Here is a 72,089-nt window from a genome sequence, read left to right as displayed (position 1 = left end):
TGCATATGGCTGGATGCCAGAATTTGTCTACTCTATAGTCTTTCTTATAAAAAACTTTACGTCGACTGTCACACTGCTTTCTCTCTCAACTAGTTCATTTCATATCTTTAATATTGATCCATTTAAAAGTGGTAGGAACACTCTTTTTCTTACTCCATCACTTTTATTGTGATAGGTGTACAAAAGACAAAAATATAAAAATAAATAATTTTTTCTTCTCATATTTTCTTTATCTTTTCACACACATCATAAAGTGAAAGAGGGTGTAAAAGAGACATGGTATACACACATCACATTCTTTCATATCTTTAATTTTGATCTATCATAATTGCAAAGTGTCAATAATGCACAACAGATGTTTTTCCTTGTCCTATGAGGTGATAAGCTTTGTCCTAATCCCTCCTTAAAATCTGAGATGACCCCAAGGAATATTATACTTTATTTCAGATTAATTTATCAATTAAAATCACCTTGGCCCCCCGCTGTTTCAGAAAATATGCAGTTTTGAATTAACTTACCCCCATTGAATCTGAAATGTATCAAGTTCCTCCCCAACCATGAGACGCCGTCAATGAGCCGTTGCATGATAAAGGACAATGTAGAATTAAAGAGAAATTTACCCCTGTTTTGTCATTTTTTCAAAAGTGAAGAAGTTGACCATGTGGTTGTGTTCATTAAACGACCTAAATACCATTGTATTAAGCTTTAAATTACGAAAAGACGGTTTAAAACTTGAAGTGTGAAAAGACCAATTTTTCGATTTGCCCCTTACAAAATGAAATAAATGAACATCAATATTTTCCTTGTAATATGTATGGCTGTAATGCTAATGTAAACGGAAAGACAGATGGAACAACACCAGCACTACAGACACTGAGAGTTGAAGACAATTGTATCACTAGTTATTTTTTATCCAAGCCCTGCATGTGTTCTTGTAATGTTGTTTGATCAATTACTTGAGATATATACATGTTCTCTGTTAATTTGCTTGGCTTGTTTTACCGATGTAAATTATTTATATTCAAAGATTTATTAAAGTGGCGCGAACCCTATATTGTATGTAATTCAAGAATTAATTGTCTTTTGCTTTCCTCTTTATATCCCACAATTTATGGGCAGCAAATTAATGGTCTGCTTTGATAAAAGAAAATGCAGCCTGTTCCCTGTAAAATGTTTACTTAATAATAACATCTATATTAACCAATACATTGACTTAATAATAAACTAAAGATAAACTTATAAATTTTAATTAACAATGGACTTATAAAACGGTATTATCACCATCAGTCATGGCATATTATCATCCATTTTAGAGTGTTAGGAACACTTTTTCTCACTCTTCTACTTACAACCCAACGGAATATCTAATTTATTCAATAAAACAGAATTAATTTATCATATGCATATACACTGATGCACATAGTGAAATCCTTTGTTTGTCATACAAGCAAAACTCTTAACTAAAATTTCTCACTCCGCTTTTCTCTTTTAACCCCTGCAAAAAATAAAATAAAATAAAATAAAATAAAACCTGTTATTTATATTCCTAGTTTGTAACGCATCTGAGATTATATCTTGGTAAAATTTTTCCTTCGAAATAGTTTAAATAACACTTGAGACAAAAAACATATATATAAAACATGTTATTCCATGTGAGGGGCACTTCAATTTTGTACTTTCTTCTAAGAACAAATCTTCTCCTTCCATAAGTATTTTGGTTTCCCTTAAAAGAACAACCAAGCTGAATTCATCTGAATCGACACCACCAAACTCCCTATATTTTCCTCTCATATGCAATGTCATAGAGTAAAATTCCCATGCTTAGTATCACAGAAATAGATCATATCCATAATTAACTTCTTATATGAGTGACAACCAATATGTGTATTGTAGACGGTAAAATATACGGTCAAGTTGAGAGGGACGGATCTTGTGTAAAGTGAGCCACTGACAATCTAATGGACCTACACAAAGAGCAAAAGGGAACATGAAGGCTTAGGTGACATTGGTGTGGTGTCTGTTGTAGGCACTCCGATGCTCAAGTCAGCAAGACTAAGGATATTTAGTGAGGGCTAAGGATGGGAGGGATTACTGGAATAAATGCAGCGGTTCTTGGGATCAAGAATTTCAAGAGCTTAGTGTTGGAGTAGGTGACCTAGAGCTAATCAATTATTGTGGAATTGACTCTTTGTAATAATGATTATTAATCGATAAAATGCATTATCTACTATATCATGTAAATCATAGTTGTATGTATTGATATATGTCCTTAGAATAGTAGAACCGTGACAAGGGTATCAAGTGTTTCAAATCTTGATAGTGAGAACCCTATGATCACATATGGTGGCCATTCTAGAAATGTCTGTAACTCCAGTATTATTCTGACCAAGGACACAGATAATATGGTAAGACTATCATAGTGTTGATCGACCTTGTCGAAAGGTAATGACTGATCTCACTTGTCAAAGTTGTTTGCAGACAACCTAGTGCAACACATGGGTGCTTACTGTAGGCAATCCATTGGACTGACCCACCAGAGGATTTCATATAAATGGTAACCGTAGTGTATATGAAACAAATCCTTTAACAAATGGTGGTGCATGTGATCCTTAGACTTGAGATCACCAGAGTGCCTTGTGCACCAATTGGTGTAGTTTGACATTAGCCCAATGTAGTTCTATTTAGAGCTATCAATACGGTAGTGATCGGCTACATCCAGGAGTGTATCAAGACTATGGTGGATCGATAGAAGATTCATCACTCTCGGGTACAGGATAAGTTATCTCACTGCGCAATTCAGTAAATGACAATGACAATAAATCTATGATCACGTGGGATTGAGTTTTTGCTCAGTCCAATTTATTATTTCAGTCATTAGTCCAGTAACTGAATACAAATATATCGAGGATAACTAAGGTTGACATTATTTATATACCTCAATCTCGATTAGATAACAGATGATGAAAGGATTTGATTGTAAGATAACCATATCGTTGATAGGTAGCTATTTCATTGAATCCGAATCTATTAGGTGGCCATGATGCCTTGCTAAGGGCCAATCTTAGTTTGTGTGTAGTAGGATGATTAATTGGTGTTAATCACGATACTACTCATTGCCAGTATGATAAGGAGCCTACGGGTCACACACATAGAAGATAATTTGAGAATCAGTTTGTGCAAGGGGCATTTTTGTCTTTTGGATGAAAGGATATTTTGGTAATCTCACAATGCAATTAAATTTGCTGAGGTTGTTGCCTATATTTAATTTAATATTAAAATTAAATAAGTGAGATTATATTTAAATATGTGTACCCATATATTTAAATGAATTATTATTGTTAATTAAATGTTAATATATTTCAAAAATATATTAATTGACTTTGATTATAATAATAATTAAATTAAAATAAAAATACCACAAGAGGGGTGTTTGGACACAAGGTTGAATAAGAGATGGAACCCATAGGTATTCCTTAGAGGAATAGGGTTTCAACAACTTGCACGATATAAGTGCAACTTGTGTTGAGAAATGATAAGGCAATCATTCATTCAACCAAACGATAGAAATAGAGGCAGCCCCTTTCTTCTCTTCTCCTCTCACGTTTGCCCCTTGAGACTGGATCAAAGTTTTTCTTTGATTTTGATTTGATTCTTGAAGCTAAAGGGGATCTAGCAAATCCCTCTTTAACTCTTTGAGTAATCTTCATGTGGATCACTGCTGGTTCGATTCTATTTTGAATCAGTAGCGAATCTGAGTCAAAGACAAAGTGAAGGAGCCTCCAAACATGCATATGATCTTTGATCTTTATCTGGATTGTTTATGTTTTCTACATAATTTTTTATTTAATATATTAACTATATAATTTGTACTTTGATCTTGGGTTTTATCGGAATCAATTTATCCTTAAAATTTTTGTTTTCCGCTGCATTGGGTAGATCAATTCCTAACACTTAGATGTTGTGGGTGACTTCTGAATGAATAATGAGAGGATTTGCCCCCATTTATATAGTAAACCCAAGGGGTTTGGAGGAGTTTCAATTTAGGAAGAAGATATGATATGTTGCCTTTATTGGATTAAGCGTAGCACTTCAAGTAAGATCCAGGATCTTGACAGAAGTGGAAATAGAATAGTATTCTGTTTCCTATTTATGGACTATTGCAAGCTAGCGGGCTTGACCTAGCTTAGCTTAACTTGTAGGATAGTCCAACTCATAGAGAGGGCAATTCACAAGATGGATTTAAGCATAGACCCAATAGGGATTGGGTTAGGGCCTTGGGCCATGACACCCTATTTTGTTTATTGGACTAATTCTTGTAAACCATTTCATCTTTTCATATATATATATATATATAATTAATTAATTAATTAATTAACAATAATCAACATCTTTAACCCCAAGGGGTTAGTTTGACGGTCAAGAAGGTTTGCTCCATTCATTGACTTCTTGGGTTCAAACCTTAAGGCGACATACCACAAATTTATTTGTGGCTTACCTTAAAACATTGGATAAGAATTAGTCAAAGTGTGAGTAAGCTGGCCCGAATCTTCAGCAACAACTATACCCAAACACATTTTTAGGCATTCTATTTGAAGAACTAAGTAACAAATTCGAACTTTAGTACCACAAAAAAAAAAAAAAAAAAAAAAAAAAAAAAAAAACCATATATTTAATTTTTGGTTGTATTAATCATATTAAAATACTTTGAATACAAGCAATCTTAAAAACCCACAACCAAATCAAATTTTTTTTTGTTCCATTGTAAACCAGGGTTTTTTTTTTTTTTTTTTTTTTGGCATTAGACAACATGCATTTAAATACAACACTTTAGGGTGGATTTCATAGCGTAATCAATTCCATATAAGCTGAAAATGTAAATTTTATTTAAAATAGTTATCTCAATCAATGTTTTAAAACCCAACTTGGGGTGAAACCTGACAAAGTGGTTGGGTCCCGGGTTAACCAGTTTAAAGATGTGCAAATGTTTGAAATCTAACAAAAATACCCCTAAATGGGCTTTTGGATCATATAATGTTTTATTATAGGGAGATATTATATTAATGGAATAAAAGATCACCTTGAAGATTATTGGGAATATTTAGAAAATGTGTTTGGTTGGTTCGAATAAATCAGTAAATAATATGTTTGGTTGGGAGGATAAATGGATGGGTATGCTATATAAATTATTAAATTGCCCTCATTTTTAAATATTATTATACAGTAATATTATTTTTTATTATTATTTTTTGAATTATTTTTTAATCCCCTACTTTTCAAATTTAGCAAAAACACCCTAGCAACCAAAAATGTTTTAAACTTAACAAAAACACCCCTACTGTCGAGCCAGTCGTCATGGTCGTAAATTAATCCTAAATATCGTAGTTAGCGGTAAGCAGGGTCGAATCCATAGGGAGCAATTACTAGCAACCTAGTGTAAATTTGAGTAACGATAATGAAATTGGCAAATTGATTAATTAAACTAAACAAACTAAATGCAAATAATAAAAGCTTGAAATTAAAACTAATGAAAAGTTTATAATAAAAACATTGCCGCTACGGTTTTGGTTCGACATGAGACCAACTCACACAATTCTCATTCACACTCTACGATCCCGTAAACCTACAAGGCAAGTTAGACCAATGTGGCTTTCCGGCACTCTAGGTATAATCTATCATGTCTCACCCGATCACTCAAGTTCGATTGGTTAAAGACTATCATTGAATGCCAACAAACACTACAAGACAATACCACTAGTTGTTACGCAATTAACAAATACAATTTGTCAACACGTATCATCCAATCAACAAACTTCACAATAAACGCAATAACAGTAGTAGAAATGACATTAAATCCAAATACAACTCAATTACAATCGATGCGAAGTAATGAAAAGCAATATTCATCATTTAATTATCTTAAATCAACGTCTATCATTCAGTAAGTTCTATGAAAACATGAAATCACAATGGACAACTATATTCATCACAAATTATGCTCAAACTTCATTAAAGTATCGAAATCAAACATGAAACAAAAAAAAATATAGTTTGAAACACAATACTACTAAATGTCCTACAATCGGGCTCATCCAACTAGTCAAGAGCTGATGAGAAGGGCAGTGGAGTCAATCTCGATCTCGCCTACACTGTAACAGACAACCGGGAGCTCAACCGCTCATGGTGTTGTCAACAGAGGCTGGAGTAGTGGAAACGAAGGCTAGTCATGTTGAAGAGGAAGTAACCGACAGTGAGATGATGTGAAGAAAGAGTGAAAACGACCAACGGACAGCCCGGAATACAAACAGTCGCAACTCACCAGAATACGTTAGTTTTCCGACAGGTCTTCGGGCAAATGGTAGCAGAAATGGCATCCGAAGGTACCAATAGAAAGCTCAGGTGATGGAGAGTTTGAATCAGGTCTTGGGGAGATGAAAGGTCCACGAAAAGTGCACGAAAACTGGTGTGGAAGTTGAAAAGGTGCGGTGGCAATGATGGTGGATTCTGACGATTTTGAGGTTGACAGAGCTTAGAAGAAGGTGTATGTGAGTGTGGGGAAGGTAGATCGGCCACCAGGGAAGTGAACGAGTCATCAGAGATCACTAGAAAGTGGCCCAACAATAGCTGGAAGATGAAACGTCGCCAGCAAACGCGTAAATCACGACGGTGAGTGCGGGATGATGATGATCGATGTAAGGGGAAGCTTGAACTTTGTCGGAAATGGGAGACAAAGAGTCACTAGTGGTGGAACTGTAGTTTGGGGTGAGCGGTGCTGCTAGAATGTGACCCTCACTTTCTTTTTATACAAAAAGTGGAAACTCTTCATTTGGTCACTACAAGATTGAAAAGTAACAAAATCAACCCCTTAAAAATATGACAGTTCACCCCCTAAATAGCATAAATGAGACAAAATCACCGATAATCCATAAACCACAACCTAATATCAACTCATACCATTTCCAAAATCATTTCAAACATGTTAAATTCATAAGAAAACATTAGGATGTGATTTTTCGTGAATAAATTCTTAAATTTCTTAATTACCTCAAAATGATTTCATTTTAATCACACATAAGGTCTTTTTATCACCAAAATAAAGTCACATTCATGACTCTAACACCTACCCACCCCAAGCTACTATCGACAGCCAGCCACTACTGTCAGCGACTACCAAAAGTGCCGCAAATCTGGTTGTGACATCGATAGTGCCATAGATTGCCAAAGATGTGGCCATGAAACGACCACAGATCTAGGCATGAAACACTAGCTATTTCATGGCCAAAAACCTGGCCATTTCCTACAGATCCATGGTCGAAAAAGGCCTGACCGGCACACAGCCTGTGAAACCCCGTTTTTAATCCTAATACATATTACATATTCTGTGTGATTTTATTTTTATGCAAGGGGATTTCTGTTAGTTTTTAAAAGTTTTATTGGGAATGAAATTGCAAGATAAGGAAGCTGTTGGGTTTGCATGTAACAAAGGGCAAAATCTGGGGGTTTATTTGAAAGAAATGCTGATGTGGTAGGGGTTTAGCGGGATTACCTGTAATCTAGGGGTAGAAGCATAAATTTAGAAAGATTAAAAATATAAAAAAAGAAAAAGAAAAGGGTTGTTCGCCCAAAAGGAAGAAGAAGAAGAAGATGAGAGTTGAGGGAGAAAGCGAAAACATAGCAGAAAAAGAAAAAAAAAAAAGGGAGAGAAGAGAAAACGAAAGGGGAAAGAGAGAAAGATAAGAGAGAGGATAGAAAGAAAGAAGAAGAAAAGAAAAAAAAGGAGAAGTGAGGAGAATGGGTTCGGCTGAAAATGGTAGAGTGAGAGAGAAATGGAGGAGATGAAATGAAAAATAGTGGAAGGAGAAAAGAAGAGCAGACTGGCTGTAACCCAAGTTCTGGTTATTCGTGCATGCAGCTTGGGAAGTAGATCTCTCATTTCTTATTCAAAGTGCAGGGAGCTTCGGCTGAGTTAGAATAGTGAGTGGATCAAATGAAAGTTTTCTTAAAAAATTCAGATTTATGTTTGCATGTTAAATATAGTTGGCCATTTTTGCTTTTTGATGAGTTTTGAGCTGAATTTGAAGCTTGCTGAACTTGCTTTCCTTTCCATGCTTTTGGATGAATGTTTGGTTGGTTAATTTGGTGCTTAAAATGGAGTGTATTTTGCTTGCTAGCTGCACCTGTTTGCATTCGGTTGTTTGACTAAATTGTGATGTAGGCTGGACATTTTACCTTAGCATGTCCCGGTTGAGCAAAATTTTGAGTGAAAGTGTCTCAGATCTGAATTTAACAAAGCTGATTTGTGTTGCATGTCACCAGATTTTTCCTAAAAACACAAGACTTATGTTTGTATATTAATGTCTTGTTGAGAGCCTTGTTATTTTGTAAAGACTGCTTAAATTGTTTTCTTTTACATGTTTTTGGACGAATCTTTGAAGTGCTTGATTGAATTTTTAAGTGTTTTTGATGAAATTATTGCTGGGTATTAAACTGCATGCTTGACTGGACAGCATATGAAAGAAAGGACTGAGATTTGTGATGTTGGTAAATAATTCTCGGTAAAAAGGGCAAATGGGGTGCTTTTTGTCAGTTTTGAAAGTATGCTTCAAAAACTTGCATTTTACCTCCTTTTTTCCATGAAATCTCATATGTTGGCATGAGTTATCCTTATATGAAATATTCTTATATTATTATTATTATTATTATTATTATTATTATTATTTTTGCTCTTGGGTTTAATTATAATTATAACTTGTTATATGAGTTTTGACTTTTAAAAGTGATATTTGCTTATGATTTGTATCGGTTATATGCTAAGATCATGTGATATTGAAGGAATTTTTAATCTGGGTTATACCGTCAGTTTTTGAAACATGTTTAGAAAATTGTAGTTTCACCCCTATATGCGATTTTTGAATATTATGTCATATATGTATGATTTATAAGCACATACGTAATATACTCTTGACTTACATGTTACATGAGATTATGCATGAGTATGTTGTGGTGCTAAAACCACCCTACGAAGTACCCATCCCCCAGTTTTCAGGCTCTGCCCACGCGATGCAGGATTCCGCAGGGTATTGAGATTTTGGTCTTCAGGCTCTACGCATGCGTATTGAGATATTTAGTGCTCTGCCTGGGTGTTGAGTTTGTCCGCCAGGTATTGAGATGGTTTTCTTCAGACTTTGCCCGCGCGATGATATATCTTGCCGGGTATTGAGATGTTTTTCCCAGCTCTGCCTGTGTGTGGGATGCCCACCAGGTATCGAGATTTTTCCCCCAGGGTACTAGTTGCGGTGAGGGTTTTCTGTTATTAATATCATAATCAGTTTTAGAATGTTCAAAATCACATTTAGTTTTGAGTATCAGTTATGAGCGATAGTCTCAATATGAGTTTTCATAATATTAAGAGAGCCTTCAGTATTAGCCCCAGTTTCGAAATAAGATATTAGCTTATAGTTTTCAGTAACAGTAAAAGCTACAGTATCCAATTTAAAGTTCAGTCATCATCATAAAGTTTACAGTATTCCAAAATCAGTTATCAGTGCATAGTTTCAGAAAAATCAGTTTTCAATTTTATATCATCACAATAGTTATAAATTTAGTTACCAGATTTTGTCTTGTGAATCATGAGTGTTCATTGAATGATGGTTTGGATGTTTACAGCATGACTAGTAGAGTTGTTATTTTCAGAATCACATGCATGAGAACCTTTAGTATCAGTTTACTGTTTCCAAACAGGATATCGGTTTAAAGTTTTCAGATATCAGCCTGCAGTTTTCAGTATCAGTTAATAGTTCAGTTTTCAGTATATGATGGATAGTTTGCATTAGCTATATGAAACAGTTGGTGTTTGTAGCATGATTCATAGAAAACATTGTCTTTAGAAGCATGAGCATTTACAGCTATTCTTTAAGTTCTCATAAAAGAGTTTTCAATATTTAGTGATGAGTTAGGATTCAGAAATTGTTGTCAGTTTAATTGATCATATTATAATACTTAGAATGATTGGAAATGAGTTATGCATGCATACAGGATGTTTAGCTACCACCATATCATGTTCATAGAATCATGTTGTTTTCAGTATTTCATAAGGACCATTGCACGCCATAACTTTTATTTGACGAATGTTTTGCAAACCTCCCCTTTTCCCCCACTCACTGAGTATTTCAGCTCACCCCTTTTCAAAAAAATGTTTTCCTCCCCCCTCAGGTTTACAGGGAGATCATGCCGAGCAGTGAGTCACCGCTCAAGGTTGTGCCACGCATCAACATCGTTTCATGTGGGTTTTACATTTATGTGGTAGTGCATTTTTGGACTTTCGTTTCAAAAGAAAACTCATGTTTCCCATCATGTATTTCCTTTTGTTTATGTTTTGGAACGTGTTGTATAAGTGGAAAATCTGATACCACAAATTTTCCTTAACTCTTTTCTTTTGTAAAACGAAGGAGGATACATGTCTTTTTTTTGAGATATTGGAAATGAAAATACTATGATGTTATTCAGGAAAAGTAGGTCTTCTAATAGGTTTCACAGTTTTTCTACATGACACGTCTTGGGTATCCGAGTCTTGTGGGAGCGCCCGGATCCTACGGGATGAGGAAATTCGGGACGGGTCGTGTCACAGCCGGCCATATAAGGCTGGTCGTACGCCATTATGGAGACTTTTGGAAGCCTCCAGTGATGGTCAAAGGTGGCTGGCAGTGGTGGCTAGTTTTGGGTACAATGGCATTTCTATAAATAATGACAATAACAAGAGCAATGTCATCCAAAAATTTTAAAAAGTGAGGACAAAAGGGTCTGTATGACTGAATTAGGTATTTTATAAATCTTAATAAATATAAGCTAATTTGGACCAAATGCTCAACTTCTTTGGGGCAATATGGGACACAAAAATTATTACTTTGGGTAAGTTTTAATAACAGTCCCCCCAAGGTAATAATATTCCCGACAACTTAGCCCCTAAATGCCACTGTTTGTCATAAAAGATTTCGAAAATAGTTTTAACAAATCAACCAAACATCGTCATCTGCTCAATTTGAAAAATATTACCCTAGTTATCTAATATTACCCCCATCCAAACGGGCCCTAAAAACTGTATAAGTCCTTATAGGCTTGAAATCTAACAAAAACACCCCAAACACATCTTCGGCGTCGGCACATGGGGCCTGTTTCTAGCGACAACAACACTCTCCCATCACCACAAAAATACTCCCCTCAGTCTCTTGACTAAAACCCATCTCACTCTTCCCCCGTTTACCTCCCCAATCACCGGCGATAGTGGGATTTTTTCGGTGACATTGTTTTTGCAAAATTTGGTCGATTCACTTACCAAAAATCGACGTCGTTGCCACCATTGCATTCACAGGCTATTCCTCTTCAAAAGCCCTAATATTACAACCTTCAATTGTTCACGGATTGATATCCTAATTTCTAGGGTTTTCAATGAACAGGAAATTTTGTAACCTGATCTGATGAAGGCTACAGGTCCCAGTTGAACCGGTTTAATTGGCCAGGCCGGGCCGAGTTTTAAAACAATGACCTCAATTTAGAAAGTGGACAAAACGCACAAAAGACTTAACTTTAATGCTCCACCGTTTTGAAAATGTAAACTTTAATAGTAACAGATATTGTCCTTTACCATGTAACGGCTCATTGACGGCATCTCATGGTCGGAAAGGAACTTGATACTCTTCAGATTTAATGTGGGGAACTTGATACGATCAGAAATTTTCGATTAGGAGCCGTGTCTAATCATATCACATGGATGATGTCATCATACTAACCCATTACCGACGTCATCAACTTTAATAATACCATGACTATTTTTTAAGCAGCCCCTTGACTACTTGTGATAATTTTGCAAGCCTATGCTTTTACAATCCTTCAAAAGTAGCCTTCAGGAGTATAATCCCAGGCTTCAAAAGGAGTTGAAACTTGGGATTACCATACACGATTTATTCATGCTTCTTCATAGCCTGGTTGGATAGACGACCCCACAGACCTGCAAATTCGGAGGAATAATTACAAATACGAAGTTATCATATTTTTTTTTTTATTCTGTCCTTCTCTCCAAGAGTTCACTTGCAGATCAAGCTGCTCTTTGTACACAAAATCTCAACTCCAGGTCAGTTCATTTCTTAGAAGTAAATCCTACTTTTTTCTTCCTTTTTTAACATCCCTATATCCATTTCCATGAATTAAATCCATCAAACTTTTCTCTGTTCACCAGATACGTACGATCCAGATGTGTCTGTTCTCCAGACTGAAAGTTGGCACACACTCGATCAAGGTTCTACTTGCAAAATTTTGGTACGTTCTTTTGAAAGTTAAAATCGCTAAGTAAGTTCTTTTCTATGGGTGTGGAATGATCTCTGGAAACAGCTCAAAAGTTGTTAAAGTTATCTATCTATCAACATAAAGATTATTTTATGTATAGAAGCAAGTAATATCCCAAGCAATGTTTATCTTATGTGGTGTTAAATTGTAAATATACAAATGTACTTAAAAAAACAACTATATCAATTCTTTATGTCAATCAAACCCATCGCCAATCTACAGGAAGAAAAAAAAAAAAAAAAAAAAAAAGAACACTCATGCCTCATCACCTCTATCTTTCGTTGGTTCCAGCAATTCCAAGTTTAAAAACTCGTTCCAGAGACTTCAAGTCTAACAAGTTTTGATCTCAGCTACTTCTCAACCTATTATCATATCATCTAAGCGCTGTTAATAAATCATGTGGGACAAACAAGAAATACTGTCCATTACACAAACTCAATAATTTTCTATTCGAAACGCAAAAGAAAAAGAACGAAAATTTCTAAAAATGGAGTTATTATATGAATTTAAGAAGATCAAGGCGAGTCCATAGAAACATCGCCAGAATGTGGACTGTAATAGAGTATATATATGGTAGGTCTTCTTTCTCTTGAGCTGGCTTTGGAAGTGACTTCTACCCAATTTCATTTATTTAGTATCAAATCACATTAAGTTGAGCCATGTTTGAGTTTATCTCACATCATCAATTGACTGATTGTTATAATGTATCTTTTGATTGGGCTCCCTTCCCTTTATCCTAATGTTTGTCAGGCTCTTTGCTTTCCTTTCAAAGCCTGTCCCTTCTCTCTTTTATTTTTTATTTTTTTAATTTTAATTGCTTCTTCACACCATGCAAGAAGAAAAGTAGTATTCTCAAGTTTTTATATGGTTTCTTTATTCAACCGAGAGAATATGATTCAAAGCTGTCTTGCATAGAGGTACATTGTTAATTAATTTGTTTGGCAATCTATTCGTTCTTGGCAACATTCTATTTCTCTTTGCAAGAAATAAGCCAGTCCGCAAAAAGTTTTCGATTTCGGAAGCTCTGTGCATACTTCCCATCAAGTTCTAGGAAACTTCAGGTATTGTGAAGTGCCATTTTAAATATAGCTAAGCTCCTTTTTTGTGTGTGTGAAAATAGTACCTAAAAAACTTTTCAAACTTGAATAATTTAATTCTTTATCCATCTACACGCAGCATAAATCACATTTGTGTTTGATGGATGCTAAGAATAATATAAATAAACAAATCCTACTAGTATATCATCAATCAATCTCTTATGCACACATCCTGAGTTTTTAACTGAATCAGATTTTTGATGCCGGTGAACTGTTATGACAACTTTGTAGTATCTGGGAACTAGGATAAGAAATTTAATTGAGATTCTGTGATTGAGTAGTTTTTCTAAATGAAAAATTAGTCTAGATTTTAAAATTTTCATTTATGCAGTCAAATAAAAAAATGATTCAGTTCTGTTCTATCTGGAGAGTTTCTCTGATTTCCTATGGTAATGAATATTATTTCTAGTCAACAATGTTCAAAGTGAGCACATCCATTCATAACTTGAAAAAAAAAAAAAAAAAAAGAGAGAGAATTTCCCTCAGTAAGGTCATCATAATTAATTTACTGTCACGATTTTGATCATGACTATACAGATAGAGTTAGGGGAAGTGATGGCGACAGATGCTATGATTCAAACACTGACAGATGAAGTGTCAGGGCTTTGATTAATCAAGCTCAGTTTGCACTTGATTTAAAGATCAGTTTAAAATAATGAAGACAAAGCTTGAGCTTATGACGCCTTCCTCCTCCACTGACAATCCAAGACTCATCATCAGGAAATTGCCCAGAGGATTTTGCCTAATGTTAGAAAAATTATTTATGAAGCCGATGACATACTCACAGATTGCCTACTTAGAGATGAGTACCGGAAACATGGGTCAGTTTGCTCCTTTTATCGCCTCGTCACTGCACTCCAGTATCGAACAGGCAAAAAGTTGAACCTTATTAACTCACGGTTTCAAGAGATGGAGAAAACAATGAGCTCGTTTTTGAGACCAGAATTGAGAACAAACAGGGAAAATAATGAGCATCAATAGTAAAATTCCTCACAGTATTATACCCATCTGAGTACATCGGTTTGGAGGATGACATTGAAAGATAAAAGGGTGTGTGAAGATAATAAGGAATTTCACCATGTTGGAATTGTGGGATGGGGGTTTGGGAAAAACCACCATTGCCCAGAAAATTTTCAATGATAGAGACGTGGTTGCTTACTTTGAGAAGATGATTTGGGTGCCAGTTTCTCAGAGTTTCAGCGAAGAACGGATTATGCCGATCATGAGAAACAGTTAGGTATTGGAGGAGCTGGGTTTGATGAAAGTAGTACGTTGCCCCAAATTCGCCGTATACTTCGTGATAAGAAGTGTCTTGTTGTTATGGACTTGTCTGGAGAATGGATGATCTTGTGGTGGAAGAATTTTTGCAGTGAAAGCAGTTTCTTTATCATCACATCAAGAAATGAAGATGTTGTAAAAATATGGGGTTGACAACTCGCGGATTCATCGACCAAGAACTTTGAATGAGGAGGAAAGTTGGTTATTGTTCTGCAAGTTTGCATTTTCCAGGAGCAGGGGACAATGCTCCAATGCAATTAGAAAGAGTGGGCAGGACATCTTGGAGAATGTGGGGGGCTTCCATGGCATAAAGACAATAGCACCTTACTTGCGCCGAAAGTTGATTCCTTGAAAGAGTGGAAAAAGATTTATCAAGATTTTCGTGAATTGACAGCCACAAGACAAAATAGTAATGTTATGGCTTCTCGCAAATGAGCTTGATGAACTCCCACTCATCTAAAGCCATGTCTACTGTGTTTCTCTGTTTATCCTGAAGACGTTAAGATACAGGTGAACAATAGTACATTGTGGGTTGGAGGGTATTGTCCGGGCAAGAACTCATGGACTGCAACCGAATTGGGATATGAAACTTTCCGAGCTAGCGAATAGATGCCTGATTGATTTTGTGAATCGACGAAACTATGATGGGAGAGTCTATAGTTGCAAGATGCACGATCTGATCCGAGAAATGGTAATTAAGATTGCAAACGACGAGGCATTTTGTAGCTTTGATGGACAAGGCAAACAGAAACGGCAGAAGATTCTCGATGGTGGTTTCACACCGCTGACATGAAACCAAAATTATTGAAGAACTGTTCAAAGTTGAGGGCATTGTTACTGATGTCAAACCATCATTTTCCTCTGACATAGCTTGGGATTGCTAAAATCGCTACGTGTGTTGGACTTCTCTAACAATAAGCTGGATACATCGAAATAGAGCGTCTCTGGAGTTGGATCTGTTCCCTTAAACGCCTTGCACATCTCAACTTAAGTGGAGTGAAAGCCTAAGGAAGTACCACGTTCAATTCAAGCTTCGTACACTCCAAATTTTGTTTTGAGGAAATGCAAGATTAGCCAACAGAATCCGTCGGTTGCTAATTTGAAGAAATTGATTATCTTGGATCTAAGTTTCTGTAATCTGCAGTACCTACCTAATGGACTAGAGAAGCTAGTTCATCTCCAGGAACTGTCAGATTTCGGGTGGAGAGTCAGGCTAACCCAAGAGCTGTCAGCTTCGTGAGCTACAGTATCTGAGAGAGCTAAGAGTTCTACGATTAAGAAAATTTTGAGTGAAATGCACGATGAATGGCAACAAAATGCTTCTCAAACCTGAAATCTCAAGGTTTTAGCTATTGATGCAGAAAATTGTAAGAACAAAAGTAACAAAATGGGCTGATCATCTTTCGCCTCCGCCAACCTTAGCAGCTTTATCTGGAGCTTATCGTCATGAAATTTTGCCGAAATGATAAATCCCAAGCAACTTCCAAGTCTGCAATATCTTTGTCTTGAGGACGGAGACATCAACCATTACCAATGAGTGTTTGATGATGAAACTGAAGATGGTAGCACTCCAAATGGACCCTGGAGGGTCTCCGTTAATGTTCCTGCCAAATTTAGTCCTGGACTGGCAGAACTTGGAGAGGATATGCCTTTCTCATTATGCAGAGGTTAGCCACTGTTTCAATTTGGAAACTTTCCCTTTGACCCTGACAAGCTAGCAGTCTGGCGAAGAATCAAGAATGAAAATCCTAACGGTAAGAAAGATGGAAGCAATAACTTTTTATGTTCAAAAAATATTTCATGTATTGGTGTTAATTGGTTAAGCTGTGTGGGACTGTACATGTTTCATTGTTTTAGATCTGTTAAGATATGTTTTGTGTTAATTTGCTTTGCTTGTTTAATAATGTGTTGAGTATCTATATTTATAACCCCTTAAAGTTGTAAAATTTGTACAGACTGGCTGTGCTCTTGTGTCTAAAACTCTCTACAAGATTGGATTTGATTGTCGATTGAGTTTGTTTATGACTTGAAAATTATAAAGTGTTTCTATTGAATTTGGATTCTCTCCTTGTTATATTAATATCATTAGCTTTAGACATCTTAGGTCATGTGTTATTAAAAATATTTAGCCCGGATTTACTATTTATATTTCTCCCATGTAAATAACTAGAATTTAATGACATATCGAGAGTTCTGCCACATAAATAACTAGATTTTATGAAAGATAAGTGTTTATTATATTTTTCAATGTTTTTTTTTTTTTTTTTTTAATTTTATAGGAAAGCTTTAAAACTACTTTCTTGCTTTGGATAACACACCAAGGTAAGATTTTTTTTTCACCATTTTCTAATCGTTTTTCAATTTGGTGTAAAAGTTTCTCATTATTACTTATCAAGACTTCAAAAAAAATAAATGGAAAACGAAAAACTAAAATGAGAAATAAAAAATAAATCATCTCACCCCAATGATAGTTAGTAGTTCTATTCTAAGTATGGGAGATAAAAACTGTAAATTTTAAATCTTGAGTATTGAATGTTATTATATTATTTTAGAGTCGAGGACAACTAAGAATATAAACAAGCGGAGAAAATCCTTGACCCTTATTTTGTAACTCTTGTTTTATCAACTAATATTATAAACCAACATCATTACTCATAAACAAAGGTAATTTGATCAAACCACATTATTAGTCGTATCTTTGTTATAACGTAATATTTTCTATATTCCAGTTTAATTTAATAGTTACATATTACATATTATTATTATTTTTTAAAGCTCATAGAACACTTAAACATAAATCCTTTAACAATTTAGTGGTGATGTCATACAATAAATTGATTCAAATAATCTGCTCAAATAGAGTCTAGATTTGGAAGATATCCCAATCAGGAAGCTCTTGAAGTCTAACCATTTTGATTATTTATGTGATTACATTTTATTTGATAACTATCACTTACATTACTATTTGATTAATTATATTAAATAATAACAAAATTAGTTAGTCATACCATTATGTTTGTAGAGAATTTTTATTGTACATATATACATTCACCATCACTTGCAAGATTTTTACTGTTTATATGATCAATTAATATATACTCAAACAGCATAATAATGATTTATGACTATCATCAAACACTAAAAACCAAAATTCAGACAAAATTTAGTTGTCAAATATTTTAGAAGTTATTCCGTGGTTACACACTAATTAATTAATGAACTCATGAAAAGAAGTTAAAAAAGAAAAAAAGTAACTTGATGAGGAGACATAATAATGAATAAATAGACTCGATTAGGTAAAGAAATTAAATTAATCAGTGTTTATCTTCTTTTTCTTTAATGGACATTGAGGCGATGTTCATGATGTTTGATGAGATTTATTATTTCTCTTTACAGCCAGGTGGCCCTACTTCTTTGTAATTTATTTGCTCTTTTATTTATAAAGAAGAGAGAGTATAAGTAAAAGCTAGAGGTTTCAGAAGAAAGACAAACTAGAAAATCTTATTTCCGATTTTCAATATTATTGCACAGATCTCTAACTCTCAATATTGTTGCTAATAATAAAAAGAAAGGGTCAAGACTATAGATAACCCTAGAAACATCTGACGTTTCATAAAGTTAACAAAACAATAATGAGATTGAAGAATAAGGAAAAAAACAGATCAATTGTCACAATACACATTAGAAATTGTCACACACACACACACATGTATGCAAAACTTAAATAGTCATATTAATACATATATAAGATAGCTATCACTTGCAAGATTTTTACCTTTTATATGATCAATTAATAAATACTCTTGGTAATAAAAAAATGTGGATCTAATCAGCATAATAACGGTTTATGACTATCATCAAACACTAAAAACCAAAATTCAGATCAAATTTTGTTTTGTCAAATATTTTAGAAGTTATTCCATGATCACACACTAATTAATTAATGAACTCATCGGAAGAAGTTAAAAAGGAAAAAAGTTAACTTGATGAGGAGACATAATAATGAATAAATAGACTCGATTAGGTAAAGAAATTAAATTAAATTTATCTTCTTTTTCCTTAATGGACATTGAGGCCATGTTCATGATGTTTGATGAGATTTATTATTTCTCTTTACAGCAAGGTGGCCCTACTTCTTTGTAATTTATTTGCTCTTATATTTATAAAGAAGAGAGAGTATAAGTAAAAGCTAGAAGTTTCAGAAGAAAGACAAACTAGAAAATCTTATTTCCGATTTTCAATATTATTGCACAGATCTCTAACTCTCAACAATGTTGCTAATAATAAAAAGAAAGGGTCAAGACTATAGATAACCCTAGAAACATCTGAAGTTTCATAAAGTTAACAAAACAACAATGAGATTGAAGAATAGGAATAAAAAAAAAAAAACAGATCAATTGTCACAATAGCAATTAGCAACTGTCACGCACACACATGCATGCAAAACTTAAATAGTCATATTAGTACATATATAAGTTAACTATCAGTAGCAAGATTTTTACCTTTTATATGATCAATTAATACATACTCGTAGTAATAAAAATTGTGGATCTAATCAGCATAATAACGGTTTATGACTATGATCTAATCTGAAGTTATTCCATGATCACACACTAATTAATTAATGAACTCATCAAAAGAAGTTAAAAAGGAAAAAAGGAAAGTAACTTGATGAGGAGACATAATAATGAATAAATAGACTCAATTAGGTAAAGAAATTAAATTAATCAGTGTTTATCATCTTTTTCTTTAATGGACATTGAGGTCATGTTCATGATTAGGGGTGTTCGGTTCCGGGTACCTTGCACTTTTTGAAGGAACCAGAACCGGAACCGGAACCAACGGTTCCTTGAAATTTGGAACCAAAACCAGAACCAGAACCGACGGTTCCGGTTCCTAGGTACCCAGAACCAGAACCTGTAACAACAGTTCCGGTTCCGATTCTGGGTACCTTGTAAAATTACATGACCCTCCAAAAGTTTTTAAAATGGCAAAAAAAACCCTTAAAAACTTACAAATGCCCCCCCACTTGGCACTTATTAACAAAAATAAAATTACAAATTATAAATTTAAAATTACAAACTCCATTACTTTGTAAAGGTAGATTCTCAAAAGTCAAACCAACTTACTTTAAATGTTATGAAATATAAATATAAATGTATTCACATTACTTTTTCTACAAAAGTTTTTATTAACCCCCCTAATCTTTAATTTTATTTTATATTAGTCTCGGTTCCTGATTCCTAGTTCTGGTTCCGGTTCCTAACCATAAGAACCAGAACCGGAACCACACAGTAACGGTTCCAAAAATTTGGAACCGAAACCTACCCATTGATGACTGGTTCTTGGTAGGAACTGGAACCAAAACCAGGGTACCCACCAGTTCCGGTTCCAACTGGTTCTTTTGAACACCCCCATTCATGATGTTTGATGAGATTTATTATTTCTCTTTAAAGCAAGGTGACCATGTTTGATGAGATTTATTATTTCTCTTTAAAGCAAGGTGACCCTACTTCTTTGTAATTTATTTGCTCTTATATGTGTGAAGAAGAGAGAGTATAAGTAAAAGCTAGAAGTTTAAGAGGAAAGACAAGTTAGAAAACCCTATTTCCGATTTTCAATATTATTGTACAGATCTCTAACTCTCAACAATGTTGTTAATAATAAAAAGAAAGGGTCAAGACTATAGATAACCCTAGAAACCTCTGACGTTTCATAAAGTTAACAAAACAATAATGTGATTGAAAAATAGGAAAAAAAATATACAGATCAATTGTCACAATACAAATTAGCAATTGTCACGCGCACACATGTATGCAAACTTATATATATATGTTAACTATTGTAAGTATTTTGTTTTGTCAACTTATTCATTTGGATTAGTGCACAATCTATTTAGTTTTAGTTTAAAGGTGGTCACAACAAAATCCAAGTGATCACAACACATCTGATAGATTTTATTTTAATATTCAAGCATATCGCACCTGCTTTATTTAAATGTGATTATATTTTCGATTGTGGAAAGATTTAGTGTGGACATTATATATTATGTGAGTTGGAAAAGATTTTATTTCATTGTAATTTCAAGAATCCTTTTCTTAAAAGGAGATTATGATTTCAAGAATTATTTTCTTAAAGGGAGATTATAAGTTGAAGAATCCTTTTTCTTAAAAGGAGATTATGAATTCAAGAATCCTTTTCTAAGAAGGCAAATCTAAAAAGGATTCTTTCTTGTTTCCTAATCCTTGTCACAAGTAGAGGTGGGCAGGGACCGGTCTCTTGCGGGCCCAGGCCTGGGCCTAGGACAGGTCCCAGGCCCATGAGAAAAACTAGGACCCGAACCAGGCCCTAGGCCTGGTCGGGACTGGTCCCATGGGCCCAAGACCAGTCCTAGGACCGGTCCCATGGGACTTGGATAATTTTATTTTCCTCCCTCAATTTTTTTTATATTTTGGGGGTAAAACGAAATTTTATAGGGGGTTTTTAGTATTTTTTAGGGGTAAAATTTATAAATTTTATAAAATTTTTAGACCTAGAAGATTTTTTTTTTATAAATTTTGTAAAATTTTATTTTAGCCCTCGTAATTTATATTTATTTTAAAATTAACAAGGGGTTTTATGTAATTTGGCAGGGGACTATATTGAAAAAATACAAAAATTTTTGGGCCAAGGCCCGGGCCCTCCTCCTTAGGCCTGGTCCCGTTTTGGGACTAGGCCTCCTAGGTCCGGTCCTCTCAAGGACCGGTCCTAGGACCAGTTTTTGGAGCTGGGCTTTTGGGCCCGGTCCCACATGCCCAGCTCTAGTCACAACTATATATATTTTCCTTTTATTATTGTGACTATTTTAAGGAAGCCGAATTATACCTTTGTCCTCTCTAAATATTTTTGTGATGTTTTTTAGTTCCTTAATGGTGGTTTCCCTTATGCTTTGGTAGGTTTAAATTATCTTGATTATTCTTGCTTTGTTTGAGTTGTTTTTGGAACATGGTTCCATTGTTGCTGCTTAGAGGAGTTCAAGCCACTGAAGTCAAAGTTGATCTTTGACATTGAACCTTGAGAGGAGCTCAAGGATGACCAAGTTGTACAAAAGATGGTTATCGAAGTGAAACAGAGAAAGAACAGAGAAAGAGTTTCTTGATTTCTTGCTAAAGAGTAAACAAGTTATAGTTTTAAAGTATTGTTCAGTAGCTACTTCAGTAGCTTAGCTGATTCTATTCTTCAAAAATGATAGCGTACAATCTTAACGAGTCCTTTTACAAAAACGGCAACACTTTGACTCATTGAGAGGGTATTAACCTTTTATAGTCAATATTCCCCTTTAAACCAAACTACCTCTAATCTGAGCTTCTATTTGTAGCCCCTTCTGAACTGATTCAATTATCTTAAAACTGCTAGTTCAACAATTCTGATTCAATTATTCAAAAAAGCAATGTTGATTCAACAATCTGAGCTATTATCATTAGCAGTTTTCTGATTATTGAGAGACCACAATTTGAGCTGTTATCAATAGTGGCTTTCTAATTATTAAGAGACCACAATCTGAGTTGTTATCAGCAGTAGCTTTCTGATTATTGAGAGAGCACAATTTGAGCTGTTATCATTAGCAGCTTTCTGATTATTGAGAGAGCACTTGTAGCAAGCTAATAAGCAATCTATGAAAAATTGGTAAAGCATGCACAAACTTGCATAACAGACCAATCACTTGTTCATTTTTCAACCATTAAATAAGCTGGATCAGACTATGATTGCAGAGCAGAAAAACTACCATTTGCAGACCATAAGAGAGAAATTGGAACAATTCACCAAAAAAGAGTAGCTGACAGATCCTATCATATTAAGATTGCAGTAGACTATGATGGCAGAGCAAAAAAACTACCGAGTGAAACTGGTCTGTAGACAACCAAGTAACTGCAGAAATGTAGACAACCATACATTTGCAAACTCACACTCATTTGCAGCCATCATCAAGTGATATCACATTAAGATTGTAGTAGACTATGATGGCAGAGCAGAAAAACTACCATTTGCAGACCATAAGAGAGAAATTGGAACAATTCACCAAAAAAGAGTAGCTAACAGATCCTATCAGATTAAGATTGCAGTAGACTATGATGGCAGAGCAAAAAAACTACCAAGTGAAACTGGTCTGTAGACAACCAAGTAACTGCAGAAATGTAGACAACTATACATTTGCAAACTCACACGCATTTGCAGCTATCATCAAGTGATATCACATTTAGTTTGGACCTTAACTCACTAAAATTAGCAGCCGACAGAACTTTAGTAAGAAGATCTGCATTCTGTTATTTGGAAGGAACATACTGAATAGCCACTTTCTTTGCCAAAACTTGTTCTCGAATGTAATGGGCATCAATCTCAATGTGTTTAGTTCTGGCATGAAATACAGGATTGGATGCAAGTGCTTCAGCACTAACATTGTCACACCATATCACAGGGACAGTATGAAAGGACAACCCCAACTCAGTGAACATACTTTGTAACCATGCCACTTCTGTGGCAGTTTGAATAAGAGCTCGGTACTCTGCTTCAGTGGAGGAAAGAGCAACAAATTTTTGTTTCTTGGAACTCCATTGGATCAAGTTTGGTCCTAAGTATACACAACGACCACTAGTTGATCTTTGGTCTTCTAAATTACCACCCCAATCAGCATCAACATAGCGCTCTAAATTTAGAGCACTTGCTGGTTTGAAATGAAGACCATAATGCAAAGAACCTTTGATATACCATAACATCGTTTTATAAGCTTGCCATTTCAACTCAGTAGGGGCTTGTAAGAATTGGCTTAGCTTATTCACTGTGAAGCTAATATCTGGTCTGGTAAGAACTAAATATTGCAATGCCCTATAGTACTGCAATACAGTCCAGGATCCTGGAAAAGTTCACTGTCTGTGGAGCTAAGCTTGACACCAACAGCCATAGGAGTGGAACAAGCATGTGCTTCCATCATTTTAGTTTCTACTAACAAGTTAGAAGCATACTTGGACTACTTTAGGTGAAGACCATTCGAATTCCTGGTTGCTTCCAGCCCTAGAAAATAATTAAGGGAACCAAAAGTTTTTAGCGCAAAATGGTCATTAAGATGCTTCATCAACTAAGCTATAAAGGCCTCATCTGAACCAGTAACCAATATATCGTCAACATATATGAGAACATATATATAACCAGAATTTTGCTGAAGAATGAAAAGATTTAAGTCTGAAACTGAATTCTGGAAACCTTTGAGCAGTAAGGTAGCTTTCAACTTGTCAAACCAAGCTCTAGGAGCTTGCTTAAGGCCATAGAGAACCTTGTTCAACTTACACACAGCATCATGAAAGATAGGATTCTCAAAACAAGGTGGCTGCTTCATGTAGAAAATTCCAGTTAGCACTCCATTAAGAAATGCATTATTAACATCAATCTATTGCACATCCCATCCATTAGTTACTGCTAGAGTCAAAACAATTTGTATAGCGGCTGGTTTGATTACCGGGCTGAAGGTTTCAAAGTAATCAAGACTAGAGGTCTGTTGAAACCCCTTAGCAACTAGCCTGGCCTTATATTTATGCAGTGTTCCATAACCATTGAGTTTGGTGTGAAAGACCCATTTGTTTCCTACTATATTCATATCAGAGGAAGAGGGAGCAAGAGTCTAGGTATTGTTGTGGACAAGTGCTTCAAATTCATATTGCATAGTAGGCTTCCACTTGGTACTTTTAAGAGCTTCAGAGACTGTTGTAGGTTCAGCTTCAATTAGTTTAGTAGACTCTAATTCTTTAGCGAAAAAGGCTAAATGATAGTCATCTCGATAATCAGGTGAACAACAGGTCTGAGTAACGGATTTAGACCTGGTAATCATAAGGTGTATGTTGGCAGCTACAGAGGTTGTAGTACATGAGACTGTATTATGTGTACCCAAACTTGGACCAGCTAAAGTAGGAAAAAACTGTGAGGAAGTAAGTGTCGAACCGGTCGTCACGGTCACAAAATTAAACATAAATACCATCTGTAAGCAGGGTCGAATCCACAGAGAGCAAGACTAACGACCTAATGTATATTTGAGTTAATGAAAGAGAAATTGGCAAAATGATAGATTAAAACTAATGAAACTAATTAATTGCAAGAAATTAAAAACATCAAATAAACTGCTAACTAAAACACAATATTAAAAGCATTGTCGCTACGGGTTCGGTTTGACTCAAGACCAACTCTCACAATTCCTCTCCTCGCAATTCAATTTCCTTAACCTACAAGGCTAGGCAAATCAATAAAATGGCTTCTGGCAATCTAAGTATAATCTATCCTGTCTCCCCGTCGTCTTAGTTACAAATCGATTGGTTAAAGACTATCATTGACTAATCGAAAAACGCTAAACCCTTAAACACCACTAGTTGGTACAATGTTAACAAGTACAACCTATCAACCTGTATCATCGAATCAACTAATTACACAACAAATGCATTCCTAGTAGAAATGATATTAAACACTACTACAACTTGATTGCAATCAGTACCGAAGCAATTTAAAGTCATAATCAACATTCAATAATCTCAAACCGACATTCAATTATGCGAAAAGTTATATATTAATAAACGTTCTCAATGGACATTATCAATTCAACATGTCGAGCATCAGAATAATATTAAAGCATCGCAAACAAACTGAAACGAAAACAAATATAACCTAAATACAAGAAACTTAACCAAATGTCCAACATTCGAGCTCATCCAACTAGTCGAGAGCTGATAAGGAGATCAATGGAGTCAATCTCGATCTCGCCTACACCGTAACAGATAGCCGAGAACTCAGCTGCTCATGGTGGTGTCGACAGATGTTGAAACGGTGGAAACAAAGCTGATCATGGCGAAAAGGAAGTAACCGACAGTGATATGATGCGAAGAAGGGGCGAAAACGACCAACGGACAGCCCGGAATATGAACAGTCGCACTCGTCGGAAAACATTAATTTTCCGGTGGGTCTTCCGAAAAATGGTGGCGAAAATGGGATCCGAAGGTACCGATGGAAAGCTTTGGTGATGAGGAGTTCAGATCAAGTCCTGGGGAGGTGAATGGTCACTGGAAATGAGCGAGATCTTGGCTGGAAAATGAAGAGGTGCGGCGACTATTTGGTGGATTCCGGCGGTTTTTGCGGTGGCTGAAGCTTGGAAGTGCTGGATCCAGCCGTGGGGAAGGAAGATCAAGTCTTGGGAAGCCTAAACGTTACCAAAAAATGGACCAACACGGTTGGAATACGAAGCGTCGCCGGAAAACGCGGCGTGATTTGCGGTGGAGATGCATTATCATGGTGGTGATGACGGGATGGTGATGATCTGAGCACGAGGAAGACGAACCATCACCGAAGAAGCTCGTCGGAACCTGATCGGAGAAGGTGAAGGGTTTTGGTGGGTGGTAGCCACCCAATCTGCGTCTTTGCGCTGCACTTTTATACAAAATATGGCAAATTTCCATTTGGTCCCTGCATGATTGAAACATGACAAAATCAGCCCCTTGAAACATGATATTTTACCCCCTAAACAGCATAAATGAGACAAAATCACCCCTAATCCATTAACCACAATCTAATATCAACTCATATCCTTTCCAAAATCATTCCAAACACGTTAAATTCATAAGAAAAATATTAGAAAGCGATTTTTGTGAATAAATTCATAAATTCTTTAATTGTCTCAATATACTTCAATTTAACGACACATGACGTATTTTTATCACCAAAATAAAGTCACTTTCATGACTCTAACAGTAAGATCAACCACAAGCGGACATGGTGAGAGAGAGCAATCTGTAGACCTTGTAGGGACAATAGCTTCTATTCTTGGGTTAGTGGCAATAGTGTTTTCAGAAGAACCAGGTTTGCTACAGGGTAAGGAACAATGATCGGGAGAGGTATTAATTATAGGTAATGATGTAACATTAGGTGAGGATGGACTATTATAATTAGTGGAGGCAGATAGTAAAGGAGAATATATATGTGGATTAAAAGAAGAAGAGTTCAGGGGAGAAGAATTCTTACCAACTGTTGTATCATGTGGAACATGGTTGTCAGGAGTGATGTTTACTACAAAAGGACCAGTGGCTATTGAAGACTACAAAGGATAGGGGATAGATCGAAAGGGAAAAGATGAGGTGTGTGTATTTGTGGAAGTATCAGTATTATGAACTTGACTGTAGGGTGTAGAACTAGAAGGCTGAAATGAAGAGTGTATAGAATTAACAGCAAAAGGGAACTCACATTCATTGAATTGAACACTATGGGTAATCACAATCTTACCATCAGGAGTTAGACATTTGTATCCCTTATGAATCAAACTATACCCTACAACGACATACTTAATGGTATGAAAGTCAAACTTATGTTTATTGTAGTTCCTCATGTAAAGAAAGCAAGTGCATCCAAAGACCTTCAAACCATCATAAATAGGAACCTTGTTAAACAACCTTTGATAAGGTGACATATTACAAAGAGTGGTAGTAGGCATTCCATTTATCAAATATACATTAGTTTCAAAGGCTAGCTACCAATATTAAAGGGGCATGGATGCATGATCAAGCAATGTTAATCTAGATTCTACAATGTGCTTATGTTTCCTCTCACTTCTACCATTTTGTTGGTGAACATAGGCATAAGATTCTCTAATTTGAATGCCTTGGTCAACTAGGTAGGGCAGATGAGCCTTATATCCTCTTTCTTAGTCAGACTATAAGCTTTTAAGCTTATATCCAAACTGCCTCTCAGCTAAGTGCTGAAATTTTATAAAAACTTACCTAACTTTAGCTTTGGTTTTGAGGGGAAAAAACCATGTGAACCTGCTATAGTCATCTAGGAATTGAACGTAGTATTTAAAGCCTTCAATGGAAGTAAAAGGGGCAGGACCCTAAACACCATTGTGCACTAACTCTAAGGGTGTTGAGGCATGAGAATGTGAAGCTAGAAAAGTGGTGTGGTGTAATTTGCCTAATTGGCAAGCATCATAGAAAGTAATAGGAGAACTAACTAAAATATTTTGTTTTGAAGGAAACTTGATATGCAAATTGGTTAGAATGTGATGTTGAACTTGTGAGTGATGATGGCCTAATCTTTTGTGCCAAAGCAAGTAATCATTAGTGTTAACACTTTCTGTCAAACAATGTGGAGCAATGGTATGTGTGTGAGCAGTGCAATTTTTAGTAGTGTATATGCAAGCATTGATGTTAGCAGAAAGAGATTGTGAATCATAATTATGTGTTTGTGTAGTAAATTTTCAGCAGTGTATATGCAAGCATTGATGTTAGTAGGAACAGAATGTGAACCAGAATTATGTGTTTGAGCAGTACAATTATCAAAAATGGAAGTTTTACTATTTAGAGAGGAACTACATTGATCAGTATTAGGATTATGGACTAAATCCTCATTATTTTTGTTGGACACATACTGATTTGTAGCATCAAACTCAATGTAACTAACAAGATTACTACAGTTTTCATTGAGGGCACATTGACCCTGAACATCAGACTCAACTGATATGAAAGAAGCATCAGAGTGACTTTGAACATCAGGTTCAGCTGAAACGAAAGAAGTACCCAACTTAACTGAAACAAAGGGATTTTTACAATGTCCTGACATATATTGGAGATCTTGTGAAGCAAGAGCAGAAGTATTGGCAAAAGCTACATTAGAGGATGGTGTAGTGGTAGACAACAAATGAGGGACAAGTAAGGGCTGAGTGGAGGAGGAATTCAGCTGGTACAAGCCACCATTAAGGTCCCTTTGTAGTAAAATTGCTCCAATGTACTTGTCTTTAACAACACAGCAGTTAGAGTCAAATTCAACAATAACATTGTTGTCTTCAGTGAATTTAGAGATGCTAAGTAAGTTTTTTGTATCTTAGGCACACATAGAATGTTTTTAAGGTGTAAACACTTAGAATGAAAAGTGTTTGGAATAGCAGAATGACCAGTATGGGAAATAGGGAGATACTCACCACTGCCTACTTGAAGTTGATCCTTTCCAGAGTAGTTTTTGTTGAAATTCAGATGACTGAGGTCTTAGATAATATGATTAGTTGCACCCGAGTCCATATACCATATTAGATCAGTAGGTGTAGTGATGTAGCAAGAGCAAATTGTTGTGGTTGTGGACAGGACTATGTAAGAGGTGTTGAAGAGTGATAATGTTGATTAAGTGCTAAGTTTAAATGAGGACCAACATTTACGAAGCAAGCTTGGCTTTGACTAGGCGCCTGTTGACTAGGGACACCAAAACCATTAACAGTTACATTATCAGCAGATAGAACAACACCAGAATTAAACCTGTCAAATGGAGTTCCAAAATGAGAAGTATGGGACTATTAAGAATGAGGTAGTCCTCCAGATCCACTATATTGAAAATTGCCAGGTCTTGCCCAGTACTATTATATTGAGAAGCATTATAGTGAAAGTGACTATTGTGTTGTGGAAGAAGTGAACCTTCATAATAGGAGCTCGGCTGTTGTGATGTGTTGGCTGTAGAGGGTTGAATCATGCCATTATATGCAGAGTTGTACCTATGATAACACTAACCAGTAGAATGTCTTACTTTATTACATAGTTTACAAATCAATTTGCCTCTCCCAGCATTTCGACCTATGCCCCTACCATGTGACAAAGGCAGGTGGCATGCTATTATATAGAGATCAACCAAAATTCTGACCAAACTGTTGAGGAGCAGCTAACATAGGATATTGGGGATAATAAGGATTACCTAGTGACATTAAAGTAGGTGGAGCAAGATAAAGTGAACCAGACACTTTGTCAGATCGAGAGCCTTCTAACTCAGGTTTGGAAAAATGATTTCTATCACCAATGGAACCATGTAAGCTATTTAAAGTACCAGTAGAGGTTGTATGCACTGAACAGTTGTACAAATCTATTGCATTGAATTTTTCAGGTCTTATTTCATATTTCTGCAGTAAAAATTGGGCCTCTTGCGTTGTGACAGAATCAAATTTTGACTCAATGCGTGATGTTAAATTCACTACAATTGCATCAAATTTAGGTCTGAGCCCATCTAGAACATATTGTAGTAGATCCTCATTAGTAATTACCATTCCACAGTGTAACGCTCTAGCATTTGAGTCAGTAATGAATTCATTCTCTAAGGCAAACCATATTTTGGTGGAACTTCTACACTTTGATACATATCCAAACATACTTTCAAAAATTGATGCCAAGAGCTAGCTTACTAGAAATTTATCGGTTCTTTTCCACATTATATAGGCAAGGTTCAATTGTTCATTTATAGAAACATTCCTTGATTTAACCTCACCACTAATTCGACCTAAATCTTGAGTCATTTCAAAATCAGTGATGATGAGAGGTGAGGGACATGCAATCTTACCAAGAAGATGATCCTCAAGTTTGTGTGAACCAACGGTGGATAATACCTGAGAACTCCAAAAGCGGTAATTGCTTTGAGTGAGTTTGGGATTGATGACTTGTAAACTGGTGGCTAGAGCTGATGCAGTTTGATTTGTTAACTGGTTCAACAATTCGTTTGAACTGTTGAGTCCATCAGTAGGTTTAGAAGGATTCACCGTTGACGCAAGTTAGTGGCTTTGATACCATGTACAAAATATGGTTATCGAAGTGAAATAGAGAAAGAGTTTCTTGATTTCTTGCTAAAGAGTAAACAAGTTACAGTTATAAAGTATAGTTCAGTAGCTACTTTAGAAGCTTAGCTGATTCTATTCTTCAAAAATGATGGCGTACAATCTTAACAACTCCTTTTAGAAAAAAACGGCAATACTTTGACTCATTGAGAGGGTATTAACCTTTTATAGTCAATATAAGTGATCTTGTGGAAAAGAAGCTAGTTATGTTTGAGGTTTAACCAAAGAGTGAAGATTGAAGTGTTGTCTAAACAGGGAGTTTTACAACTGATACTTATTCTTGTCTTTGTAATTGAACACATAATTATTTCATAGTGGATTAGCTTCTTTTGGACTTAGTCCCATGGATGTAGGCAAGTTGCCGAACCATGTAAAAATGAGTTGTGTTCTTTATTTTCTGTTGTGCATGATTTACGCATGTTGATAATTAGTTAAACAACTCATTAAGCACTTATCAAACAAGTGCTTATTATTATTATTTTTATTATTCTCATCATCATCATCATCAATAACATAACAATCGACACAGGATTTGCATTATAACCATCCTAACCACTTTAGAAAAACTCTTTTCTGTTCTTTACGTTTTACGTTAACCTTTGCATACTTGTTATAATATCATTCTATCATTGATCGATCGTGATCATGCACTCATCCTACATGATTCTAATGTTGTCAATCATGTACCTCTGGTTTGTATAAATTCCTATATCAACAAAGCAAAAGCTAGAAGTTTTAGAGGAATTAAAAATTAGAAATTCCTAATTCTGATTTTAAATATTACTGAGCAACTGGACTTTTTGTATTTTTATTTTCTTCAATTAATTGGACCATCTTGGTCATTTTTTTCCTTTTCAGGTTTTGTTCTTTTCTTATTGTTTACGTACCTTAAAGCAATAGAAAACTAGAAATATCACTTATGTGACATTTGGATCTTGGCTATTGAAGACCAGCGACATGACGTGATGTGACGTGACGCGCAATTGTTGTGATCCAAAACCATTGTACATCGTATAAGGAAATGGGAATATAAGACATAAAAATTGGAAAAGACAATGCGAGGACACTAATGGTGTAAAACCCTTTCACTTTAACATAAACTTTTTAAATGATTGAAATATCCATGTGTGAGTGATTTTGATGCAATGAACCAGGGGTTAACCTATTTCTGCATAGGGTAGCACATTCAGCAGAGCTAAAACAATGATGGGTCAAATAAGGATAGATGCCCACGAAGGATGATGTAAGGCACTAAGGATTTACGGCTTGACGAATGCCCACAAAGGATTCTAGTTTAGAGACCACAAAGGTTTTTGAGATAATTCTTTGTATATTTCTTCAAAAGCCACGTTTATAAAGTGAAAAATGTCCATATATAGGCGCACAAAAACCCAACAGAAATCTAACACTTACCCTAGATCTTATCAACTTTAATGAAAAGTGTCCCTACTTTTAAATCCCTACATACACATTTACTATTTAAGAATAAAGTAAGGTAAAACATTTGCATTTATTTTCCCTAAGTCATTCACTTCCCTAATTCGACCTCATTCATCTCTTTATGGCTAGTAGGTTGCTTCTCAGTTAGATCTCTTAGCCCTTTGATCGCTCCTTTTTTAGATAGCTGATTGATGCAACAACCTATCATGATACTCCTGCATCATTATCCCATTCTTGAAAAAGATTCAACCTCGAATCGATGTCATCTCCTTCTACTTGCCCTTCAACGTTTTCTTCTCAGTATGGTGATAAATCAAACACATTGAAGGTACTCGAGATTCCATAGTTACCTAGAAGTTTAATCTTGTAAGCATTGTCATTAATCTTCTTGAGCACTCTGAAGGGTCCATCAATTCGCGGCTACAGCTTACCAATTCTCCTTGCTGGAAATCTTTCCTTCTTTACATGAATCCAAACCAAATCTCTAGGTCGAAACACCACTTTCTTGCATTGATGATCCACCTTTTGCTTATAGATCTCATTCTGCTTTGCGATCTATTGCTTTTGGGCATGCAGACAAGGACATAGCCAGGATTTTAAGTTAGTGGGTTCAAAAAATCAAATTTGATAAATTTACAAGAAAATATATGCTAAAGTAATAAGCATAAAAAATGTACTTTTAAAAGTTATATATACCAAATTATCAATTCTATAATTGTCCTTAACGATTTTTCATATTCTGAAAACGTTGTATAATTGCTTGATTGACAATTCCATCAAATATCTCTCTCTCAATATATGTAATAAGATAATCATTTAACAATTGATCTCCCATTCGATTCTGTAGTCGTTTTTCACAATCTTCATCGCAGAAAATGCTCTTTCAACACTTGTAGTTGCAACCAATGTTCTGAAAACCGGACCGGACAATGACTCGTTCAAGGGTTTGGTTTCCAGTTTGACCGGTTTGACCGGTTGGTTGGACCGTAATTTATAAAATTACATTTTAGTCCCTAAAGGTTTAAAATTCATCAAAAACACCCTTCTAATACCCCCTTAAGGTTTGAAATCTATCTAAAACACCCCTGTCATGTGAAGATTCTGGTGAGTGGTGACGGTAGCGACGATCGACGGCCAATCGAAGCTGGAATCTTGGGGCTTTTGATGTGTAGGTGCCGGCGACTCTGATGATGGTGCCAAGGAGTTCCATCGGTGCCGGAAATCGCCGGAATCAACAAAAGAACTCTGACGGTCGCGTGAAGTTTAGGTGGATGGCGAGCGACGATGGCTGGACGACGGCCACTGAAAATGGCAGGGTTTTGTAGTGGAGATGCCGTCAAGCCTAATGGCGGTGATTTCTCCCTCGATCGGTGCCAGAATCCGGCGGGATTCAACTGCGATTGGACCGCGATTCGGCACTATTCCAGCGGTCCAACCGCAGTCCAATCCTGTTTAAATGCAATTAGCGGTTTTTTACGTATTCCAGACCGGAAATGCCGCCGGTCACCGGTCGAACCGGCCCGACCGGACGGTCCGGTCCAGTTTTCAGAACCTTGGTTGCAACGGGTAATATCAATACTAATTTCATGTCTAAAAAGATAACAACACAAACAAAAACTCCTTCATTTTCTACACTATACTCTAACCAATTTGCATATTCTCTAAACCAAATGGGATTTAAACGATGCATTAAATTCTCAATTGCTCGCTTTTTAAAAATATGATTGTGTGGTTGGCAAGGTCCTTTTTGCAGGCATGTCTTTCTCACTTTGTCTCTATCATAAGGATGATATTCTAAAATTTTAATCCTCAATCCAGGATCTGCAGGAAGACTGCTCAAGTTAAGCTTAACATATGTTTTTCTTGAACTAGATTCCATAGGCTCATTGTGAACACTATCGTGACGCCTTATGTTTTGTTCAATTAATGGTTCCTCATTAGAAAACTTTCTTTTGATAAAAAACTTGTCCATAACTAAAAAAATAAAAGAATTTTTATTATCAGAAATATAATTTATTTGCAATTACAATTAAAAAACAACACAAATTTATCAAAATTCAACTCATGACTTAGGTTTTTCAAACAATTTCTACTAACCCAATAAAATTCAACTCATAAACCCATGAAAACTCATCAAATCTAACTCTAAATATCAAGCAACTAACCAATATATCGAAATTAAACCAAATCTCCAAATCTCTACAACTTAGGGTTTCATCAATTCTTTAAACCATATTCAAAATTAACTCAATAACTAACCACAATTTATCAAACCCAACTTAAAACAACAATTAATTAACCCATACCTCAACATAAACAAGATTAAATCAAAACCCACATCAAAATCTAGGAATTATTTCAAACTCATTTATTAAACTCTATAAAAACTCATAACTCATGATCTTTCATCAATTAAGAAAGCTAAAAGTGACAGGCTATTCGCAAGTGTACGAAATCGTGCAAGTAATAAAGCTCGAGTAAACGAGTGTGAATCCTAAAAGAACTACCTACCAAGTACCAAACTAGTCTATTTTGTTGCTATTTGATGAAACATAATTTTAAGAATGAATTTAATGAAAAATAAAGCAAACTAAAAACTAAACAAAAGCATAATTTTATTAATACTTTGGTAAACATATCAATATGACTAAACCTAGGGTATAGATTTCGTATCAATTTAATCCTATGCATTGACAATTATTGCTAACCTAATTAAGCTTATTCTAAAGGCCAAACTCCCTGATATTCCACTAACTTTCTCTTGAACAATTAGTGAATTAACCCTTAAGAAACAACCCAAAATATCTCTAAGTTGGATTTAGGAGCTAAGAGATCATTAAGTTCTATGGAATTTACCAGAGCCTCATAGATCGCGGTAACCTATCTCTAACGTTCACTAAATATGGTTTTATTACCTTAGACAAATCAAGTTTCATCTCTTGATCTCAACCCAACCCATGATATCATTCAACTCTTGGATCCTTAAGAATTGAAAGTATTACACACAATAATAAAAACTTAGAATTAATGCTCAATAAGAATTAACAAAAATAAAGTCAACACATATTCATAAATTGGGCTACATCTTTAGCCCTAGAAAAGGGATTTAGTTCATAATTGCAATAATAAAAACAACCATTGTATTCAATAACATGAGTTCAAGAAAGAAAAATAGAAAAACTTCTCTAATTGGCGAACAAGAACTGCAAGAATTCCGATATCCAAAATAGTAGTCGTCCTTTCTCCTTCTCTCCTCTCCTAAAAACTAATTAAAGACCCTTATTTATAGTGCTAAGGTTTGGAGGTTACTTAGAAAATAATTAAATGCCTTAACCCATTCATATTTGGACTAGGAGAATGCAATAACCCAAACAGGCCTGTGACCTATCACTGCGGCGATTAGAAATGGTCGCTGCAGTGATCATTCTTTCTGTCCCATGAGTTTGTGATCTTCAGAATTTGGTAAAGTCATCATCATAAAATTTTTAGCTCTCTGAATAAGCTTTCTAACGCAACAAGAATAGTCAAATTCTGATTTCTACAGCTCAAGTCATGATCAAAACATCGAAGCATGCTCATCTTGAAGGATTTCCAAATTTTACGCTGTATCTTTGACGAGTCACAACTTTCTCATTTCAACTCTGATTCTTGCACCGTTTATTCCTACTTGTCACGAATTCCATCGACATCATTATTTTTCATTCAAATATTGGTTTGAACCTGAAAATACTCAAAATACACCTGTGGTCCCGTAAAAGGTATTTATGAAATAATTAGTTCAAATTCCACAAATTAAACACATTTTTCCACAAATAATCCAATTAAATCACTAACAAAATATATACTTTTAAGCTCTTATAAAAAAAAAAAAAATTTAATTTTAAGTAAAAACTAAAAATAAAATTAGTATCATCTTACCTTGTAATCCAAAGGAGTAGTCTTTCTTAAGTATCCAACCAAAGGAAAAATATAATATGAGAGCAAAAGAGAGGAAATAAAGAAAAGAGAAAAGTTTAAAAATTATTAATCAATAATTTGTGGGGTCAACATGAAGTTAAGTGGGATTAAAATTGTAAAATCTATAAACTATTAATACTTTTTTGAAATTTTTGAAATGTTCAGTGGGTTCAATTGAACCCACAAGCCACTATGTGGCTACGTGCTTGCATGCAGATCCTTGATCAGCTTGGCATGTTCTTCTTTATCTGAACTGTAGTGATGTAGAATCTGTAATGGCGCTAAGTCAAGGGGTATGGATGGATTCCTCCCATTGATGACCTCAAATGGACTTTTCTTCATGGTTCGATTGGGCGATCTGTTGTATGTGAACTAAGCTTGTGGCAACACCAAATCCCATTGTCGCGAATTGTCACCAGCTAAACTTCTTAATAAATTGCCAAACTTCGATTAACAACCTTTGTTTGTCCATCTGTCTGGGGATGATGAGATGAACTTAAATGTAACTTCGTCCCTATCTTTATCCACAACGTCCTCCAAAAATGACCTACAAACTTCAGATCACGATATGAAGCAAGCGATCCTAGAACTCCATGCAAATGAATGACCTCTTGCAAGAATAATCTTGCGATCTATGATGCATCGAAAGTCTTGTTACACGGAATGATGTGCGCCATCTTAGAAAAACGATTTACCACCACCATGATCGAGTCCTTGATCCTCTGTGTCCTCGACAATCCCAATACAAAATCTAAACTTATATCTTCCCATGGTGCCATAGGAACTGATAAAGGTGTATATAGCCCGCTATTGGTGCTCTGAGTCTTTGCTAGTCGACATGTCTGACATCGCTCGACATACCTCATCACATCTTTGTCCATGTGGTGCCAAAAGAAGTGTTCACTGATTAGAGTAACGTCTTGTCTTTTCCAAAGTGACTAGCTAGAGCTCCCCTATGAGTCTCCTCGATAATTGCTCCCCTCAATGAATAGTTAGGAAGGCAAACCTTGTTTCCCTTGAAGAGATAACCTTCTTGAACCAAGAACTACAGATAAGGCCACTCTTGACATTTCTCCCAAATCTCTCCGAGATAAGGATCATCATGGTACAACGCTTGAAACTCTTCAAACCTTATCACCTGAACTTCCATCGTTGCGAGCAAAGTATGTCTCCGACTCAAAGCACCTGCCATATTGTTTAGTGCTCCGGACTGATGTGAAAGCCTGCAAAAACTAGATCTACCCATTTCGCATGCCTTGAATTGAGCTTGTGCTGCCTCGTTAATCTACTTCAACGACTCATGATCAAAATGTAGCACGAACTCTTTGGCATACAAGTAGTGCCTCCAATGTTTCCAGCTTTTTACAATCGCATAGAACTCTTTATCCTAGGTTGAGTACCTTTTCCTCGTGTCATTCAACTTCTCACTGAAAAGTGTTATTGGTTGTGTCTTCTAACTTAGTACTCCCCCTATTCCTGCTCCTGAGGCGTCACAATATACTTCGAATACCTCCTTGAAGTCTAGCAATGTGAGCATTGGTGCCTCTTTTGCCTTTTTCTTTAATAGCTCAAAAGCTTTCTCAGCCTCCTTGGTCTACTCATAATTTCCACCCTTCAAACATTTGGTGATTGGTGCAATAATTATGCTAAAATTGCAAATAAATCGTTTATAAAATGATGCCAACCCATGAAAACTCCTAACTTCGTGGATATTCTTTAGAACTGGCCAACTTAAGATCGCCTCAACCTTGGCTTCATCCATTCTAATTCCCTCTATAGACACTACATACCCTAGAAATGTTACCTCGATAGAGTAGAACTGACACTTTTTCAGGTTTACAAACAACTTCCTCTTTCACAAAATTTCAAACGCTTTCTTTAGATGCTTGAAGTGTTGTTCCAAGTTGCTACTATAAATGAGAATGTTGTCAAAATACACAACTATGAACTTCCTAACATAAGCTCAAAAAACCTGATTCATCAATCTTATAAATGTGCTCAGTGCATTCGACAAACTAGATGACATGACCATCCACTCATACAATCCATCTCGCATTTTGAACGTGGTCTTCCATTCATCACCAAATCTCACCCTAATATGATGATAACCACTTCACAGATCTATCTTTGAAAATACAATGGCTACATGTAACAAATCTATCAAGTCATTGAACCTCATAATGTGGAATCGACATTTGATCGTTATTTTGTTGATAGCTCGACTGTCAATACATATCCTCCATGAGCCATCTTTCTTTGGCACTAAAAGTGCAGGCACTGCACACGACCTCATACTCTTCCTGATAACTCCTTTAACGAGCAATTCTTGAACTTGTCTGTCGAGCTCTTCGTGCTCCTTATGACTCATTGTTAGACCGGTCGTCACGGTCACAAAATTTAAACCTAAATACCGTAGTTAGCGGTAAGCAGGGTCGAATCCACAGAGAGCAAGACTAATGACCTAATGTATATTTGAGTTAACGAAAGAGAAATTGACAGTGGATTAATGAAACTAAATAGACTAAATGCAAATAATGAAATAATGCAATTAAAACTAATAAAAACTTTATAATAAAAATGTTGCCGTTACGGTTTTGGTTCGACACGAGACCGACTCACACAATTCTCCTCCACCCTCTACGATCCCCTAAACCTACAAGGCAAGGTAAATCAATGAAATGGTTTCCCGACACTCTAGGTATAATCTATCCTGTCTCACCCGATCACTCAAGTTCGATTGGTTAAAGACTATCATTGAACGTCGATAAACACTACAAGGCAATACCACTAGTTGGTACGCGATTAACAAATACAATCTGTCAACACGTAATATCCAATCAACCNAGGAAAGGCATACATCGAACACACTACTTAAAGCACTATATAGGCAGGAATGCCGAAGTGAGCCTTTGGCAAGTAGTTCTTCCTTTCTGGTAGTAAACACAGGAGCAACAAAAGACTCCTGCCCATCCTTTGGTCAATCAGTCGGTACAGTCAATTAGTGAATCAATCTGGGTAGCTCAGGCAAGGTAGGAATTTAGTTACATGTTAGCTGGTAGTGACGATTTCTCCTCCTCGTTTAGGATTACTGAATTCCCCTTATTGTCTTAGAACTTCGTAAACCATGAAAGCTTGTACGACCTCAAGTGTTCTTGTGTCTGCAAACTCAACTTATTAATCATAGTTGATGCGATCACGTTCTTGCAACTCTCCCCATCAATGATGATGTTGCACACTTTACCACATGATGTCACCTCATGTGGAAGATATTGTTGTGAAGCCATGAATCGTTTTCGCCCACGGTCTCCATGATAATCCGAGGATTATACTATTTTATTTAAGCTTTTAGGCTGGATTTTAGATACTTCTTAGTTCATTCATGCCTGAATTGCTACTTAGTTCTTTATATTTCGTGTTTCAGGCTAAAATGGACATTTTGAACGAATAAAGACAGAATTGGAGTTTCTGGACTCAGAAGTAAGCGGATCTCAGAAGTTAGGAGAGTTCTAAAGCAAAGTAAAGCACTATGAAGCTTGTTCGCAGGGGAGAGCATCGAAGATTCAAGCAAAGAAGCAAGCGGAGGGCAATTCTGTAAATTCAGAAATTTCATGAAGCTTCGCCGCGGCGAAATGAGTCGCACACTAGATTTCAATTTACTTTGTCACCGCGGCGAGATTTCTTCTTCGCCTCGGCGAAGTCTACATTTTCCAGTTTTGTAAAACGCACAGTTTTGTTTTTAGGTTAAGTTTTAGGTTTTGGGGCGAGGTATCAAAGAAAAACCTTGCCATTTTGAGAAAGATCGCGTTTTTCTTAGTCTAGAGGAACCATTTCATTTTCTTAGCTTAGTTTTGACAGATTTGGATTGAAAAGTGAGAGGATTTGGGATTGAATTTGGTGGATTCTTCAACTAGGGGAGATCTCTTATCTTTTCTCTTAATTTTATAATTTTGAACTCCGAGTTTACTGTTTTTTATTTTCTGTTTTCGTGATTTAAGTATGAACTAACTCTTTTGTGGGTTAGGGTTTTGATGAACTTCAATTTGTATGGATTAATGAATTGATTATTGTTTATTTCCATCTTCTATTGCATAGGTTGTGTGTTTATCTTGTTTTTATTGAATTTATTTGATGAATGTGATGAGATTGAGAAATGATTCATGTTAAGCTTCTTGGGTAATCACCATTGTAGTATTAAATGCTAGAGATAGATTTAAGAACCAATGAAATCAACCTAGGGTTCTATGAGCATAATGAACTTTGAATCTATTATTCTTCAAATTGTTGGGTGTGGAAGTGTAATAGAGAAAAGTAGGAAGTCATAGCCTGAGAAGATATGATTAACAGTTTAGAGAATTCGATTTAAAACCAATTGCATGCGAATATGGAAATGGCATAATCCGTAACTTAATCCATAGAGTTGAATGAAGTCAAAACCCTACCCTTTTATCTAAATTGAATTTTACCGTTGTGTTAAATCGTGCTTTCGTAATTTAGTTTCAATACTTAGAAATTTTGCTTTAATTTTAGGTTTAATTTTCTCCCATTAATCCAAACATTTTTCGATTGCTCCAACTTGAAAACAATAGAAAACTTAGTGCTTAGTAACCAATCCTCGTGGGAATGATACTTTTCTTATCACTTTATTACTTAGTGCGACTACTGTACTTGCTATATTGCATGTTGTAGTAACAATGCATCACTCCACATTTAACATCCTTTTGACAACCAAACATTCTCCTTGATCTCCATAAACGATCTTTACTTCACTCGACTCTTCTGACACTTCCTCGTCATAGATTGGTTCTTCCTCTTCTTGTTCAATTAGAGTAACAACTATTAGCAATACAGGTTTCACAGTGTAACCCAGAGTCACAGTTTTCATCTTTTAAACATGTCTGTCCTTCCTGTTGTCATCCCACAAACAATCACACCCCATCAAAAGAAGAAAATTTATAAAAAAGAGAGAGGGAGAGAGAGAATTGTTTGGCAAGTTAATATGAAAAAAGTTGAGTACCTTGAGAGCAGAGGAAAAACTAAAGAAAAGAGTTGTTGAAATGACAACGAAAACGAACTTCTGCAAAAGAATAATAAACAGAGTTGCTTATGTTTAAGATCAGTGGAAGTAATTCGAAGAGAAAGAGAAGTTTAATCAAATACCTGCATTGACAATTTTGATGTTCGTTTGTTGAAACTATGAACGAGTAGAAAATATGGAGAATGGCTAGTGTTCTTGAATTGTGAATGGTTTTGCTAATCCTTGCACTAATATATATTATGGTGAGATAATGTAGGAAAGTATTATCACATTTTTTATTAAATAAAAGAATCACGTTTGTACTAAAAAAAGAGTTTCAGCTTTTGAAAAAGTTGAAGGAAATTATAAAAATTGCTCTCAACAACAAACAACTGAAGTTTATTAAGAGTGAATGTTTCATATTCATATATAATATAGGTCTTTAATTATCATAAAAAAATTTCTCTTTTATCCAAGTTCTTTCAAATCCATTTTCTCTGTTGTGACCATCAAACAAAGTCATTATCTAAAAACACAGGGATCCTGTTGAGGTTTTCATTAAAGGAAGTTTCGTTTTCTTTAGAGAAATATTGAATTGGGTTGATGAAGAAATTACAACACTGATTGACAAAGACATTCTCTTAAGTAGGGTAACTTCATAATTCTAAAGAGCAATGTTGCTTTCACCTCACAATTTCGTAGTCTTTCTTAATGTCATTTTGCTTCGCATCGCAAAAATTTAAAAAACAAGGTTAATATGTTGTTTGTCTGCGTGTCTCTACTCTCTACTCCATGCCAAAGAGCCATTGAAGCACAGTCAACATCAATCCATTTACTAAAGAGTTCAGCCTTTCAAAGCATATGCTTCTTGTTATTAAAAGCCACCATTAATGTCACATGAATTTTTGTCCATAAAAAGCTGACATAAACTCCCACCTCTTTCCTTTTCCTTTTTAACAACTTAACCGAAAATTATAAAGAATGGACCAGTAGTTTGATTATGTTTGGAAGCATCACACTTACAAGGGTTACAATATAATATAGGTCACATATAATATATTTTGACAATTTTTTCTTGAAACAAGTTTTAATAAGTTAAAAGGGGTTAACCACCATTGGGTGGTCTGATGGTAAAAGAACAAAATGAGGTTCTATGAGTTTCTAAGTTTGAGACCTCTCAGGCCCTAGTAGGGGTGGTTATTGGGGCTTTTACCTAGCTGACAGTTCTGTGGTCACCGAAACTCTTACTTGGTCGATAGTTCTAGGATTTAGAAAATTAGTTTAGTTATAGGATTTGGAAAATTAGTTAAGGTTTGCACAAACTGGCTCAAACACCTTTGATGGTTAAAAAAAAAGTTAAAAGGAGTTTATTTCATTTTCTTCTCGAACAATTACTTAATATTAAACATATCCGCTCTATTTAGAAAAAAAGTATTATAAGCAATTGTATTAGGGGTTTTTTATATTTTTTTAAGGAGGTGTTTGACATTTTCAAGGTGGGTTTTTAATAATTAGAAGGGTAATTCTAATACTTGATAATGAAGTGGATGAGTTAATGTTTAATAATCCCAAAAGGAAAAATTGAAATAAAACCCTAAGCAGAAACATTAATTGATTACAATTAGAAAAAGAATTATTACTAAAACATTAATATATTTCTAAATTTTCAGTTAATATTAGAATAATAATATTCTTAATCTTAACAGTTAGTTTACAGACTTTGTGATGGTTTAGCCATTTAAGAACACTAATAGGAAGAGGGTACAGAGTAAAGAGAAACCATGTCCATTCCTTTTTCCGCAAATTTTATGTAATTTTCTCTTGTCAGCATCATTGCTTGCTTGCCACTAAGATAGCTCCATGGCTTCACACATGAGACCCTATTCCTTAATCTTTACCCAACTGACTCCAATAGAAACAACTCTCTGTATGCAACTAGGAAACAGGAATTTAATGCTTACTCTTTACGACCCTAGGATTTTCGCCATTAGAAGATTACTATGAGTGTTTAGAAAATATGTTTAGTTATGTTAAAATAAATTAGTGAGTAAGTTATATAAATTACTAAATTACCCTTTTATTATAATAATAATAATATTATTATTTTATATTATTTTTTTAACCTCCTACATTTGTTAATTAGTTAAACATCTCACATAAACGTTTAAAAATTAACTAAAGCACTCCAGCCACCTAAGAGGATAGCCAGCCACCGGCCACCACCGCTAGACCAGTTGGTAGTCGCCAAAACGACACACAATTGGCTGGATTTGGCCGGTTGTGCGTCGATATAGGCATTTTTAGAATGTCTAGATATACTGCCAAAATCTAGTTGTTGACAACCAGAATCTAGCTGTTGTTAGTGGCTAGAGATCTAGCCATGGTCAGGCGTCGTTCCGACCACGTCAATCGGCGGTGGTTGCTGGCGGGTAGCAGTGGTCTTGGGTGACCTGTAATTTGTTTTAAATACAAGGGTATTATTATAAAAAAAAAAAAAACTTTAATTAATTAAATGTAAAATTGTAATGTAGGTTCATGTAAATTAATTTCAAATAAGGGCATTTTTGTCCAAATTTTTATTAATAAGGGATACAATTATAACAAAATTAATTTTACCAAGTAATCTTAAAATACCTAAGAAAATAGAGGTAATCAGATTACCACTCATATAACCTACGGTAATTATATTGGTTTTGGAATATTATCGAATCTTATATTACTTGACATGAAACATGGTAATCTAAGTAATATAAGATGACATTACTTTGATAATGGGGGATAACTTTGCCCTTAAGGGGGCGTTTGTTGTGCGGTAATGTTAGATTATTGGGGTAATGTCACTTATATTACTTGATTACCACGTTTGGTTGTCAAGTAATATAAGATCCGATAATCTTCAAATACCAATAGTAGTTACTATTGGTAATATTGGAGGTAATCTGATTACCTCCATTTTCTTAGGTATTCTGAGATTACCAGGGTTATCATTTTTGTTACAATTTTATCCCTTATTAATGAAAATTTTGGACATAATGCCCCATTTTAAAATAATTTACATTAATTCCTATTTCATTTACCCTTATTTAACTAAAATTTTGGACAATAATGTCCTTGTACTTAAAACATTTACAGACCACTCACTCAGCCACCACCACCACACCACTCAGCCACCACCACCACTACCACCACCGCTGACAGCGGCCAACCACCATGGACCGCCGCCGAAAACTCGCCGGAGTCCCTAAAAAAGAACGAGTTTCGGTGGAGGCTCCGGAGGCATCGATATGGCCGTTTCCGGCCATATTGATGGCCGAAAACGGCCATATCAGGCCAGATTGGTGGATCTGGCCGTTATGGCCAAGGATCTGGCCATTACCAGTCAGATCTGGCTTGATATGGGAAAACGACCATAGCGATGCCTCTTGGTCACGGTGAGTTGCTGATGGGATTTTCGGAGACTTCCGGCGGTGGTCTGCGGTGGCGGTAGGCAGCGGCAGGAGGTGGGGTGATTTCGTAATAAATTAAAGTTTTATATAAGCGGGGTGTTTTGACTAAATCTGAAATATTGGGGGTTAAAAGAAATTATTCAAAAATTAATAATAAAATAATATTATATTAATATTTGTAGGGGACAATTTAGTAATTTAAATAACATACCCACCAATTTATTCCCCATAACCAACCATTATATAACATACCCACCAACTAACCAAACACATTTTCTTAAAGATTCCTAGTAATCTCCAAGGTAATCTTCTTTTTAGTAATCCACATTCTCAGTAATCTACATTCTTGAACTAAACGCCCCCTAAAGTTATAATCATAAAATAAGATATATCTTCTAAAACTTGAGAAGAAAAATTATTTAATAACAACACATCTGTTTGAGGAAAAAAAAAAAACAAAAGAACTGGAGACCTTTCCATATTTATCTAATATAATAAAAAAAAATTGATACAAATATTAATAATTGTAGAAATCATTTGTCGTTGTTTCTTCATAACTGGAAGCAATGCCAGATAAAAATCCACGAGCTTTGCCAACAGTCTCAATGACACTAATCATATTGGGTCATCGAATGATCAATTAAGACTGTTGGATGTATTATTCAAAAGATGTTGAGTTTTATGCAAAAATTCGGTTTTAAATTTCAATAACACCAAAACATTGTATACTTTTATATTAACTATAAATATTACAAATTTCAAGTTTCCTTCATGACATCAAAATTCTCTTCTATGCCAAAGTTCGGTTTCAGGGCAGAGCTTGTCACGGGCCAAGGAGGCCAAAAAAAACTTGCACGAAATTACAAAACAAACAGCACAACACGACACAAATTCACTCTATCAATCCATCCTCACCAAAATTTATACAAATACCGTCACACTATTCAATTTTACCTTGGAACAAAATCTGTTAATTAAAGGGGTTTATCTATTTTAATAATGAAAGATTAGGTGTAATTTGTCAGCATCTATATATATAATTCCAAAGATACCTATGGCCATATACAAACGAACATGTCATTATCCTCAAGTATGGAACAGTTGTGGCTGCCACTTTCCCTTTTCCTTCAAATATACTTCACTTCACATGCTTATATTCATATAAATCTATCCTCCTTTCCTCTGTTATTTCTTATTAAGAAAAGTTATTTCCTTTTTTATTTTCCAGTGATGTTCTGTTTAGTATTTGATGAGATAATTTAGATAATTTTTTTTTTTTTTTGTTTATTTTGTTTGAAGGGAAGGAGAAAGAAAAAAGTTTGCAATGAGATAAAGATTTTTTTTTTTTTTTTGTTTATTTTGTTTGAAGGGAAGGAGAAAGAAAAAAGTTTGCAATGAGATAAAGAATAATCTTCTTTTTACTCGCTCTGAAATACAAAGGCACGAGGATCATCTACAAAATCCATGATGTGAAACATGGGGCCTACATATTTGTACCGTCTCAATGGGCACTAAGTTGAGTTTAGTTTCCAATTTTCCATAACACAGTCAAAAAAAAACCTCGTTCACATTCACTACACTTAACGGTCTAACACTAGTCTGAGTCTCTCTCACTCACCTCCTCCAGTACTGTGTAAGTTCCCTGCTGTTCTAAAACTAAGCGCACGCCTGTTTTGTTCCTTCACTCACTTATCTCGAATCCCCCTCTCTTTATTTTGTTCCTTCATCTCGACCATGGAGGTGTGGGGCCACTCCTTTTTGTTGATGGGTTTACTTGCATTTCTTGGAATGCAGCTTCATTTGGCAATGGCAGGTTAGTTCTTGTCATGGGATTGTTTCTTTTTCTATTTTTAGTTCTGTTTTAATCTGGGTTCTTGCTCTTTGTTTCAAATGATAGTGGAAGTTAGAGTTTGGCATGTTTTGTTTGATTTTTGTTCTTTATTCTTGCTATAATACTATTTTGGGTTGGTTTTTTTTGTGGGAAAGTTGGAATTTTGGAGATGGGTCAGGGTTTTACTGGTTATGTGATGCTTTTGAGTTATTCGTTGTTTGGTTACTTTGGGTTGTTATGTTTTTCATTTTATTAGGCATTCAGAATGTGCATGCTTCTTTGGCTTCTGGGTTTTTATTGACCTCTTAAGTTTGTTGTGGTGTTTTAGATGGAAGTAATTATCATTTGACTTAGCGTTTTTTTTAACTTGAACCCTCTGGACCGTGTGGTGGAATATTTCAATTTATTCGTGGATTTAGTTTAATAGGCTGTTCATAATTGTCTGTGTTAAGAATGCAGGGCAATATGCTGACTTTGCGACTGGGATTTTGTGGTTTGCAAAGTTTGTTGTCCTTTTTGCTACTTCAATTAGTTGTCTTGCCAATTCCTCTTAATGTCTTGCTGTGAGCTATTTATAGCCAGCTCAATGATAATCGCTTCTCCAATGTAGGCATTATGTTGACGCTGAATCACTTGTTAAATATTCTGTAATGATGGAAGATTTTATCGACAAATTGATGGAGGGAATTTTAAATATAGTTTTGAACAATATTCATTAAACTTTAATATAGATCCTATGAATGACGTTGATGCTAAATCTTATTTAAACATTGTTTAACTAATCGTAGAAGAGTTTGTTGAGGAGATACTTGTTACTGATGGGAGCAAAGCTTTGGGATAATTGCCTGTTTCTAACATCCTTCTCTGTAAATATTACCAATGGGGCTAAATACAGGGGTTTCAGACATCCACCCCTTCTAATATTTCATATTTTTAGGGTGGTGGTCAAGGGTCATGGCATGGTAGGCTGTCGAGTGCAGTTAAAAAGAAGCTCTTTCCTTGTTTATATATTTCTAGGTTTAGAGCCCGATGCAATTGTGTTTGATGATGGCATCACCAACGTTTGGTGAAGTTGTCTGAGTGGTTGACTGATATCCAACCAACTCTGGGGGTTTTTGAGGCAACTTTACAAATCATAATCTGTCAAAATATCCTGAGAAAAGTGAGAGACAAAGACAATATTGGGGTTTGTATGTGTATTTACCAATCAGAAGAAATGCCTACTAAAGTGCATCACCTTCGCATAAACTGTCATTCTTCGTCCTTTACTACTGTTACCTTACTCCCCCATGCCTACAGTTTGTTTTTTGGTTTCTTTTATTCTAGTTTCTCTTGTTATTTTACTGTATGTGTAGTTTTCTTCTGGTGAATGTGTTCAAGAGTTTACCTGAACCTGTGCTAACTTGATTGCTTCTTCTCTTTGTTATTATTTCCTCCTTTGTTCTTGAGCAAGAAAGAGACTGACATGGATGTAGTCTCGACTATTAATACCAGGTTTTCAGATGTGATCGCAGTACGAAGAATTATGACATGGTGTTGGTATTGTGGCTGAACAGTGAAGTGCGTCAGGTGTTACAGCCTGGCCAAAGAATTTTTTTATAGCACATGCTAGACATTTAAATATAACTAAAACAAACGTTAGGATTTACTTTGTTACGTAGCTTTGCCCTTTTCTTTTCCAGGACCTGTTTTGCAAACATTATCTTAGAGAGGTTGAGTCTTTACAATAGCATTTATTATTGGAGTTTCCTTCTTTCATTTAACATTTCATGTAACAAGCTCAAAATTGTAAGTAAATCCATCTCATGATTGATTAATTCTCTTACAACTTCTGCAGAGTGCCCCTTAGATTTGAGCAGATCAAACTTCACTTTAGTGGCCTCTATGTGCTCTAATAAAGATGACAGAGGGAAGTGTTGCCGCTATATCAATGCTTATGTTGCAGTCTCCATTGCTCGCTATGCAAATGCAACTAGCAACCTAGGGGTTACTTCAAATTTATCGGACATCTGCCTCCATTCCATATCACAAACAATGGATTTGCATGGTGTTTCACGAAATGCTACAGTTTTCTGTGGGTTTGGGACAAAAATTCCTGTCAGTTATGACTGTAGGGGTCGAACAACGGTCATGCAGATGCTGCAGTCTCCAAAATTTATGGATGTCACAGAAAATTGCAAACTGCCTCTTTCAAAGGAAAGTGATTGTAGGAAGTGTTTAAATGCTGGCATTGTATACCTCCATCATTTGGTAGGAGTAGAAGATAACATGACTTTGAGTACTTGCCGTGATGCAACTTTTGCTGTACTTGCAAGCCAACTTGACTATGGTTCAGCCGTTGACCTTGCAAGCTGCTTCTTTCAAGTTCAAGGGCTTGACATTCCTTCAGGTACAAAGACCTTTTGAAGAAAAACTGGAATTGTAATATCTTATGACATTTGATTTATGTGTTTATCAAATTATGTTTTATTCCCTCTTTTATTTTCTGTTCCTTGTCTGAGTGAATGGTTTATAATTTGTATTTATAGTTACTTTTTTATAGTGAGAAACTACCCTGTTTAAGACTAGAAAACGAATAAGATGAATTTTTAGGTCTGGAAAAAGCTGCACTTTTCTATCATTTTGCCCTTATAATGTTCATTTGATTGTTATCTGAATGATATTACACTGTGAATATATGATGAAGTATGCTTATTGTCACATCTTTTTCTCTATCCAAAATATGTTGTGCGTCACTTTGATGATGACATTTTATTTTTACATCATTAATGTGCTTTTTGTGCATTCTTGTATTTAATCACTTGAAGTTTAACTTTCTAGAAGATGATAATTTCAGAATCTTCTCCATCTTCGCTGGCCCCTGAGGCTTCTCCAAGTCCATTGATTGCTGCTAGCCCAAGCCAACTCACGTTGGGTGTACCTCAAAATGGACAAAATGGAAATCACCATTCCTATCACCTGACCTTAATTCCTACCATTGGCATTGCAGTTACAGCAGGTGCTGTCATGATGTTAATAGTCTTGATAGTTCTTATTCGTAGGAAAAGCAGAGAGCTAGAGTATTCTGAGAATACAGATAAGACCTCTATGAAATCTTTCCCTCCTCCTCGGTCTATGCGAAAATTTCAGGAAGGTTTGGTTCTGATCCTTTTCTTGTTTATGGGCTTTCTTAAAATTTGCATTTACTGAACATTTCCTTTTTCTGGAACTTTTGGGGGATTCTTGGGTTGGTGGCTTTTAAAATGCAGGTTCTTCATCAATGTTCCGAAAATTTGGCTACAAGGAGACAAAGAAAGCAACTGATAATTTTAACACTGTAATTGGACAAGGGGGCTTTGGAACTGTCTACAAAGCTCAATTTAGTGATGGTTCACTTTTGGCGGTGAAGCGGATGAACAAAGTTTCAGAGCAAGGGGAGGATGAATTCTGCAGAGAGTTAGAGCTTCTTGCTAGATTGCATCATCGTCATCTAGTAGCTCTGAGAGGCTTTTGCATTAAAAAATGCGAGAGGTAATTTAATTAGGTAACAAAGTGCAAAGTGTGTGTACGTGATGAACTCTTATACTAGCACAATTTGATACTTTGGTGGTGCATTGCAGGTTACTCATGTATGAGTATATGGCAAATGGAAGCTTAAAGGATCATCTTCATTGTATGTGCTTCTCCAATCTCCATTCCTCAGTTAACTGCTTCTGCTTAGCATTTGAGATTAATGTTTATAAGTTTAATCACAGAAGTGTTATTTTCCAAGTTTTAGATGCTGATGTTATTGAACTTGGTAAGAAATGATAAGGGAGATTACACCTGTAAAAGTGGGTCGACCTAGCTTGTTTTTGGTACTGTATAAATTAGCATGGTGCAGCCAAACCAGCTTGTGCCATGTCATCCCCATCACTGGCATGGTGCCCAAGGCGCATTGCGCTGCTAGGCAGACCCAACATGTCAAGTGCAGCTCAGGCTGGTAGGGTGCCCTTTTATACATGAGAAGAGAATTACCAAAATGAAAACCCAACATGGGCAACAACTAGGCCCAGCAAGGTTGATTTAACATGCCTATTGAAGGCAATGATCAAATCAACTTGTTCCTCTGTTTCTCTGAAGCTTTTTAGGTTGCCTGTTATCTGAATGGATTTTGCATTATATTTTGCAGCACCAGGAAGAGCACCTCTGAGTTGGCAGACAAGAATCCAAATTGCTATTGATGTGGCTAATGCTCTGGTAATTTTGAATTTTGTAGAATTATTCTCATTATAGGGGCTGATTGGTTCGGCTTGATTAAATTTTGTAGAATTATGCTCATTATTGGTGCTGATTGGTTCAGTTTGATGAAATTTCAACTTTATTCATATTGTGGAATTATCTTCCACATTCACTGTTCTCTTGTTCAGGAGTACCTCCATTTTTATTGTGATCCACCTTTATGCCACAGAGATATTAAGTCGAGCAACATTTTACTGGATGAGAATTTTGTTGCAAAGGTAGTGTCCTTTGACCTTTGTAATTTGCTTAATACATTTTGGCCATGATTACAATTTAAATTTTTTATGTCAGGTTGATTATAACTTTTAAGTACAGGCTTCAAACTCCTTTTTAAAACTAAATGCTGTTTAAGAAGAGGACAAAAATGTATTAAATAAGTTCAAAGAATTCCTCTTTCCCTGCAAATATAGCATTCATAGCATGTCCTTAAGTTCTTGAAATAGTCCCTCCTTCCAGATTGCAGATTTTGGCCTTGTACATGCTTCGAAAGATGGTTCTGTTTGCTTTGAACCGGTAAACACTGATATTCGGGGAACTCCAGGTTAGGAAAAACTAGCATTTGGCAGCTTAAACATTCTCAGTTTTGTTGTTTATTTTTGCCAAAGAACCTAAAATTGAAAGGCTTACAGGTTATATGGATCCTGAATATGTGGTCACTCAAGAGCTCACTGAGAAAAGTGATGTATATAGCTATGGTGTGCTACTGTTGGAGATTGTGACTGCAAGACGAGCAATACAAGATGGCAAGAATTTGGTAGAGTCAACCCAAATGTTGATGGCTTCAGAATCTAGATTATCCGAGCTAGTGGATCCCCGTATAAAGGACTCCTTTGACTTAGAACAGCTTCAGACAGTTGTGACAATTGTGAGATGGTGCACTCAGAGAGAAGGACAGACCAGGCCTTCAATCAAACAGGTCCTTAGAATATTGTATGAGAGTTCTGACCCAATGCATAGTGGTTTTGTCCAAGCTGTGGAAGATGAAGAATATGAAGAAACTGATGGGAGGCCAAGGACAAGTAAAGGGAAAATGCATAGGAGTGACCCAATTTTTCATAGTGGGGATGGAAGATATCTTGCTTCTTCGTCAAGTACATCAAGGTCATATTGTAGTCGAAGTTTTTTACTTGAAACTGGCTCTCCCCAGTCTCCTCCCAATTTGCTCTCTCTTTGAAGTCAGCCTCTTTTTTTTGGCTTCCGCTACTGATCACGAGTAGAAAGCCTGTAGCCGAACGCCATAACGAGAAGCTATGGATCATGTGGCTGGTATCGGTTTATCATCTTTTTGGAGTAAAAGCTTTCATATTATAGAGCACTTCAATGATTCCGAGGGTGTTACTTTGAAAAGGAAAAAGAAATTGTAAGATTAGCTCTTTTACACGCTTCAGTTTATGTTTTATTGAAATTTTTTGGATATGTGAGGCGTTGATATATTTTTTTTTTCAGTTGTCTCGTGACAGGCACCCTGATATTGCAACTAATCATAAGGATTGATTGAGTTATTTTGATTCATACAAGTAAAAATGCCTTCATGTATACAGTATCAGACTATCGGCAATGTTCCCTTTGTTTTTGAGTGGCTTGTAAATGATCCCTTGTGAAGACAATCCTCTTTATTTCCCAAAACTTGCTTTGTTCTTCTTTTCTTGTTTCCTGGTAATAACTGCATGTACCTTTACAAAATACAAATATAATCTCTTACATGATTTTCCTGCTCAAAGAAGCTTGGCAGCAGCATCAGCCATCAGCCAAGCGCCTTCTATACTGAATTATCATCTACTGGAGGGGCCTGCTTTTGTATCTATTTCCTAGTTTTTATCTCCAAATCTAGGTTAGTTAAATGGAGATACGGCAGAATTGATGTTCCCAAGTATGAGAGCGCATGAGATCAAGATGTAGGTTTTCTCTTGTTTCCTTAGAATGTCAGCCTAAGACAAACTTCCATCAGCAAATCCAATGTTTATCAACCTATATGTTAGCAGCTGCCGGCCTAGTATGTATTGAGGCTACTCCGGCTTAAAATCATAACAAACATTAATCTTAGCCTTGGATGAGTCTTGATTAGTGAGTCTTATTTAATTTTACATGCATCTGATGAGTTTACTGTTTGGTCTTATTGTAATCATGCAGAGATACTTGATACTAAACGTTGCCCTTTAAACAGACCATTACGTTGATTTTATCGACCACAGCTAGCTTTACAACGATTTATCCCTTCTTGTGTGTATATAGATTCTCTTAGATCCCACAGGTTAGTGAGCATAACCATGGGGAACATTGTTATTTCTGTGTTGCTTCTCTCCCTCTTGCTCTTTGTATCTACTGCCACTTCATCGACCATGTCAGGTGGACGTAAAACTTACATTGTTCACATGGACAAATCAGCAATGCCAGCTCCTTTCTCCACCCCCCACGACTGGTACATTTCTACACTTTCATCTCTCTCATCAGGAGATGATATTGTCCCAAGTCCAACCCATCTCTACACCTACAATCATGTGATGGATGGTTTCAGTGCCGTGTTGTCACAGAGCCAGCTTGACCAACTCCAAAGTTTGCCTGCTCACATTGCCACATATCCAGAATCTTTTGCCCAACTCCACACTACACACACTCCAAACTTTCTCGGCCTAAAGAAACATGCTGGGTTATGGCCAGCTTCAGGTTTTGGCAATGACATAATTATCGGTGTCCTTGATTCTGGAATTTGGCCAGAAAGTGAGAGCTTCAACGATAAAGGCATGCCTCCGGTTCCTGACCGATGGCGTGGCACATGTGAAGTTGGAGCTGAATTTAACTCTTCTCATTGCAACAAAAAATTGATTGGAGCACGTTCATTTAGCAAAGGTATGAAGCAGTATGGGTTGAATATAACAGAACCAAGCGACTATGATTCTCCCAGAGATTACTGGGGTCATGGAACCCATACATCATCAACAGTAGCCGGCAGTCGTGTTCAACATGCTGATTACTTTGGATACGCTGAAGGAACCGCCACTGGAATGGCACCAATGGCAAGGATTGCCATGTACAAAGTGTTGTTCTTCAACACCAGTTATGATGCAGCGGCAACTGACGTTATGGCTGGCTTGGATCAAGCCTTGGCGGATGGTGTTGACGTCCTGTCACTGTCCTTAGGATTCTTTGAGACAACTCCGTTTGATCAAAACCCAATAGCCATTGGAGCTTTTGCGGCCATGAAGAAAGGCATTTTCGTTGCGTGTTCAGCAGGAAATGGAGGTCCTCATTCATACACAATGCTTAATGGAGCTCCATGGATTACCACTGTTGGCGCTGGAACTGTTGATAGAGATTTTGCAGCTCACATCACTCTAGGTGATCAAGAGCTAACTGTCACGGGAAGATCTTTCTTCCCAGAGAATTTGTTTGTCTCTGGGGTTCCCATATATTTTGGAAATGGGAATCGGTCTAAGGAAAATTGTGAAGATAACTCATTAGACCCTGAAGATGTTGCAGGTAAATACATCTTTTGTGATTCTGTGCAACCAGACGAATTGTCCAGAACCGGAGCAGCTGGAGCTATCTTCATGAGTACAGACTCAGGCCAATTTCTTCGTCCGGATGACTTTAATATGCCTTTTGTGGCAGTGAATTTGCGCGATGGAAAGTTAGTAAAGAAGTATATAATCAATTCTAAAAATGCAACAGTTAGTATCAATTTCCAGGTTACAATATTGGGCACAAAGCCAGCTCCACAGGTGGCATATTTTTCATCTCGAGGGCCTGATCGACAGTCACCATGGATACTAAAACCTGATATATTGGCTCCCGGGGTCAATATATTGGCGGCATGGGTTCCCAATCGGGCTTCGGCACCCATAGGTGACGATTATTTACTCACTGATTACGCTCTGGTGTCCGGCACATCCATGTCATGCCCTCATGCAGCTGGCCTAGGCGCGCTGCTTAAAGTCGCCCAACATGACTGGAGTTCGGCTGCAATTCGTTCAGCAATGATGACAACTGCCTACCTGAGGGACAATGCTAATGGCGTGATCATTGACATGACCACAGGCGTCGCTGGCACCCCTCTCGATTTTGGTTCAGGCCATGTAAAACCCAACAAGGCCATGGATCCTGGACTTGTGTATGACGTTGAGGTTGAGGACTATATCAGTTACTTGTGTGGACTGAACTATACAAGCCATCAGATAAGAGTTCTCACAGGGACATCAAAATTCAGCTGTGAAAATGCTAATCTAGACCTTAATTATCCCTCCTTTATGGTCATATTGAACAACACCAATACTACAAGCATGACCTTCAAGAGGGCGTTGACAAATGTAGCTGATTCTAGCTCAGTTTATACCGCGGCGGTAAAGGCTCCAACTGGGATGAAAGTTGTTGTGAAACCGGCGATTGTATCCTTTGCCGGAAAATATAGCAAAGCTGAGTTCAATTTAACGGTGAACATTGATGTGGGAAGTGGTGTAAGTCCAGAAAGTGATTATATTGGAAATTTTGGGTTTTTGACATGGTATGAGGTTAATGGGACGCATACTGTGAGAAGTCCAATCGTCTCTGCATTTGCTCCTTGATCTCAAACTACATTATTCGTGCTAATAGCATTGGTACCATAAGGCGTATTTACATATATTTTATCAAGGATAAGAGAAATAAGAATAAGATGAAAATGAAAGTATCAAAGATTGCTTTTGCTATATATATGAACAACTTTTTCTTACCAAAATAATGATTTAATGACACATTTTCATCCATATATTTTTAAAATACTAATTTATTATTCAAATTTAAGCCATAATAGTCTGGATTGAGAATTTTGCTCTCTATTTGACTCTAGAATATAATCTTAGATAGTAAAATAGTATTTTAAAAGTCTATGGGTGGAAAAATGTTAGTAAACCATTATTTGGGTGGGAAAGTCATTAACTCTCTCTCTCTCTCTCTCTCTCTCTCTCTATATATATATTTTTTTTTTTTTTAATGACCAAGATGTCTTCAATTGATCCCTAGAACAGCTTTAGTGGTGACCCTTGTTAACAATTAAGGAAAGACTTGAATTTAGGACCACTTGAGTATTACATCCGAAAGTCTCTATCGAGCCACTCGATCATTTGAAAAAACTTTTTAATCAAATTTTGTACAATAAGAAAATGCCTCTATATCTAAAAATTTTCAATAGATTTTTTATTATTTAATATAACTTTTTTTAAAGATAGTATGTGAAATTAACCCTGAAATTATTACCCGGACTATATTATGATTTTCTATCTAAATTTTGGCCTCTCCGGGTCGGGTCTCTCCCAAATATTGAATCCATGTCCCTGGAGCCTGAGCCAAAGTATAGGCACGTGCAACGCGTGTTTCAGTCACACGTCCGTTTATCCTCTCCCTCGCTTATACACACGCACACCTCGTTCGTGCCAAACCCTAATCTCGCACACACTACACGTTCGAGTCTCTACACACGCGTGAAACCCTAGGCCTCACACGCACGGGCGCACTTCCTATCTTACTGGTCGCCGCGCTTTTCGTATCCGCCGGAGAAGCCTCAAATTTCGCTTCTCCGCATATCGTTTGTTCTTTTACCGCGGCTCAGACGACTCGCCGTGGAACGAAGCCGGAGATTCTTTCTGGTGGCGGAAATATTTTGGAATTTTCGGTAAGAATATCGGTGGTACTGTTAGAGTACCGGGGGAGGGAAAATAGGTTTCTGGTTGAAGAGTATCTATATGTGAGATTTGGTTGGTGAGAAGGTGAATTCGTGGATTATGGAAAGTTGGTGGCCATTAAGACTATGTTCATCCCTGTTAATTGAAGGCTTTGCTTGAGAGTTAAGCGAGTAATCGTGTTTAAGGTGATATAACATTATTTGTTTTCCTCCTGTCCTGATAACTTTAGCATGGGTTTGTTTACTTCAGAGGGTTTTCCTGGAAGCTTGATTTTCACTTAAGTACAGAGGTCTATATAGGTTTAAAGGAATGTCCTTTCTAGGTGTTTGTGATTGAAACGTGCTAACTTTTCATTTGCCAATTTTTATCTTTTGATTCAATTGAGTTTTACCTCCAAAAAAGAAAAAGAAAAACAACTCAATTTATTTGCTTTTACATTTAAGAAAACAAGAAAAGAAACTCAACTTCAACTTATTTGAGCCAAGTTCTTTACCAGGGGACAATTGAGCAAATACATGTTTACTTGGGCTCTAAATAGTTCAACTTAAATGGAAGTTCCATTAGAACCTTAAATAAATTGTTTGGCGGTTTTCTAGCAAAAAATGGATATTTGGAACTTCCATTGTGATGGCTGTGCACTAGAGTTCAATTTCAATCACTTTGACTTGAATCAAATAGCTTTTGAAGAGTGGAAGACGGTAGTAGATTGTGAAGAGTAGGACGAGATTGTGTGCATTTAATCCTATTCCACCTTCCTTTTTCATTTGATGATTTTCATTGATCTTGTAATTTATAATCTAATGAGCAAGTACTGTAAATATGGTTATATTGGTCCTTTCATGCTAACTTCTGAATAGAAGGGCAAGAATTTAGCATAAGGGTTGTGAAAGTGTTATCTTTGCTAAAAACCATAATTTTTTACCCTTTACTAAGAGTTTTGAAAAAAAAATTCAGCTTATGTGAAGAGAGCATTTCTTTCCCTCATTTTCATTCGATCAATCATATTTGATCAGTATTGTATCAGTTTGAGACATAATTCTATCTATGTGAGACATAATTTGAAGTTCCATTTCTTTCTCAGGGAACTCTTTAGTCAACCAGGCATTGTATTTCAGATCATATTGCGGCATTATATTGAAAATCTTGACCATACATACATGTTGAACAAAAATTAAGCTGTAATAATGGCATTTTGGGTAGAACTCATTACATCAGAAGTAGCTGGGTAGCTGGGGTTAGAAGTTGGGAAGAAAGGAGAGAACGATGGCAACCGATATGCAAAATTTAATAGGAACAAGTGAGGATGATGATGAGGAAGAATTAGAGATGGATGTGAAGGAAGAGGATGAAGAAGATGAAGAAAATGGAGGGAAGCGCATTCACAGGCAAGTGATGGTGGGGGTTGACGTAGGTATAGCTGCAAGTAGTAGTAATAATAATCAGCTTCCACACCACCAGCAAATTCAGGATCAAGTGGGCACCCCTGGAGGGGGAGGAGTACGGAGGTGTAGACCCTTGGAAGAGAAGGAGAGGACAAAGCTGAGGGAGCGGCATCGGAGGGCAATCACTGCAAGGATCTTGGCTGGTCTACGGAGGCATGGGAACTATAACCTTAGGGTCAGGGCTGATATTAATGATGTGATTGCAGCTTTGGCAAGGGAAGCTGGCTGGGTTGTTCTTCCTGATGGAACCACCTTTCCTTCAAGGTCTCAGGTACTTAATTATCAAGTGCAAAGTTTTCATTTATCACTCACTTCAACATATTATTGGCCTTTCATTATTAAATCAAATATCTAATAAAGCCATATAAAATCTTTGAAGCTAATGTCTCAAAAGTTTGTATAATGATAAGATGTAAAAAGACTGTTTTGAGCCAATGAAGGTTTTCCTGTGGTTGTACCTAGGGCATCCTTGGGCAAGGAGTGGCCTTTGTGATGCATAGGAGGTGCACAGGGGACTTTTTGTTTTCTTTTTTTTTTTTTTATTTTTAAAATCCTAAATTCATCTATATCATGTTAATTTATTTAAATTCACTCAGCGAAGACTCTATTCGATCTAATGTAGCTTCTTATGTGTTTGTCATATATCTTTTTAGATGAGTTTGTTGAAGGTATGTTTCCTATATTTTCCAATTAGCTAATCTAAGGCCATATCCGGTAGATTACTTGGATTGAATAACAGTTAGAAAGGGCTTCTCTTATATCACATGTTCAACTATAATTCGTTTTTTTGTCACCCCCTTGGTATTTGCTTTAATGAAAATCAGAAAACCAAATGGGTATTTTTCTCTATAATGTTTAATAGGGATCAAGGTCTGCTGCTGGCACTTCTGCAATGGTAAATCCATCTTCTCATGTTGTGTCACAACAGACACAAACTACTTCTCAGAAAGGAATCTCTCCTGGCTATCGGAGCTCATTGGAGTATAACACATGTCGCATGAAAGGTGTTTTCATGCCCACGCCCTCACCTTATGATTTATCCCCTAGTGCCCGTTCCCAAACTTCAGCTCTGGTGGGAGATGGAGGAGAACAAACTGAGATTCATTCTCTTATTGGTGGTTCCATGGATACTGTTAATGACAAGCAGGTAGGAACTGATTTGTTCAGAGGTTATTTGCGTTTTGATCTCTTTGTAATTTGATGGATGATATCTTGTACTGTTCTTAGAATTTAAATATTCATTATGCCCCTAATTGCACTTGGAGTACAATAGAGAACACTTAATTAATCTTACTATTAGATAAGACAGAATACAGAAACCCCTTGATGTCAGGATCATTTATTAGAGATAAATGATTGTGTTCTTGATAGTATCTCCTACGAGTTCAAATAGTGATGTTCTATATCTGGTATAAAAGTTGGCTCTTTCAATTTGAATTTGAAAGCTTGGTTGGTTGGTTCATGTTATATATTTGTTTTCAACTTCTCTTGCTTTTTGCAGATTGTTGATTTACCTCCAAAGTTACCAGAGCGTGATTTTGCTGGCACACCATATGTTCCAGTTTATGTGATGCTGCCTGTAAGTCTTCTAATTTTAATCATAGTTGACCAATGATTCACTGTTTTAACAACTTGAAATTCTACTCAATGTGAGCCTATTTGCATTCTGTGCAAGCAACTTTTCTTAGATATTTTTGAGCTTTGTGATTTATCATCATGAAGAAAGGGTATCTTTCGATTAATGTGTATGCTTGTTTTAAGGGCTAACCAAATGCCATGCGTGACATCTTTATTAATTGTTTTGGAGATTATGTGCCAATGACTCAAGCTTATGGTGGCAGTTGGGTGTTATCAACATGAAGTGCGAACTGGTTGATGCAGATGGTCTACTGAAGCAGCTGAGGGTATTGAAATCAATAAATATCGATGGGGTTATGGTTGATTGCTGGTGGGGAATAGTTGAGGCTCATGCTCCTCAAGATTATAACTGGAATGGTTACAAGAAGCTCTTTCAAATGGTTTCCGAGCTTAAGCTTAAGTTACAGGTTTGCTTTATGTGGTTTTATTCTTTTGGTAGCGTTAAGTACTCTTAGCATGTGCTTAATGTTCATAGTTGACATAATAATTTGTTATTACCTATGTTATTTTCTCATTTAGATAATTTGTTATTTTTACGTATGGGTTTGTTATTTATTCTCCAAGAATTCATTTTGGAACTGATAGTTGATTGGATTCTTTATGTTGGTTCAGGTTGTGATGTCATTTCATGAGTGTGGAGGCAATGTTGGTGATGATGTTTGTATTCCTCTACCGCATTGGGTAGCAGAAATTGGTCGAAGTAATCCTGACATATTTTTCACTGATAGAGAGGGAAGACGAAACCCTGAGTGTCTCTCATGGGGGATTGACAAGGAACGGGTTTTAAGAGGCCGGACTGCTGTGGAGGTACTAGGTTTTGATTTGATAATAAAGACTGAAACTGATTGTGATTGTACTCTCTCTCTCTCTCTCTCTCTCTTGTTTTTGGGTTGTGTGTCTGTGTGGAAGGAGGGGGGTTGTTTCTTTACTCTGACAAAAAGCAAAATATGTAAGTAAAACTGTGATTACATTAGCAGTGTTGCAATATCATTTGTACATTTGATTATTCCTTGAGCTAAAGCCCACACAAAGACTTGGAATTTGGGAGAAATTTTCTCCTTCCAAATCATCTTTTAAGGTTTGAAAACCGCCAATGGGGAATCATCTAACATCCTATTAAGATAGGATGTACAGGAAAACTTGTAGATATTGCTTTCCAAGTGCTTCCAAAAAATTGTTAACCACATTAGTTTTCCACCCATTTGAGTTGACACCATATTTACTTCTAATCACCCCATGCCAAAGAGAATTTCTTTTCAAGTGGGAATCTCCAAGGCCATTTAGCTAAGAGAGACTTCATCTTTTTCTCCACATTTTCAATACCAGGTTCCCCTTTTGATCTTGGGCCTTGAGACAATGTCCCATCTAAGAAGATGAGATCCTTTCACTCCATCATACACTTCTGATAAGAACTCTCTCATCTTTCTTTCTATTCTCTTTGCAACCCCAAAAGGAATCTTGAACAAAGGAAGAAATAAATTGGAAGAGCTGATAAAGAGTAAATAAGCATGAGTCTAAAAATTTATCTAACTTGGGTTCTAATGTTTGTGTCTGTAAATGAATTACTCTTATCCGTGTATGTTTGATGCTTTTCTTATGTGGGCATTAGCGTAGGTTGAATATATTTACCTTATAATTGGCCTTTGTGGGTACAATCTTAGATGATCTATTTTCTAAATTATGTAGGTGTACTTTGACTACATGAGAAGCTTCCGTAAGGAATTTGATGAATTCTTTCAGGATGGTATCATCGCCATGGTTGAAGTCGGACTAGGTCCTTGTGGCGAACTGCGGTACCCTTCTTGTCCTGTAAAGCATGGTTGGAGATATCCTGGCATTGGGGAATTCCAGGTAATTTGTTTGTAATTTCAACATTGATTAAGTCTGTCTGCCATCTGATCTGATTGATTGAGTGTTGCTAATTATGTTCTTTTTTCTTTGGAGTACAAGTAAAATGAAGTTGCTATTGTAGAAAAGCTTAGATATGTTTGTTGCTATGGTCATTTTGACTTTGATGTTGAACTTTGTTTTTCATTTTTCAGTAATAAACAATGAGTTAATTTCTAAACCCCCTGAGGTATAGCCTAAATCTAATGAACCCCCTCTGGTATCGGTAATAGTTCTCAACCCCCTACCGTTTGTCAGATTTACTATTTTTGCTCCTTGACATCTGCATAGCAAGTAATTACCCATTACCCTTAATTTTTCTTTTGAAAGACCCTTTATAGTTTATACCGTTAGGCTTCTTTAAAATAAAAAAATAAAAAAAAATTTTTAAAAAAAGACTTCGTAACAACACATCCTTTCTCCTCCCACCCACCTTCCCTTGGTCCTTTGCTGCCATTAACCACCATCACCATTTGCCAAGCCCATTTCCTTCCCCACAACACACAAACCTCATCTCTCTGTCTTTTATCTCTACCGAAACCCTAATCTAAAACACAAGCACACTCACAATTTTATATAAAATGCACACCTTGCCTAGGTATGTGGCAGCGTGCGGGAGTGGACACCGTGCTGCATGCTTGGAGTTGTGCAGAGTTGGAAATTTTTTCTCTTAGATGGATTGGAGTTTTTTTAAGGTTTGCTTTTGGGAAGTGGTGGTGGATTGGGAGGTGGATGTTATTGATGGTGATGGGGGGTTGGGCTAAGAATTTTGGTTGGGTGTTGGTGGGTTAACTGGGTGGCATAGGATCAGTTCAAGCAGTGGATTAAAATATGTTGTCTGGGTATTTTGTATGGAGTGATTATTCTGGTTTGTGATGTTATGGTGATAGAGTGTGGTGGTGGCAGAGTTTAGAACACAAAAATTCCCATGGGTGGAGAGTGGGTTGGGGCCAAGGGAGATAACAATTTTTTTTTTTTTAATATATCTTTGTATGTTGTCTAAATTTTTTTTTTTTTTTTTTATCTTCATCAGTTAATAAGATTCTGAATAAATTTACTTTTCTTTCCCTCTTCTGTTAAAAGTAATGAAAAAGTTCTAATGTTACACAAATTGGAGGGGGTTGAGAGCTATTACTGACATCTGAGGGGGGTTATTAGATTTAGTCTGTACCTCAGGGGTTTTAGAGTAATTTCCTCAATAATCAATCAAGCTTATTTGTCAATAGAATTAGGGGGGAAAAAAAGAGAGATAATGTCAGAAAAGAGGTAATAGTAAGAGCTAATCCAAGCCCAAGGAATGCTTTCCTATTGCCTGGCTAATATTTTGATTTTGTTGATATGGCCAATGGAAGACTTAAATCTGTTTCATGTATTTAAGACATTATATAAATTGCAAATGCGCACACATTTAGACACAACCTTTCCATTATGAACATATAGCAGTTGTCATAACACTTTGAATCCCATGAAAATATTAGAACGGCTACTCTCCCCATTCTTTTTACACGCTCTAGTAACTAGAACACCACAACTGCTACCATCCTCACCTCTCCTATTCCTCACCCCTGTAAGTAGGAAAAGATATGTGAAGAGCTTTTCAGGGTTATCTCAAACATGATATTTTAGGAATTATAATTGCACAAGTATAACTTGTATTTATGACAATAGGTTTTTGATCTACTTAAGAAAATGAGCTTTTCTCCAGATTCTTAGCATGGGTAATTGGTTTTATATGAAAATTATAATTATAGGGTGGTTCCCCTTGAATAGTTGGTTCACTTTTTTTTTTTGTGCACTTGGGTCTTCATCTAGTGTCATCCATTTTATTTATCATGTTTTTTTCCTGTTTGTGCATCAACATAAAATTTTCTTTTTCCAGTGTTATGATCATTATTTGCTAAAAAGCCTGAGGAAGGCAGCAGAAGCTAGAGGACAGTCCTTCTGGGATAGGGGACCAGATAATGCCGGTTCTTATAATTCACAGCCACATGAAACAGGCTTCTTCTGTGATGGAGGTGACTATAATGGATACTATGGAAGGTTTTTCCTTGATTGGTACTCCCATGCTTTAGTCGATCATGGTGATCGGGTGCTTTCTCTAGCAAAGTTGGCTTTTGACGGCACCTGCATTGCAGCAAAGGTGAGTTTAGCTTTGAGATATTTTTTATTTTAGGTGGATTGAGTTGTTACTAAGATTAGATTGGAGATCTTGTTCTTTTCTGTGAAAATTCTGGTTTCTTTTGGTTAGTATAGTCATCTATTTCCTAGGTTTGTGTCAGTTTTCATCAAATTTTATTCAACTAATTTATGTCCTGAATGTAGATTAACCCTCGGCAAATTGATAGAAAATTATCATAGTAATTATTACTTTATCCTGTCTGTTTGCTATATTTTAATTGCTGAGCAGCTATCAGGTATTCACTGGTGGTACAAGACAGCCAGTCATGCTGCGGAACTAACTGCTGGGTTCTATAATCCATGTAATCGTGACGGCTATGCTGCAATTGCAGCAATGCTAAAGAAGCATGGAGCTGTTTTAAACTTCACTTCTGCTGAACAGCATGTGTTAGACAGGCATGAGGGCTTCCCAGAGGCATTTTCAGATTCTGAAGGGTTAGCTTGGCAAGTAAGCATCACGCATTGAAATAATCAAATTCATTTCTTTCTCTAAGTTCATTGTTTGACCATGAAAAAGGTGTTAGAAAGCACAACATTCAGTAAATTACCATGCTATATAATACTTAAAGTTTCAGTTGTGCAAATTAATGTTGGAGGATTGATTTGGCTGTGAACAACTATCTATTTCAGATGCTGAATGCAGCATGGGATGCTTGCGTACCTATTGCTAGTGAGAACCCACTTCCTTGCCATGATAGACTAAGCTATAACAAGATTCTGGATGATGCCAAGCCATTCGGTGATCCAGATGGAAAACACTTCTTTTCTTTTACCTACCTCAGGCTTGGCCCACCTCTTATGGAGAGAGAAAACTTCTTGGAATTTGAACGCTTTTTGAAAAGGATGCATGGTAAGCTCCAAAGAAGACTAATATTCGATTGCAATGTTATATAATATGTCATCCAATTTCATCTATTTGGCTGCAAATTCTTTACTAAATCACTATAAATATGATCAAAGAATGTTTTGCTTAGTGGTGATGATATTCAGCACTGGAAAGAAAGAAAATCAGGATTTGAAATGTGATTAACTTGGCTTTTGTTGCTGTAGGGGAAGCAGTTGTCGATCCGCAGGTGTAGCTGGGCATGAAGATTTTCCCAACAGATTTTGTATCATTTGTTTTCCCCAAAGAAAGAATTGGGGCTACAGTGTTGCAGTTTAGAGAATATCAATATTGTTAATTTGATTTTAGAAATACAATATAATTATATATGTAATCAGAAGAGAAGCCGAGCTTGCACGTGGACTTAGGTTTTGTTGTAAACTAGTGAAAAAACTAGTTGTGTAGGTGTAGTTGTGAGATCAGTGTCACCACTGCAACAGGTTTGTATGCTTTCACATTCACTTCCCGTAAATGTTTATATTTGATTACAAAATTTCGGACCTGGAATTTCAGTGGGAATGTTGGAGATTGACATTTTTGTTCGGTAAACTCGGTAATTTCATCTCCCGCGACTCGAAAACAAGACCGTTAGATATAACTAACTTTGATGATTAAAAGGCTTGTCTTTCGAGTAAAGGGGAGAGGTAAGATTGACCATTTTTAACAGACACATATGTATACTATGTGATGTCAGTCTACAAAGTTTTTACAAAGTTTTAATTTTCAAAATATCATTAAACAAAATTTGCTTGTGTGAATTGCTTCCTTTTTGTTTAGCGGTTGGTTCCTTGCATTTTTCTCCACCACCATGAAAATAATCAAAACTTCCTAATTTCCTTCGAAAAGATCGTCCTCTAGGGGTACACGCTCTCGGTGTGCAACAAAAGAAGATTTTTGGTGCATACCAACGGCGTGCACACCAAGTGTATACACCAAAATTCAAATAGGTATTTTAGGAGCACAAAAACAAACCGCGACCCAAAATGCATAGTATGATTTTTTATGATTTTTCAAAGTTTTAATCTTAAAAAAATCATTAAAAAAATTCGCTTGTACGAATTGCTTCTTTTTTTTTGCGTTTGGTTCTTGCATTTTTCTCCAACCCCTTGATAATAATAAAACTTTCTAATTTCCTTCGAAAAGATTGTCCTCTGTGACGCACGCCCTCGTTGTGCACCAAAGAAGTTTTTGGTGTACACCAAAATTCAAATGAGGATTTTAGGAGCCCAAAAAAAAAAAAAAAAAAAAAACCGACCCAAATGTACAGTAGTGATTTTTTACGATTTTACAAAGTTTTAATTTTCAAAAACTCATTAAAAAAATCCGATCGTGCAAATTGCTTCCTTTTTTTTGTTTTCGTTTCTTGAATTTTTCTCCACCGCCCTGAAAAAAATTCAAAACTTTCTAATTCCTTCGAAAAGATCGTCCCCAAGGGGTGCATGCCCCCAATGTGCACCAAAGAAAGTTTTTGGTACACACAAAGGCGTGCGCACCCAGTGTATACACCACAATTCAATAGAATTTTAGGAGCACAAAAAAAAAAAAAAAAAAAAAAAACCGACCCAAAATAATAGCATGAGATTTTTTACGATTTTCCAAAGTTTTAATTTAAAAAAATCATTAAAAAATCCGCTCGTGCAATTGCTTCCTTTTTCTTGTGTTTTGTTCCTTGCATTTTTCTCCACCACCCTGAAAATAATCAGGACTTTCTAATTTCCTTCGAAAAGATCGTCCCGGGTGTACGCCCCGGTGTGCTCCAAAAGAAGGTTTTTGGTAACACCAATGGCGGTGCAAACCAATTGTATACACCCACATTCAAATGAAGATTTTAGGTAACAAACAAAACAACCATCCCAAATGCTAGTATGTGATTTTTTATATTTTTCCAAAGTTTTAGTTTCAAAAAATCATTAAAAAAATTCTGCTCATGCGAATTGCTTCCTTTTTTTTGCGTTTAGTTCATTGCATTTTTATCCACCACCCTGAAAACAACAAAACTTTCTAATTTCCTTCAAAAAGATCGTCCGTCGGGGCGCACGCCCCTAGTGTGCACACCAAGTATATACACCACAATTCAAATGAGGTTTTAGGAGCATAACAAAAACAACCCCGACCTAAATGCATAGATGTGTTTTTTTTACGATTTTCAATATTAAAAATCATTAAAAACATCCGCTCTTGTGAATTGCATCCTTTTTTTTTTTTTGCATTTGGGTCCTTAATTTTTCTCCACCACCCTAAAAAAATCAAACATACTAATTTCCCTCGAAAAGATTGTCCCTCTAGGGCGCACACCTCCAGTGTGCACCAAAAAATGTTTTGGTGCACATCGAGGGCATGCACACCAAGGGTGTGCGTACCAAGTGTATACACCACAATTCAAAGAGGATTTTAGGAGCACAAAAAAACCTCGACCCAAAATGCAGATTATATGATTTTCCAAGTTTTAATTTTCAAAAATCATTAAAAAATTCTGCTCATGCGAATTGCTTCCTTTTTTTTTGCGTTTGGTTCCTTGCATTTTTCTCCCCCACTCTGAAAAAAATTAGAACTTTCTAATTTTTTCTTGAAAAGATCGTCCCTTGGGGCGCACGCCCCCGGTGTACACCAAAAGAAGGTTTTTGGTGTACATCAAGGGCGTGAAATCCAAGTGTACACCACAATTCAATGAGGATTTTAGGAGCACAAGAAAAAAACCCTGACCAAAAATGCATAGTATGTGATTTTTTACGATTTTCCAAAATTTTAATCTAAAAAAATCATTAATAAAATTCTGCTTGTGCGAATTGCTTCCTTTTTTTTGCATTTGCTTCCTTTAATTTTTCTTCACCACCATGAAAAAAATCAGAACTTTCAAATTTCCTTCGAAAGATCATCCCCCGGTTTGCCCCAAAAGAAGGTTTTTGGTGCACACCAAGCTGCACCAAGTGTACATACCACAATTCAAATGGGTATTTTAGGAGCACAAAAAAAAAAAAAAAAAAAATCCTGACAAAAAATGCATAGCATGTGATTTTTTATATTTTCCAAACTTTAATTTTAAAAAAATCATTAAAAAAAATCCGCTCATGCGATTGCTTCCTATTTTTTGCGTTTCATTCTTTCATTTTTTTCCACCACCCTGAAAAAAATCATAACTTTCTAATTTCCTTCGATAGATCGTCCCCTAGGGCGCCACCCCCGTGTGAACCAAAAGAAGGTTTTTGGTGCACACCAACGGTGTGCACATCAAGTGATACACAAAAAATTAAATGAGGATTTTAGGAGAAACCCAAAGAACCTCGACCCAAAATGCATAGTATGTGATTTTTTACGATTTTCTAAAATTTTAATCTTCAAAAAATCATTAACAAAAATCTGCTCGTGCGAATTGCTTCCTTTTTTTTTGCGTTTGGTTTCTTGCATTTTTATCCACCATCTTGAAAACAATCAGAACTTTCTAATTTCCTTTGAACGATCGTCCCCCAGGGTGCACGCCCCATGTGCACACCAAGTGTACACACAATTCAAATGAAGATTTTTAGGAGAACAACAAAACAATCCCCACTCAAAATGCATAGTATGTATTTTTTTACAATTTTCCTAATTTTTAATCTTCAAAAAATAATAAAAAAACTCCGCTCATGCGAATTGGTTCTTATTTTTTGTTTTTAGTTCCTTACATTTTTCTCCACCACCTTGAAGAAAATCAAAATTTCTAATTTCCTTTAAAAAATCATCCCCTAGGGTGCACGCCCCGATGATTTTTTTTTGAAAAGATTGTCCCTCGAAGGCGGACGCCCCCAGTGATGTAGAACGTCTGGCGAATGAATTTATGGATAGGCTGAAAGTCAAAAGTCTTGCATAAGCCCAAAGGGCCTAATAGCATGCCTCATTTAAATGGGCATAACTTTTGATCCGAGAAGATGACGGGGCCTGTAAGAATTACTGGAAAGCTTATTCGAGCCCATCGATGTGGCTGCCCACTTTTGCTGGTGTGAGGTCTGTTGAGGTGAAATCCACTATTTTTGGCATGTTTCGGGCTATTTTAGTTAATTGGCGTGTTTTTTACTATTCTATTTCAGATTTTCTTATCTTAATTGATTTAGTCTTTGTTTCTTGTTGTTATCAGGAGTCTTATTAGGTTGGTTGTCATCCTATATAAACATTTTTCGTTTTGAGAGGATTTAATAAATCATTCATATTTGACTTTTCGATTTTGAGCTTAAGTTTCTGGATTGAGACTTGTGTTATCATTTATATAGGGTTGTCGAGTGCTAGCCTTGTTTTATCACGCTACTTGCCACGTCACCCGATATGCATAGAAGAATTTTTGGTGCACACCAAGGGCGTGCAAACCAAGTGCATACACCAAATTCAAATGGGATTTTAGGAGCACAAAAAAACAAACCCCAACCAAAATGCATAATATGTGATCTTTTTATGATTTTCCAAAGTGTTAATCTTAAAAAAATCATTAAAAAAATCTGCTTGTGCGAATTGCTTCCTTTTTTTGAGTTTGGTTCTTTGCATTTTTCTCCACCACCCTGAATAAAATCAGAACTTTCTAATTTCCCTCGAAAGATCATGCCCCGGGGGCGCACGCCTGGGTGTGCACCAAGAGAAGGTTTTTGTTGCACATCGAGGGTTTCACACCATGTGTATCCCCCACAATTCAAATGAGGATTTTAAGAGCACAACAAAAGAAACCCCGACCCAAAATGCATAGTATTTGATTTTTTACCATTTTCCAAAGGTTTAAGCTTAAAAATATTCAAAACAATCCGCTCGTGCGAATTTCTTCCTTTTTTTTGCGTTTAGTTCCGTGCATTTATTTCCATCACCCTGAAAAAATAAAAAATTTCTAATTTCCTTTGAAAAGATCGTCCCCAGGGCACCCGCCCCCGATGTGCACAAAAAGAAGGTTTTTGGTGCACACCAAGGGCATGCACGCCAGTGTATAGACTACAATTCAAATGGGGATTTTAGGGCACAACAAAACAAACCTCAACCAAAATGCATATTATGTGATTTTTTACATTTTTCCAAAGTTTTAAGCTTCAAAAAATCATTAAAAGAACTCCGTCATGCAATTGTTTTTTTTTTTTTTTTTTTTTTTTTTTGCTTTTGTTCCTTGCATTTTTCTCCGCCACCTGAAAAAATCAAAACTTTTAATTTCCATCGAAAAGATCATCCCCCAGAGTGGACGCCTCGTGTGCACAAAAAGAAGGTTTTTGGTGCACACCAAGTGTACAAACCAAAATTCAAATGGAATTTTAGGAGCACAACAAAATTAGCCCCAACCAAAATGCGTAGTATGTGATTTTTTACGATTTCCCAAGTTTTAATCTTCAAAAACTCATTAAAAAGACTCCGCTTGTCGAATTGCTTCATTTCTTTTGCTTTATTTCCTTGCTTTTTTCTCCACCACCCTGAAAAAATCAGAACTTTCTAATTTCCTTCGAAAAATCATCCAGCGGGGGTGCACGCCCTCGGTCTTCACCAAAAGAGGTTTTTTGGTGCACACCAAAATTCAAATAAGGATTTTAGGAGCACAACAAAACAAACCTTGACCTAAAATGCATAGTATTTGATTTTTTATGGTTTTCCAAGGATTTATTCTTAAAAAAATCTTTAAAAAAATTCGCCCGGCGAATTGCTTCCTTTTATTGTGTTTGGTACTTTGCATTTTTCTCCACCACCCTGAAAAAAATCAGAACTTTCTATTTTCCTTTGAAAAGATTGTCCCTTAGGGACGCACACCCTCGTGACATAGAACGTCTGGCAGATGAATTCATGGAGTGGGCTGAACGTCAGAAGTCTGTGCATTAAGCCTAAAGGGCCTAAATGAGCATGTCCCATTAAAATGGCCATAACCTTTTATCTGGGAAAGGTTACGGGCCTGTAGGATATTGTTGGAAAGCTTTTTGAGCCCGTACATAGCATCCACTTTGGGTAGTTGGAGGTCATTTCGAGGTCAAAATCCACTGTTTTGGCATGTTTCGGAGCTGTTTTAGTTAATTGCGCATTTTTTCCTATATTATTTCAGATTTTCTTGTTTCACTTGATTTAGTTTTTGTTTTATGTTGTTATTAGGAGTCTTATTAGGGTTGGTTGTCACCCTATACAAACCTATTTTTTGTTGCAGTTGAATTCATGGAGAGGGCTGAACGTCAAAGTTCGTGTGTAAAGCCCAAGGGCCTAAATGAGCATGTTCAGTCAAATGGCCATAACTTTTGATCTGGGAAGAGTTACGGGCTTGTTAGATACTGTTGGAAAACTTATTTTGAGCCCGTCGACGTGGTAGCCAGCCAAAGTTGGTTGAAGGTCATTTTTGAGGTCAAAATCCACTTTTTTTGCATGTTTCGAGTTTGTTTGAGTTAATTACACGTTTTTTCCTATTTTATTTCGGATTTTCTTGTTTTAATTGATTTAGTTTTTGTTTCTGTTGTTATTAGGAGTCTTATTAGGGTTGGTTGTCACCCTATAAACCTTTTTTTCATTGCGGAGAGGATTCATAAATCATTCAAATTTGACTTTTTGATTTTAAGCTTTAAGTTGCTGGATTGAGACTTGTGTTATCAGTTCTAAAGGTGTAGTCGAGTCTAGGCTTGTTTTATCATGCTACTTGCTACGTTACCCGTGTGCACCAAAAAGGTTTTTGGTGCACACCAAGGACGTTTAGACCAAGTGCATGAACCAAAATTCAAATGGGGATTTTAGGAGCCCAAATAAATAAACCCACCCAAAATGCATAGTATGTGATTTTTTACGATTTTCCAAAGTTTTAATCTTAAAAAACATTAAAAAAATTGCTTGGGCGAATTGCTTCCTTTTTCTGAGTTTGGTTCCTTCCATTTTTTCACACCACCTTGACAAAATCAGAACTTTCTAATTTCCTTCGAAAAGACGTGTCCCGGGGCGCACACCTTGGTGTGCACCAAAAGAAGGTTTTTGGTACATACTAAGGGGTGCAGACCAAGTGTATACACCAAAATTAAATGGGGATTTTAGGAGCTCAAAAAAGAAAACCTAGACCAAAATAGTATGTGATTTTTTACGATTTTCCAAAGTTTTAATCTTAAACAAATCATTAAAAAAATCCGCTTGTGCTAATTGCTTCCTTTTTTTCGAGTTTGGTTCCTTGATTTTCTCCACCACCCTAAAAAAAATTAGAACTTTCTAATTTCTTCGAAAAGATCATGCCCTGAGCGCGCATGCCCCTGGTGTGCACCAAAAGAAGGTTTTTGTTACACACCAAGGGCGTGCACACCATGTGTATACACCACAATTCAAATGGGATTTTAGGAGCGCAACAAAACAAACCTTGACCAAAAATGCATAGTATGTGATTTTTTACTATTTTCCAAAGTTTTAATCTTCAAAAAATCATTCAAAACATCCGCTCGTGTGAATTCTTCCTTTTTTTGTGTTTGTTTCCTTGCATTTATTTTCACCACCCTGAAAGAAAATAAAAATTTCCAATTTCCTTCAAAAAGATCGTCCCTTAGAGGCGCACGCCCTCAGTGTGCAAAAAAGAAGGTTTTTGGTCACACCAAGGGCTTGCACGCCAAGTGTATACCCCAAATTCAAATGGGATTTTAGGATCAACAAACACACCCCAAACCAAAATGCATATTTTATTTTTTTATGATTTCCCAATTTCTTAGTCTTCAAAAAATCATTAAAAAAACTGCTGTGTAATTGCTTGCTATTTTTTGCGTTTGGCTCCTTGCTTTTTCTCCACCACCTGAAAAAAACAAAACTTTCAAACTTCATTCGAAAAGATCGTCCGTGGGGGTGCACCCTCTGTTTGCACCAAAAAGATTTTTGGTGCACCAAGGGCGTGAACGCCAAGAATTCAAATGGGGATTTTAGGAGAAAAACAAAATAAGCCCCAACCCTAAATGCATAGTATGTGATTTTTTTATGATTTTCCAAACTTTTAATCTTAAAAATCATTAAAAAATCCGCTCGTGTGAATTGCTTCATTTTTTTGCCTTTGTTTCCTTGTATTTTCTTTGCCACCCTGAAAAAAAATCAGAACTTTCTTATTTCCTTCAAAAAGATCGTCCCATGGAGCGCACACCCCCGGTGTTTACCATAAGAAGGTTTTCGGTGCATAA

At 36.2% G+C, this 72,089-nt stretch overlaps 3 protein-coding genes and 1 long non-coding RNA gene across 8 annotated transcripts; all 4 read left to right on the top strand.

Moving 5' to 3' along the window:
* The first annotated feature begins 11,871 nt into the window (after nucleotides 1–11,871).
* On the top strand, nucleotides 11,872–13,633 carry LOC116136340. Its single transcript, XR_004129020.1, has 3 exons — nucleotides 11,872–12,124; nucleotides 12,230–12,309; nucleotides 13,321–13,633. It is a non-coding gene; the product is annotated as an uncharacterized LOC116136340 (long non-coding RNA).
* Nucleotides 13,634–45,567: 31,934 nt separating this feature from the next.
* LOC116136259 (probable receptor-like protein kinase At1g49730) lies at nucleotides 45,568–52,025 on the top strand. Of its 4 annotated transcripts, none has more exons than XR_004129014.1 (10): nucleotides 45,946–46,024; nucleotides 47,880–48,431; nucleotides 48,879–49,175; nucleotides 49,291–49,552; nucleotides 49,642–49,694; nucleotides 50,193–50,260; nucleotides 50,431–50,520; nucleotides 50,759–50,843; nucleotides 50,932–51,662; nucleotides 51,749–52,025. XR_004129014.1 is itself a non-coding variant. In XM_031421983.1 (10 exons), the coding sequence occupies exons 3-10, from the start codon at nucleotides 47,927–47,929 to the stop codon at nucleotides 51,474–51,476; spliced, it is 1,905 nt and encodes a 634-aa protein (XP_031277843.1). In that variant the 5' UTR covers nucleotides 45,975–46,024; nucleotides 47,537–47,611; nucleotides 47,880–47,926; the 3' UTR covers nucleotides 51,477–52,025. The 4 variants fall into 4 exon arrangements, 3 of the variants coding, with proteins under 3 accessions (XP_031277841.1, XP_031277843.1, XP_031277844.1); XM_031421983.1 differs by adding an exon at nucleotides 47,537–47,611 and having other exon boundaries at nucleotides 45,975–46,024; nucleotides 50,932–52,025; XM_031421984.1 differs by adding an exon at nucleotides 47,537–47,602 and having other exon boundaries at nucleotides 45,986–46,024; nucleotides 50,932–52,025.
* Nucleotides 52,026–52,569: 544 nt separating this feature from the next.
* LOC116136289 (subtilisin-like protease SBT3) lies at nucleotides 52,570–54,900 on the top strand. Its single transcript, XM_031422007.1, has one exon. It carries the CDS (start codon nucleotides 52,570–52,572, stop codon nucleotides 54,859–54,861), a length of 2,292 nt encoding a protein of 763 aa, XP_031277867.1. The 3' UTR covers nucleotides 54,862–54,900.
* A 785-nt stretch (nucleotides 54,901–55,685) lies between these two features.
* LOC116136284 (beta-amylase 7) lies at nucleotides 55,686–64,505 on the top strand. Of its 2 annotated transcripts, none has more exons than XM_031422002.1 (11): nucleotides 55,686–56,141; nucleotides 57,038–57,669; nucleotides 58,261–58,545; nucleotides 58,900–58,977; nucleotides 59,240–59,443; nucleotides 59,649–59,843; nucleotides 60,777–60,887; nucleotides 62,803–63,063; nucleotides 63,331–63,549; nucleotides 63,732–63,951; nucleotides 64,152–64,505. In XM_031422002.1, the coding sequence occupies exons 2-11, from the start codon at nucleotides 57,220–57,222 to the stop codon at nucleotides 64,178–64,180; spliced, it is 2,052 nt and encodes a 683-aa protein (XP_031277862.1). In that variant the 5' UTR covers nucleotides 55,686–56,141; nucleotides 57,038–57,219; the 3' UTR covers nucleotides 64,181–64,505. The 2 variants fall into 2 exon arrangements, with proteins under 2 accessions (XP_031277862.1, XP_031277861.1); XM_031422001.1 differs by having other exon boundaries at nucleotides 55,687–56,141; nucleotides 60,723–60,887.
* Nucleotides 64,506–72,089: the final 7,584 nt, after the last annotated feature.

Source organism: Pistacia vera, unplaced genomic scaffold, assembly GCF_008641045.1.
Source record: "Pistacia vera cultivar Batoury unplaced genomic scaffold, PisVer_v2 Contig310, whole genome shotgun sequence".
Classification (NCBI taxonomy): domain Eukaryota; kingdom Viridiplantae; phylum Streptophyta; class Magnoliopsida; order Sapindales; family Anacardiaceae; genus Pistacia; species Pistacia vera.
The sequence above is the reverse complement of the archived record's forward strand: the minus strand, read 5'-3'. Positions and strand labels throughout refer to the sequence as shown.

Coding starts and splice junctions, on each gene's coding strand:
- LOC116136259 (XM_031421981.1), top strand. CDS start 45,946: ATGGAGGTGTGGGGCCACTCCTTTTTGTTGATGGGTTTACTTGCATTT. Junction 49,553..49,641: donor TGCATTAAAAAATGCGAGAG/GTAATTTAATTA, acceptor GGTGCATTGCAG/GTTACTCATGTATGAGTATA. Junction 49,695..50,192: donor CTTAAAGGATCATCTTCATT/GTATGTGCTTCT, acceptor TATATTTTGCAG/CACCAGGAAGAGCACCTCTG.
- LOC116136289 (XM_031422007.1), top strand. CDS start 52,570: ATGGGGAACATTGTTATTTCTGTGTTGCTTCTCTCCCTCTTGCTCTTT.
- LOC116136284 (XM_031422001.1), top strand. CDS start 57,220: ATGGCAACCGATATGCAAAATTTAATAGGAACAAGTGAGGATGATGAT. Junction 58,978..59,239: donor CAGTTTATGTGATGCTGCCT/GTAAGTCTTCTA, acceptor TTATGGTGGCAG/TTGGGTGTTATCAACATGAA. Junction 63,064..63,330: donor GCACCTGCATTGCAGCAAAG/GTGAGTTTAGCT, acceptor ATTGCTGAGCAG/CTATCAGGTATTCACTGGTG.